Consider the following 72,089-nt stretch of genomic DNA (forward strand, 5'->3'; position numbering starts at 1 on the left):
CAGCCCCAGTTTAAACTGAATTTTAAAAAGGCAAAGTTAGAGATGTATGTGACTCTTGGGGAATGTTGGGCCCCATCGTTATTTTGGAAAACGTTTTCTTCCAAAAATAAAATGTTGAGTTCAACATTAGTCTCGTCACATTCAGTTTGTCATATTTATTTGTAGCTCTCTATAAATAGCAGGTTTAAAAACAGTTCCTATTGATCTGCTGTTAGTCTTTGTTCTTTACACTTTAAGAAAAGGAAACGTCAGTTATGATGTCCCAGTTCACTTGCTTAAAACAGCTTTGTTATGTAGATGGAGAAAAAACTTCTTATTTCTATTTTGTACAAATTAGAAGGTACTTGTAAAAAAAAACAAAAAAACATCTTATCCACCTTTTACTGCGCTCTATGTAAGGCCAACAAGCGTGTCCTAATTACATAATTACCGAGGCATGCTGAGCCCTTTTCTGCTCTTCAGGGCTGAAAAGAAGTCAAATTACCTTGACTTCCAAAAATATGTGATCTGTAGCCGCGCCGAGGATTGAATCAATATTACGGTCCAATCTAAGGTGACGCTCCAGTTACAAAGCAGAGAGTAATGGAAAAATCAAAGCTCTCAGTGTTTGGACTCTCCAACATTACTCATCTGGCCTCCTGAATGGAGTCTTATCTGGTCATGACAACAGCACAGAGAGTGAGAGAGAAAGAGAGAGTAATTGCCATGGCAACAGGTCACCTTCAGTGAGAGTAGTTTATCGCTACCTAAAAGTTGTTTCAGGCAAACACTGCAGGGAATCTAAAGACATGACCTGACTGAAAGGCTTCTCGGAAGTTTAAGACTGTGACCGCACGTTTACATCGGGAGAATGAAATCGCTTCCACTTGACACGAGTCTCTCTTCTGCAGTGTATTTGTGTCAGTCACCAGATGACATGTGACCCAGACACCAGAAGGATATTCCTCCAGGATGCCGCAGCAGATGACTGACCTCCATATGACAAGATCAGAGAGCGAGGTTTTGATCAGGAACCAAATTGTCGTCTTCATCTCCCGTGTTGCTCCCCCTGTCTATCTCCTCTATTCCCATCAATAAAAGAAAAGTTTAGCCGTCTGAAATATTCTTATCTAGTTAACAGATCAATACCACCCTCACATGCGTGCAGTATATGGAGCTACAGCCGATTAGCTAAACATAATGGATTAAATCAAGGCTTCTGAGCTTACCACAACGAAATGCAACTAACAGCACTTTCTAAGATCAATGAGTAACAAATATTGTACCTGAATTTTAATCTGTAGCAAAACAAAAAGACCCCACACCTCTCAGAGGCGTTTTCTTATACATATCCTGATAAACCATAACTATATAAGTAACTGTTTAAACTTTGGGTTTTCTAAGAATGAAATAAATGCAGTTAAAAAAAATAAATGCTTGAAAGAATTAAGCCAATGGAAAAGCGCAAACATTGCAGTTCCTTGTGTGGCCACTTGGCTCCAAAAGAGACCCAAACTCTTGGTAATAAAAAGGCAAACAGTGTATTTCTCAAAATGTTTGAACTTTTCTTGTAACATCAGTATTTTTTAAAAATCAAATCACTTTTATTGCTTCAAAGACGGTTTTGATGAAAAGATGAAAAAAAAAAAAAAAAAAAGAGACACACATGCAGGTTCATCCAAAAAGGCTCTTTAATTGATCTAAGTGATTTATTACAGGGTGAGGGAGTCGGGTAATATAGATACTAGAATAGCTTTCAATTACCTCATTTAATTTTGATCATTGAACAGAAAAGGAATGGGGAGGGAATATAAAAGAGTGGAAAAGAGAAAGTGTTGAAAATTGTATATAGGCCATCTGAATATAGGCCAATCTTTCTGAGCTAATAGCGTAATAACACATGTTTCAGTAAATCCGCAACAGCTTAACAGAAAAAGAAAAATGTGCATGAAGTGTGATTAGAAAACTTTAAGTGACTATAAATTCTTATCATATGCAGAATACATGAATATGACACTAACCAGCCTGAAGTAACACATTTTTCTATATCGATATAGTTTTAAGATGCAGAGTTGGATGAATGTGAGGCCCTGTGTGATGTTTGTGCTGTACTGTGGCCTCATACCGAGACCCAGGGAGGAACAAGAATCCATGGATTAAGACACCTTGTGCTGGACAGTGCTGCTCCAATACTTTCATCATTTTGCAGATTGTGTTCATATGGACTCCTTTCCCAAAGTCTCTGCTTCCTCTGACTCATCACTTAATTACCAAGACTTGAAGGGTTTAGCTCCAAAACATTGTAAATCTTTAAAGAAGATACCTGAAATTCATTAACAGATGTCTCAAAATTTCATCCTAAAAAAAAAAAAAAAAAAAACTGCTGCTCTTTCTGTATCTGGAGACAAAGTGTTTTAATATTGAATGTCTCGTTTTGGAAATAAACTCTTCTCTTGTACGTCACAGCTGTCTATACACATCTTGCTACAGTTGCTACTAGTTTTTTGGTGGCTGTATTTAAGGACACGATCCCAGATTCCTTCACTATTTCTCCCAAGCTGTAAACGTTTCACTACTCCACAACACCCACGACTGAATTTTCCGACCAATCCATAATTAAATATACACAAAAACACACAGCTTGAAAACTCTGGTTATAGTTTAACCATGCGCCGACACCGTGGACCGCTGTAAATCGTAGTGCACGTTAAAGCACAGCAAACAGACAGGCGTTGTCGTAGGAAAGTAGCAAGTGAGTAAAACCTGCAAACTCTAGCTTTCCACAGCTTAACCGAAGATAACAGTGAAGTCATTTTCATACCGTAGTGTACATCAAATAAGTCAGTAAGTTGGTAGACCCAAATGTCTCATCTTCACTGCACAAAGTCACAGAAATTCCACAATTACTTCAAGTCATAACTTATCCCCCTTACATAAATCTAACCACTAATCCCTCTCTGAAGTCTTTTCATGTTTACTCCACAGTATCAGTCCTACAAGGTCCCTTTGGTTCTCTGTCAGACCTCAGACTCAAGACTGGACACCCGTCGCCAGGGGCGGAGTACGCAGGGGCTCCCTGTGGGCTGTACCCCTGCTCCCTGACCTGACTGGACCTCTGATCCAGTCTGGGATCCCTGATAGACCCCGTAGCCCCCATAGACACTGTCCTGGTACAACAGAGCCCGCTGACTTCCGCATCCCCCTCCACCACAAGCCAGCAGCTGGCACATTGGGTTGTTAGTAGCCTGGTTGTGGTGCTGCAGGTCCAAGGGACCATGGTAGAAAGGTAGTCCAGGGTACGAGTTCAGGTAGTGGGCGTACTGTCTGCTGAGCAAGCTTGTGGCTCTACGTACCATCCCCCGTCCTAACCCTGTCCCCTGTCGCACCGCTTCCCCGTATGTGGGGAGGTAGGTGGAGTGGGAGTAGCGCAGCTTCTGGCCCTTACGCCCATTGGACCTCCTCTGGTCCTCCCTTATGTGGAGGTAGGCCTGGTTCCGTGGGAGGCACAGGTTGTTTCGAAGGTGGGCAGGGTTATAGGGCTTTGTAGCTGTGGTCGGTGTGATAATGCACGGGAACAGGTCTGGCAGGGTTGATGGTGACTGGCTGGACAAGGATGACTGGGATTCGTCGAGCTGGCGCATCTGCTCGTTGCCCCAAGTCGCTTTAAGGAAAGAGGGACGGCGGTGCCTGCGTCTCCCTCGCACCGCAAGGTCCTCTGGAGGCCAAGAGCCATAGTTCTCTACCCGAGGACACACCCCCTCTCCGGGGTAGATGTTTTCACTGCTTTGGGTAGAGATGTGGTTTTCTTGGAGGTGGTTTGCTGTGAGCTCACTCAAAAAGACCGGACTCCTGTCACTCTTGTCCTGGTCCCTGTGTGATCTCCTCTCTGAATCCCCCTCGTCATACTGGAAACTCTTGGACCTCCGTTTCCGTCTGGAGAAGCCGGGATGTACGTTGTGGTTCTGAGACGAGGAGACCGGGTGAGACGTGTAGATGTCAGGAAGTTGTAGGTCGTTGTAAGGGATGAAGGGCGAGTGAGTGTCCACATAGAGTCTCCCGGTGGTCTGGTAGTTGTGCGGGTGCTGATGAGGAAGCGGTTCACTCACAGCGAGGTGAGGGCTGCTGAGGCTGGACACAGGAAGTTGCCGATCGTACAGACAGGAGGACGAATGAGTCGGTAGCGTGTAGCGCAGCGGCGTCGGCCTGGTCATCCCTCGCTGCAGTTTCAGAGAGTTCACGGCACTCAGAGGAGGGGTTAGGGAACGCTGGGGAAGGGGGCAGTGATTCTCCGTGATGTACGCGAACCCTCCGGGTACAGTTTCCATCGCCATTTGTGGAATGCGGACAGGCAAACTCCCACCGTGACGACTCAACTGCTCTATGGTCTTGGTGGCGTGGTCCAGAGAAGTCTCGACATTGGCGGTGGAGACCAGGCCCTTGGCAGTGCGAAGCATCTTTAGCATGTTCGCTTGAGCGTAGTTTGAGGTCAGATCAGGTTTAGCCAGACCTGATTTGTGTCCAGTGTCTTGCACTCCATTGAAACAACTGTAAATACCCTGAGAAATGGAAGAGGAGGACAAAAGAAGAATGAACAGAGAATTAGTAATGGTAGAAGAGGAGTCGAGTATGAAGTACTTAATCATTTGTAATTAGATCAATAGTTACCCATAAACTGTTTAACCTGGAATCAACCTCAATGGGTCCTTAAGGGACAATTTCATAGATGAGATTACAACCCATTTGTGAATCTCAAGGAGATGATCTACCTCTGTACTAATAAAAAAGCCCACAGGCAGTTAAGTAAAAAAAACCTGATTTCATTAATATCTCATTTCATCACTGAGGCAAGACTTAGTCACCAATTCATTATGCATTCTCCCAGGACTCAAAGAAAAACTGTTTAAGCTGAGAGGATTGCCCCAATAAATGGACACACTCGCGCCTCAAGTCTGCCGCAGCAGAACCGTCTCTAACTGTTTGGACAAACACACAGCCAAATCCCATGACGGTTCTCTCCTTACAGTCGGCTGAGAGATCCCGAAAGAGCCAAATTTAATTTGGCCCTTGGGGCCGTCCCACACGGATTAATGATTAGATAGTCATTTAGCCCTTAATCTGATAAAAACCCACATCCAGGCGCGGTGCTGTAATTACCCAGCTGAAGTGCACAGAGGCTGCAGTCCAGAGACACTTCACTGGCTCTAGGTTCAATAGCCACATTCCTACACAACAGCATCAACAAGCTGGGTACTGATTTAGGCTAATTGTAAATGAACATTAAGCAATCAAAGTTAAACACCAGAATCAGTGCTCCTTTTTCCTGTTATCGCTCCTCTCAGGCTTAAAAAGAATGCACTGCCATTAAAGCTTCACATAAAAAAAGGCCCTTTAAGTTAATGACATGCAAGAACACACCAATTTGTATTAATTTCTCATCTCATAAAAGCAACGTGCTTCATGTAAAACAGCATAATGCACTGAAAATGAACCACTTAGACTCAAAATGAGCAGCCAATCCTGTAATCATTCAACCAAGAGGCAACTTAACTAATCCAATTACAGCCAGCCAATCAGTCATCTAACTCAAAAATCAATGTAACCAATGTACAAACCAGTGAAGCAAAAAGCCACTTCTGTAAACCAAGCAATCAAACGAATGATCTAATGAGCATTCCAAACATGGACACAAAACAATCAAATTACTTATTAGTGCATCTCACCCTACTGATGGCCAACATGAACTCCAGTTTGCGGGACTTATTGACAGAGTGTCGTAGTTTCCAATACAGCAAATGTTCCCAGGCAAAGACCAGCAGGCTGAGGCCCATCGCCACGAGCAGCATGTAGAAGACGCCCGCCATGTTGTCAATGTCCAGCTTACTGCTCATCACTTCGTTCTTCTCGTTCTGGCAGATGCCCGACAACCAAACCGTCTCCAAGCGCTGGGTGTCTCCTGGAAGAACGGAGGTGGAGGAAAAGGAAATTTATTCACTGATGTTGGGTGTAACAACGACATCGTGTCATACACTAGCAGCGTGCAGGCATCAAATATCACTTTGAGCAACAGATGCTCGCCGTCTACATCCATTAATTCTTCACTGATCTTTGAATTTCAGTTTCCCCTTGCAAATTGTTAAGCATCTGCTGCTTTTGTTTTGAAGGTAGAGAAACAGAAGTGTGGAAGCTTTGTATTCAAGGCCTTTGATGGAGGTGTGCCTAACAACTTTTTTCTTCATAAGAAAGTGAGTTCTTAAAAGTGATTTATAGAATGCCAAAGAATCAGACTTTCTATTTTTCAAAGGGAAGTCATATGTTTGACTGTTAACAGACTGACAGCAGGGTGACATTTTTCATCAGTACACTACTCACGCATGTACAATGAAAGATCAGCAAAGTCATGTGACGTTACCTTTGGTCCACAGGAGGCACCAAAAACAAACTTTAAAGTTCCTCATATGAGCTTTAAATAACGGTAAAAAATGTTACCTTCCCGATGTCAACCAGAGAGAAGGATGTTGACAGACTCAATATTCCCAGTTTCCTCATAACCCATTTCATGAAATGCACAGGTGAGGTCATCATTTAACCGAACATAGAAACCAAGCATTGCATGTCTTGGCATCAACCTTTTACAGGCTGACATTTTTGTGATGTTTGCTTTCTATTGAAGGTGACATGTTGGCAGCTTCGTGCATGATGTGGATATGACTTCATTTTCCAGTTAAATGTGATGTTACGTTTTTCTGTATGCCAAGAGAGCCTCGTTTGATTGAGAAGAATTTACAGTTCTTAAGGACCCTCCTCAGCTATCATTACCACACAAGCTACGCCTCCAGGCCTCTGAGCAGGTGGCCACCTCTTGAGCTGCGTCGCCTCCAGGGAGCACGGCGTGTTTTATCACTCAGTTACCGTATGTTGCCCACAAACACACTATTTATTACATCATCATGGAGAGCCCAGAGTGTGTGTGTGTGTGTGTGTGTGTGTGGGTGTGTGTGTGGGTGTGTGGTGGGGGTATGCTCTTAAGCTCTCAGAGGAGAGAGGATATTAACTCCACACCGGCGGCCGTCATGGCGAGTGTGTTAGTGTGTGTATAGGTAGGATGGATTTCTGAGTGGGTGATGGAGATAATCATATCCTTAACACTCCCTGCTGTCCTGCAGGATATTAACTCTTCCCTGTAATCCCACTTCCCTGCTGATGCAGCACACGCTGAACTGGACTGTTGCCAGTTTCCTGTTCCACATGCCATTCACACAAACATATAAAACAGAAGAAGGTTCAGCAGTGTGTGTTCAGGTATGGTTTTGTGTGTCTGATGAAATTGGGTATTTTTTTTGGGGGGGGAATGCCCACCGTCTCCGAGGAACTGCAGCAGCGCCAGGTCTATAAGCCGTTTCCAGCGGGAGTCTTTCTGCAGAGCGATGCCGTATCCTGTGGTGGCAAACACTTTCCCGCTGCCGATGGTCACCAGCTTGCAGCCTTCGTCCTTCCCCGCCATGTAATTCAAAACAGCAGCATCGTAGATAAAGGCGTCCAGCTTCCTACAGACAAATAAATGGATTTCAAATATAAATACTTTGCTAAAACAGCTTTTTTTAAGTTAATTTAATCAATCAAAGCGGACAGTTAGTTTTTTAATTTCTCATCAGAGTTAGATATCATGTTATAGTATCCTTTGTAAACAGAGTTGTATTTAATCCTACCAGAAGGAGTTTTGAAAAGGTTCCCAAGTAAAGCTGTGATTGGGTGATTTAAAAAACTATTACACTAAACAAAATTGTGACCAAATTCAAACCAATGAGTCAATGATTCTGTGCAAATCAATTTTGCGGACAAGATATATCTAAAGGAAGAAGTATCAAAATGTAATCTTCTCGTTAGTAGAATTCATCCTCTGGTGACCATGGACGTCATTACCATCTTTTCCTTCACTTGATCTAATATTTTGTATTTTATTTTTGGGCGTTTTATGCCTTTAAATACAGAGATAGGACAGTGCATAGAGCTGGAAATCGGGGAGCGAGAGAGAGAGTGGGGAATGACATGCGGGAAAGGAGCCACAGGTTGGATTCAAACCTAGGCCGCCCGCTCTGAGGACTGTAGTCTCTGTACATGGGGCGCACAAACTAACCTCTAAGCCACCAGCGCCCCCACTTGATGTAATATTTGTTGAGTTATCTCAGTCTGATCCAAACGTCACCTTTAAGAGCCAGGCTGCTGATTTAAATGAAGGTCAAAAACATTGATGGTTTATCTGCTCCAGACAAGTTTCAGGTCTCTGAACAGTTATTTTTAATCTGCACTGGCACAACTCAGATTTAAACTAAACCCAGTTTGAAGTTTAAAAATGTGCAAGATGAACTCAGGTATTTTGAGCTTGGTTCTTTTTTAAAGCACGGATGTTTGACAGCCCTTTTCTCTTTACAAATTGAGCTACAATAGACGTGTTTTCATCTAAAAATACTGCCGTCATGCCGGCCTAAATCACAAATAGAAGCTGCAACACAAAGAGCATCAAATCTCTACTGCATCACCCAAAATATGATCATTGTTACTATGCTGTTTTATGTCTTCGCTGACAGGAGGATCTGTTCAAATCAACCGGTTATATAATCGTGTAATAAAGTCTGAATGTCAAATAAAACTGTACCCGGTTTTGAGGCTCTCTAGCGCTTCTTCCACCCCCTTCTGGTTGTATTTCATCATGTGTGTGTGCATGTCCGGGTAATTGCTGCGGATGTTCCTCTCCGTGCTCCCGTTTGGGACCGTCCCGAAGCGGAAAGGGGGGTAATGCTCGTGCGGTTTCTGGAACTGTGGGGAGAGAGAGAGAGAGAGGAGGAGAGGAAGAGAAAGGCGGGGAGAAGATATGAGAGATGAGGAGAGGAAGACAAGAAAAGCAGAGGTTTGGTTTAGCAGACGTGGGGAGAGAGAAAAGGGAGAAAAGAACAAAAAGGTAAGGAGAGGGGATGGACTGAGAGGAGTGAAAAGAGATGAGGAGTAGACAGAAAGAAGAGGGGCAAGAAGAGAAAGGGATAGGAGAGATGGGAGGTGATGGGGAACGAATATTGGAATGAAATGAAAAGTGTAAAAGGACAGGAGAATGTGAAGATACAAGTGGAGGGGAAGTAAAGGGGAAGTAAGTGGAGAGAGGTGGGTAAGACAAACAGGGAGAAATGGAAGAAAGGTAATGGGGAGGAAATGAGAGTAGAGAAAGGATGTTGAAGGAAAAAGGAGGTAAAACAGGAAAAGGAAAGAAGAGAAAAAACAAAAGGGAAAAGGGTAAAAAAAAAAAGATGAAGGAAAACAAAGGGGAGCAGAGAAATTGTAGAGACAGGAACAAATAGAGTAAAGAGAGAGGAAATGTAAGAGAAAGAACACAAATAATGGAGGAGAAAGAAGAAGAAGAGCAGAAGTAATTGAAGTAAGGAGGAAAAATGGGACCATAATGGAGAAATGAGGTTGAAACGAGGACCAAGAGCTTCACAATTAAAAGAAATACATTTTTTTTTTACATTTTTATTTCTAGAATGACTTCCTCAACACTTCACGCTGTGCGAGTGGACCGCTCCGCTCCCCTCAGTTTTTCACCGAACGTGATATTTGATAATTTCACTTCCCACAGATAATCCTGATCCAGTTGAAATCTGTGCCGATCGAAGCTCACACTGCACGCGCTGACGTCGTAAAGCAGAACGAAGCAGGAAAAAAAAATGTCCGTTAGAGCTCAATTAAACTGGAAACAGGAAAAAGGTCCATTCATCTTGGTTACGGCACTGACCTTCTGAGCCGGGGCGAAAATGAATGGGCCAATCAAAATGTGAGCATGTGAGTGGGAGTGAGTGCGTGTGTGTAAATAACATCAGTCTTCAGCTGCAACCGGAATGGATTCGGCTTGAGATGCAACATGAAGTTTCTCTTTTTATTAATCAGCTGTTTGAAAACCAAACCCCACATCACTGAGGAAACTAGAAAAAATGAGGGTTGTCCTGTAACCTCTCCAACAGCTTCTTGTATTTATCACTTAGGAAGAAACGGGAACAGTTCATCAAACGTGCAGACTTGATCCAAAATAAATCCAGTGAGAGTTGAAAGTTAAAGTTGGCCCTCGTTCAGAATCAAATTCATTCTCGGAGTGTTTTCATGTTGGACAGTGCACAATAATCAAAACAGACATTGATGATGTAAATGTGTCTGTAGCTCCCCACCATTAACGGGGCATAGGGCCGACGACCCGATGGACGTTTTTAACTCTGGTTGGTTGAATTCTTAAATCTTATCAGCCAATCACAGCAGTCTATGACCCATTTTAAACAGTATATATGCAAACCAGCGATGTGCGACCTCAGCCAGCTTACGTCCTGAACCCACCTCATCCTCTGTCACGTGGCTCAGAATTCAGGGGCAGCTGAGGTTGTGCAGGATAATTTATATTGCTGGGACATAATGCATCTGCATAAAGTTAATATAATCAGTTGATTCAACCATAGATCACTGGTGTGGCTCCGTTGATCCCTGCCGGGGGGTTGTTTCTGAAGAATGAAATGGCTAAAGCTCCTTTGAGGCCCTGTTTGCAGGTTGAATGAGTGTGTGTGTGTGTGTGTGTGTGTGTGTGAAGGGAACGCGTGGGTGCTGTTTTCTTCTGTGCCTTGACGTTTTTTTGAATCATTTGACATTTGTCGATCTTGTTTTAACAGTGCGAGCGAGAGGAAAGATTGAGACGGCGCAGGAGTAATATTGATGGACGGACTGAAATATGGACGGACCGCGTCGAGACTCAGACAGCATCTGTATCGACGGAGCGAAGGGATCGATCAGTCACTCATGCCACCGAGCTCCCCCCCCCGCTGATAGGAAAAGGACAAAGATGTTCACCGCAAAGTCCTTTTACTTGACTTCACTTTAAAAGCTTTCCGCGAGTCTTTTGTCTGTCTCCTCTCGGAGGTTTAATAGTCGATGGAGAGAGAGTGAAGACGAGACGACGTGAGCTGGATTCAAACACAAAGACGTTTTTTTTTCCTCCATATCTCGCAGCAACACAAGAAACAGCCCGCTCTCTTTATGTCCGAGGCGGCTTTCAATAACGTTATAATCATGTTATTCTTCAAAGTACAAAGAGATGTTTTTGCAGTCTTTTACCTTCTTGTCGGAGAGCCCAGAAACGGTGTCGATGTATTGCTCCTGGATCATGAAGGCGGCCAGGTTGGCGGTGTAAGACGCCAGGAAGATGACAGCGAAGAAAGCCCAGATCAGGACCATGATCTTACTGGTGGTTCCTTTAGGGTTCTCGATGGGGACCGAGTTATTGAAGACGATGCCCCACAGCAGCCACACCGACTTGCCGATGGTGAACGTTGGACCACCGGGAGCTGAGGACGTCAAAAAGTAGCAAAAGTTACATTTATGCCTCTGATAGACTCAGAGAGCAGAGGAGGTGACACCGTCTAAAATTGCACAAACAATTTTTGTTTGAGATGTGTTTGATGTGAATAGCTTTTGGGTTTTTTTTAAAAAGTGAAATAAGTTCACCCTGTTAGTGTTTCATTAGCCGTTTCTTGCCTTCCAAACAACAGCTTCACATCTTCAGTTCCGTTCCAATCGCTCTCTGCCACCGTCTGCTCATGTGCAGCAGCGGAGGGTGCCGCCGACATCAATCACACTTCGATTAGCGCAGCGACGACTGCTAATTAAAACAGGAAAATGACCTTTCGGACCCGGCGACGAGGCACGCTCTGTCAGCACGAGCATTCTGGGATTGATTAGCCCTCTCCCCCAAAATCCTGTTGAGGAACTCGAAAGGTAGCAGAACGTGCAGACCCGGGGTGGATTTAGCGGCACGCGCACAGGCTCACTGTGAGGGGAGCTTTATATGAAATGCTAATTAAGGACCTTTCATGGATCTTTAATTTCAAACCTTGTGGCTATTTTATTCATCAAATAAAACAAGTATTTACTCATTTTTGTTGCATTGTTATACCAGCAGACATGGCAAAATATTTAGGGATGACAAAATGTGATACTAACAAAGAGTCTGTGTGATAAATATCAGAACTGTGTCTTCAAAATTAAAAATGTTCTGATCTGTTTTCTGCAAGCAGCAACCTCCATGCCAACGTGGAAGCGCAAAAATCTGCAGTTCCTCAAAATGATCAGAAGGGGCTTTATCTCCAACAGCCAATGAATCCCCATCAGGTCCCATTATAGATGCCAGTGTCTGCATCCGACATAAACATGTTTACAGCCTGGTTCAACAGCTTGGTCTCTATAGCTCACGTCTCTATAGGTTAAAAAAATATACATGGGGTGAATTTTTTGTAAAACTCATCCGTTAAGTTATAATAAGGCAAAGAGTTATGCACATTTTGGATAATTAGGGTGATGGCTGAGTCGACTGACTTGTGATCACATTGTAGCTGCTTGCCAGGAGGCTCAAGGTCCCTGGTACTAGACTGATCGAAAGTTAGGTAGAGATAGCATTTTGGATATAGCAAACATGTTGGGCTTCATAACGCTTCTTCAGAAACCAGAGGGTGTCTTTACTGAGTATCAAAAAAATCGTACTAATGTCGATAGAAAAAAATAACCAGACTTGTGTAAATCAGTGTACTTCTTGCGATGAAAGATACAACAGAAAACTCAAAGTACTTGGTCTTTTTCGATTCTCTGATTTTTTAAAATTTTCAAAATCCAAAACAAAAAACGCCAACCAGAATTTACATTTTTAGACACTTCAAATCCATTATTACCCCTTTACCTTTTCTGAAGATTATTGCCTTTTTAATATAGATGGAAATGGAAATAACAGGAGCAAAATGTACTGTTTCATAGTGAAACATTAAGAAGTGACACAAAATACAGCAACCGGTATTCCCAGGAATCTCATGATGCGAGTTAATGTAAAAGCATGAACTTCATTTGTTTTTGAGAAAGGCCCCGTTGTCCATCTAGCGCTTTTTTTTTTCTCCAATTGTTTTCAATGAGAAAAGAGGCAGGCGGCTGCCCGGGCAAAGAGCGCAGCGCCCAGTGTCTTTTTTTTCCCCGAGCGCTCCACCTCTTTATGCGCAGCTGCTCTGAGCGCTCTAGTTGAAAATCATGTAATTTCTTTAAAGAAAGGCGTTGTTGTTGCGCTCTTTTTAAAATGTTTCTCTGTGTCTGATGGGGAAATAAATAATCTAACGTAAAAAAAAAAGTAACATACAGTAAAAAGTAACAGAGCACTGTTGGTCATACAGCGACCGTTGTTAACAGTCTGTTGTCATAGAGACAGGACAGACGTACAGCGCTTTTCTTCCAGCTCACAAACGCTTCATACAAGATGGACTTTACTGGAGTATGTCCAATTCCTTACAGATTCCTCTTTGATTATTCTCTCCTAAACTATTCACTTTACTGAAGAAGGATCAGCTCCAGCAGTTGTAGTGAAACAAAGAGGTTAGAAACTCACTTTTGGCGCTGACCAGACTGCGGTTGTAGCCGACAGGACTGAAGTACTCAAACACAAACACCGTCACTGCCACCACAGTCAGGCACATCACAAACATCATGACCCACACTGCTGGGCTGTAGGGCTCTGGAGAAGAAGGAGAGACGAGAAGGAACAAACATGAGGGATTAAAGTTAGTCTCTTTTGTGCTCTCTGCTTTTAAACCTCAGCCTGTGATGAGAGTCGCCATATGTGGCAGGAGGATAGCAGCAGGACGGAGAAGAAGAAGAAGAGGCGACTGATGAGAAAATGCAAAGACAGAAAATTCACTGTTTGGGATTTTGTGCTGAATTTTCTTGTTTGGGGGGTTTGGAAAAGGAGATTTAGGTGTGTGTGTGTGTGTTTGCTGCGAGTAAAGGGATTTTGTTGTAGGCCACGGTTATCGACGGGATGAAAGCTTAATGGGAAGATTCCTGAAGCGTCTGCAGAGATGGAACTTGTTTAAGTAGGCCATCCTGGGGGGGGGGAGTAGATGGAAACATGGCTGAATTACTGTACATCCAACTCCAGGATGATGGATTTAGTACGACCGGATATCGAACCGAAATGGATGAAGAGAGAGCTGTTGTTTTTTTTTCTCACCAAGAAAGGCAGATGGGGAAACCGTCCCATTGCTGCGGGCGACCATGACGCTGATGCCCGTCTCTACAAACGGCACAGAGAAGTCGATGATTTCCGAACGCTCCTCATTGATAGTGAGAGAGCCGATGGCCATGTCGGCTCGTCTATACACAACCTGAGAGATGAAAGACACAGGATAGAGTTAAGTACAGTACAAGCACAGTGACGCATTGATTGTAAAGAAGTGTAAACACATCCTGTCCTGCATTTCGACCCAGATATTTTTTGGGGGATTCTGTAGAATCCTTCAAAATAGACCTGAATGGGTGTATTTTGGAACAACAAAATCTGCTTCCCAGTGTCCCAGAGGAAAGGCTGAGCGCAAATTATTTTTTCAACGTCGATGTCACAATGCAGCAAACGCTATCGTAAGGCATGACTCTAATAATGGCTGTCTGCAGAGATGAGGGAAAATATTTTTCTCATCATTAGGAGCATCCAGCGAGAGAGAATGCTGCATCTCAGGAGTGCTCATATCCAAGCATGCCTTTCTGAGAAGCAGGAATTTTGCAGAGAGGAATATGTTTTTTTTTAATAAATAGAGCACACACACACACACACACACACACACACTGGGTTACAGACAAGGCAAAGCGCCTGCAGGCACAGAAACACAAGCTCGAAGGCCTCTCCTGAGGAACACCTGTTGGGGTCGTTTTACTTTGAGATGCAGCATGTGTTTGATGTGGCTGCGTGTGTGGGAGGAAACTGTTTATTAGCTCCATATGTATATGCATGGCCCCACACCACTGACCTAGAAAAACGCCCGTCAAAGAAACTCGACCTGCCATGCAATGTTAGTGCCACGTAAGACAAAATGCACCAAACTGTTGAAGAGTTAAAGAGGGATGTACTGAAGAGCCCGCCTTCTGATCAGCTTTGGGATACTCAGACTATTATGCCTGTCAGTTGTTGGAAGGACTTTATATTTTACTTTTAAAAAACGAGAGTGTGATAAAATGGAACTGTCAATGGACTAAAAGCTTATTTCACATCAATTGGGAACTGAAGGAGAACACAGCCATGTTTGAGTGAATTGTAGCATTGATTTGAAGAGTCAAAGAACCGAGTGGGAAACGAAGTAAATCATTCTTTGACTGATCCGAAACGTATAAAACAAAAACTAGTTTTCACGCTATATCCTTTTGATGAGTCATGATCTGAAACTAATTAAAAGATTTGGAGGCTGCTCTCTGTGAAATTAAACTGAAGGATCTGGTGGCGGCAGTTTTGTTGTTATTGAAGTTTCATGTTGGACTCTTTCATTCAGGAGCATTTGCATAAACATTTTTTTTCCTCGTCTTTTTTTTTTTTTTTTTTTTAGGTTATTAGATATTTTTATATTTGGTCTGGCAGATGCGTCTGGCCCCAGTCACACTCAGACTGCTTTTACATTTCGCTGTTATTCAGGTTGGAAACTGTGTTTTATCAAATGTAGGTCTGTTTTGATACAAGAGCACAGTAGTGGTTAACAACCACGTTGGCTGTTTGGCTACCCGCTAACACTGTCACGTGTCAACAAAATGAACAGGGCAGGAGTTCACTTTACCTACATACAGTGGTTGTTCCGAAATCATGTCAAGCCAAACGTCTGTGTAATTTGTTTTCCTAGATCTCATCAAAATTCAACTCTAAAACTGGCTACCTAGCCTAGCAGCTAACTGCTATATCACGTTTTGTTAGTCTGATTTTTTTGTAGCATCCTGAGGCACATCGATCAGCTGTTTATAATCTCTTTGAAATCCAAAATAAACTAAGACAAACAGGAATAACTTGCATTTGGGAATTGGTCGTCACGGTTACATCAGATGAGAATGTTGAAGGTTTCATTTTAAGTCATGACAAAGAGAATCATTAGCCAACTTTGTACGTTCCTCTTAGCTACATAAAGTGTGTTAGTGTCTTTCAGCTCTTTGTTTTGGTTTAATAACTTTACTGTCTCGGTTCACTGAACGTTACCAACCCAGCACTGCACAGCATACGGACTAACTCTGTAACAGATTGGAGCATTTTCATGCTAACATTCATAGGTTTCTCTCAGGAGTTGGTGGAGAACCAAACCGAGCAAAAAGAGAAGAATTATTGTCGTTACATTCTTGAGCTGGCCAGATGTAAATATAGTGTGTCGCTTTTCTAACTCATTTTACGACTCAACTTTAAAGACAGGTTATATCCTAAATGTTTTCTGTAAAGCATCTTTTAATTATGTCTTTTTTAATACAGTAGATTACTCTTCTTCAAAAAATAGGTGATTTTTTAATTCCCCCCTTTTTAATTAATTCCTAACCTTGCTTGGATTGATTTACATACACTGAACGGAGAATTAAAAATAGTCACTGAATGCAGCGTGTAAAACTGAACTGAACACTAATCTCAGCAGCACGATTCACAAAAATAACCATTTATGTGATTAGGGGGCTGAAAAAAAGCCCAAAGCTAACACTCGTTTAAATAAGATCTGTGGATGAATATTTGTAAACATTATTCAAAAACATGGTCTCCAGTTGGCCGACACAGCATCACCAGCTGCTGCATTCAGGGACTTATCCTTCTTTGAACAACTCAACCGTCGGTCTCACCTCCCCAATCATGCCGTTCCAAGTCCCCCGGACAAGCTTGCCGTGTTTCCCGTTGGTGACCAGGTAGAGGTCGTAGGAGAACTTGATGGTGCGGGAGAGCTTCTTCAGGATGTCGATGCAAAAGCCCTTGCAGCAGAGTTTGGTGTAGGACTCCGAGTGGCCGATTATGCTGCGTGAAAGGAAGGAAAAAAGAAGCGACTATAATACAGTAAACCCTCTCTACTCAGCCCTCTGGGACTGTTGTTATTTTTGGATTTAAGTTGTTGTTGTTTCAGGGAGTGAGAGCTAAATATCAGTCACGCTCACAGTGGCCGTCGTCTACAGCGGAAGAGTGAAGGGCAGGCGATGGCCGATTCATTAACTAAAATCAATGTGTGTTAACAAGGCGTCTGTCAGGGAGACGGAGGAGATGACTAGAAAGAGCAACACACACACACACACACACACACTTACATAAAGAGGCTGTGTGACAGTAGATGGTTGAGCGACTGTGATGGCCTCTAATAAAAGGCCATTAAGGTGTGTAGCATGTGAGGGACGATCGCTTCCTGCGCGTGGCCTCGCTGACTAATGGGGTGTAGAAGACGGGAGGGGCGGGGAGCGGAGCGGTGAAGAAGACGCAGCAACATAGGACAGCGAAGTCAAACGCAAACAGATTGAAAATGAAGTCAAGAAACTTTTTTTTTTTTTTTTTTTTTTTTTTTTGCTATTTCAATTTATGCAGCTGGAGGCCTGAAATCTACAGGGGCTGCGTCTGCGTGTGAGTGTGCGCTTGTGGGTGTGTGATTGAGATAACTGCAGCATGTCAATGAGTCAGCATATAAGCCGACACGTGATGGAAAAAAAAAAAAAAAGAGCATGTGAGTGAATAAATGAGCAGGAGATTGAATGGAAAGAAGTCAAGTGAGTAATTAACATTCAAGTTAATCATTTATCCAACACTTCATTTTAGGGGAATTTTAAGCGTTTCTGAAAGCCTCGCTTCTTTCATAGGAGTCAATAGCTCCGATAAACGCAGCGTTAATTAATTGCTGCAGGAGCCGGCCACCTGTCGTCATTATACACTCTCCACTGACAACACACACACACACACACACACACTCAAGCACACTTAAATTGGGCCGTCTCCCTCCGCCGCACACACAAACACATGCACACATATAGTACAGTATCCTTAGAGGATAAGCAGCAGTTGTGTGTTGTGGTGTGGTGTGGTGTGTGTTCTTCACAAAATGCCCAGAAACTAGTGCAGCGTGGAGGGAAGCACCATGAGGGATTTAGACCAGAGAGAGCGAATTAGAGAGAGAGAGAGAGAGAGAGAGAGAGAGGAGGATTCTCAGGTGAACGGCAGACAGGAAACACACGGCGAACAACAAGACGAGGCCTGACAGGGCTGCAGCTTCAGATTGGAGGGAAAGGAGGGCAGGACAAAAAAAAAAAAAGAAGCCGAACAGATGGAGGAGGAAGAAAAAGGAGAAGAGGACGAGGAGGAAGAGGAGGGGGATAACATTTGTGATCACCACTGTGATCATGAGCACTGGGATGTTAGTATCAGCCAACATTTGCTGTCAGGAACTATTTTAAACCTGTGTGTTAAAAATCCCAACCCAAAGAAAGCTGTATGTGATCACTAAAAGATTGTGACAGTATCTCATTGGTGTACATGTTATTCCAAAGCTTGGGCATTAAAAGGCTGCCAGAAAACCAAAGTAAAAGCACAACATCTGGGTTCCTTTCCAAAATTGGGGAAATTATTTGTAATAGAAGTTCTGTGATTAACTGGCGAGCAGTCCAGGGTGTATCCCGCCCCTCGCCCAATGACGGCTGGGATCAGCTCCAGCCCCCCGCGATCCTGAACAGGAAAAAGCGGTCTAGATAATGGATGGATGGATGGATGGAATTGTTATAGAAAATACCATTGAGTTATTTAATATTTTGGTTTATTTAATTACTTATATGAACTCCAGTTCCCATAAGCCCTTCAATTTAGAAAACAGTTTGTTATAAACAAAGTCTGCAGGGGAATAGGAGAACTCCAGTTATCTTGGGAGATGTCGTTTGTCTTTGAGGATTTAAAATGATTGTTTTGTGACTTTATTGTAATCCAGAAATGTTGTTTTAATGTTCCATGTCCTTCAGTTGATTCCAATGTATCTTTAAATATGCAAAGCAAACCCAAAGACATGCTCAAGTTTGTCAATCAAAGAAATGCTGAATGAGAGATTGTAGTGACTTACAGGAGCTGGTGAACAGAGGCCGACAGAGACATAACGTCACAACCTCAGCAATCTATTACGGCCTCTGATCTTGTGGTTTCAGGCTTCAGAACCAAGTGGCAGGTATTTTACTCCTGTTCAGCAGAAGGAGCATTAGTGCGGCCTGTCACTGATCTCGGGCGATCAAGTCTGACTCATAGTTCAATCCAAAAGTGCTAAAAAAAAGGGCTGAGGTCAGGACTCTGTGGAGTCCACTGAAGAAAACTCTAAAACCTTAAAGGACATGCTTTGTGAATAAAAAAAACCCACAACCATTGCCAAAGATACAAGAAAGCTTTTGTTTAAATAACACTTATGAATACTTATGAGCTGTAACTTGATATTTTACCTTAATTAATCCAAATGGACCCAAACCTTTCAAAACAGCCCTGGAGCATGAAGTGCACACAAATAAAACCAGCACATTATCCCCTTTAATTACACTGATACTGGATGAATCTTCAGCACATAATCTAATGGGAATTTTGCAGGAACTTGTGGACCAGGGAAGGTCATTGGTTGGATTTGTACATTACTAACATGCCATCAACAAAGCTATTTTCCTTATCGTAACCCCAGTAACAGTGTTTCCAATTATATCCAGACTTGAATATTTTAAAAAAATATTACCAAGGGCTTTGTAAATTATCTTACAACATCAATATCCTACTTATAAATTCTGGACAATAAATATGTCTCCATCCATTTGCCAAATAGCGTGTTAAAGGTCACATATTGTGAAAAATACAGTTTAACATGACACTAATATGTGTCCCTAGTCCGTCTACAAACCCCCCCAAATATGAGAAAAGTCCATCATCTCCGTCTTTTGCCTGCTCTAATTTTCAGAAAATGTGTGCTCAAACAGGCCGTTTGAAGATGCATCCCTTCATGACATCACAAAGGGCAGTAGCCCCTCCTCCAGGTGGGTGACACTCCCACAGCTAGGTGTTTGTTCTGTCCTCTGAGTCTGACTTCTCACATGTAAACAATAGGACATAGTGCAAGAAAGCCCAAACCACCTACGTCCTTCCAGAGAGGGGGCGTGGTCAGACACAGCTCATTTGCATTTAAAGCTACAGACACAGAAACAGCCTGTTCAGAGCAGGGCTTGACATAGAGGGGTTTATAGGCATGGATTGATGGATTCTTGGCAAGAAAGTTCACAGACATGTTTTGGGGAGCCTTTAACAAAAACTAAAATATTTAACAACCAGAACGAAATACCTCGGATTGTTTTAACAATTGTATGGATTCATTATCATTTTTATTAAAAAAAAGAATAAAAACTTGGTGAGATTAAAAATCTCTTTTTCAAGAGTGACTTGGCCAAGCCAGATAGCAGAAGAATTAACAGTTCCTGACAAACAACGAGCAGCCGCACATACGCCATTTAAGATCCTCTTAAAAGCATCCAATGAGAGCAGCTCATTATGTTTCGGGTCTTTTTGCAATTTGTTCCACTTTATACGCCGTTGTACCCAGTTCAGTACATTTGGAACGGACAGCATGTGTTCAGCGTATGTTGTACTGCTTAATCGAACAGCCAAACATTTTAATATTGGGTTTCAGTGCGGATTTGTTCCGCATAGATAGGCTCACTTAGAATAAGTCATCATCCGTCCAAAGAACGGGTTTTTAATGAGCCACACAACAAGTTTTAATCATGCTAAACATCTGCTCAGCATGGAAGCTGCTCCGACCACACACCAAGATTAACTGATTTATACAGCGGCAGCCTTCTCTCCCTCTTTACGTCTCCCCCCCCCCCCCCCCCCCCGTGTTGGTCAGAGTCCAGGGAATGCGACATGCCAGCCGGAGAGAGAAATTGTTTAAGAGAAACAGAGAGAGGGTAGGACAGGATAACACTGTGCCATGCTATGACAGATGTCCCCGTGTCCCAGAGATAAATCTTCTTTACTGGCAATCAATGTGCCATCGCACCCAACAACGGCTGCTACATATCACCCTAATTAATGTGGCAGCCATGGTCATCTCTGCAATCTGCATAACAGATACATAACTACAGACAAACACACACACACACACATACACACACACACACACAGTGTTAATAGAGTGAATGCGAACATGGCATTAATTGCTGTGTTGTTCGTTTTCTGTTTTCCCGTTGATGATAGCTAATTAATTGAAGCACAATGATCTATAATTTATGTATGCTAATGAATTTACAAGTAACAGTGGAGCTTGTAGACTTTGAGCTTGGCCAAATACTGTATAAACAGTTTGATTAATGTAGTGGTTCCACATTGTTGGAGTTGATGTTTATTTGTTTTTTTTTTGCTGAGAAATTAATTATGTTTGCTAAAAGCTATACCCAACAGAAAGTTAGCCTAGCTTAGCATCAAAACTTTTTATACAATTTGAGCTTGACATTTTGACATTTTATTCATTCTCCTATTTATTATGTTTTTATTGTGCTTCATTCTATATGTTATTTTACTTGTTTTTATATTGTGTTTTTTATGCTTGTACAGCACTTTGGTCAATCAAGGTTGTTTTAAATGTGCTATAGAAATAAAGATTGATTGATTGATCAAAACTGGAAACAAGGGGAAACAGCTATTTAACTTGTGTGTCTTTTGTATTTGAAAAGATTCAAGGAAATATATTGAGACCAATGAGATTTGGAGGGTGCTTGCAGCCAGATTATTTTTTTGTTAAATAAGTAAAGGGATCTGTGATGTGTAACTGTAACGCAATTTTCTCTGCACTAAAGTCAGGAGGATCCTACTGTGGCTTTAAAGAGTGTGTTATTTTACTTTTGGAGAGGCTCGTTGCTGCAGGTCAACGACACAGCAAAATGAATATGTAGCCACATAATCATCAACATGGCTGAGAGAGGAAATCCTCCAGGGAGAATTTTGGTTAAAAAAAACAAAAAACTCCTGAGTGCAAAGAGGAGCAACTGCAGGTGAAGTCTGAGGTGAAGGAGTCTTTTTGCCAACAGCAACAACATCAAAACTCGAGCATACAGAGCAAATGTGAACCTGAAGGCCTTTAAATAAGTAACAAAGTCAGAGACAAGGTGCGGTGGGTGTGGCAGGTAAGCTGTCAGTCACTGACAGACGAAACATCAAAACATGATTTCTGACTTTCTGACAAAACCAGTTTAACATGTGCCGAACAAGCAACAAATGTTTTTTTTTTGTTAATGTGAGTCTTTTATGATCTTTTTATTCGTTGAACTACATGTGGATGTCCTCTACTTGCAATTAACAGATTATTTAATAGATCATTAGATATATGGACGGTTGTGTTTTTCTTGTATGAATATCAGCATTTCATCAGCAAACTTAGTTTTTTTTTGTGCCTTTTTATTGGAGAGACAGGACAGTGGATAGAGTTGGAAATCAGGAAGAGAGAGAGAGTAGGGAATGACATGCGGGAAAGGAGCCACAGGTCGGATCTGAACCTGGGCCGCCCGCTTGGAGGACTACAGCCTCCACACATGGGTCGCACGCACCAACCACTGCGCCACCAGCGCCCCAGCAAACTTAGTTTGACCTAAAAGTTGAGCTCGACAATTAGTTCTTGAAAGAGAAGCTTTGATTTAAGAGATGACACAGGCCTAAAGAGCATGTTGTTGTGTTGTGTCCTCTTAAATAGGGGAAAAGGGGCTCATGTTAGACAGATTTCATAAGCTGCAGTTGTTGTGCTGTTAATGTTGACAACACTTTTTCAGAGCTTTGTCTGCAGTTGAGAAACAAACCAAATAGTCTATAAAGTGCATAATAGAGGCTGCTGTCCTCCAGGCGGGCGGCCTGGGTCCAGGTCGGACCTGTGGCTCCTTCCCCTCGTGTCGTTCCCCACGCTCTCTCTCCTCAACTTCTGACTCTGTCCACTGTCCTGTCTCTTAAATAAAGGCATAAAAAGCCCAAAAATAAACCTTTAAAAAAGGCATTATACTTAGTCACTTCTATATAAATAAAGTGAGGTAACATTTTTGTATGGGTACAAAAACTTAGCTGTGGGAAAATGTGACATGATATTCAGTCCTGCAAACAGCAATCTGCCCCCTCCCTCTCCGTTTCTCTGCCCTAGTTTAGAACTGAGTAGTCTCTGCAAACCTCCACACTTCATTAAACACGCCGTAATTGTGTGTGCTGAGTGTCTAAGCACTTTAAAAACACACCTCCGGTGTCAAACACAGATCGCAGCACGGCGGAAAACAGCCATTAAACAGCTATTAACTCTGTCTACCTACAACTGGTGCTAGTCAGGGATGCACAACGTCTTCATTATGTTCAAATCACACACAGACAATAGAGGTAAAAGTCTTACATAAATGTGCCCACCTATGGAACTAGTATCCACCTCTTTGTTAGCTCAGCTTTATCAACTCCACACAAGAGAGGTGTTTTCACAAATACTGGGAAAAGTTCCATGACTGTCCTGATATCACCGTTTCGCTTATTAATAAGTAAACACAAATTAAGGTGACCTAATTTATGATGTCGCTTCCATTACAAAAGGTTTTTCTTTGCAGCAGGACTGATAACAATACCATGTTGAGTCGAAAAGGGCTCGTCCTTTGAAATTAAAAATGCTCAAGCTCCAGGAAAGGCTGAAACACTCAGGCAGGCATGTCTTTTGAAGAATTATTTTTGGGCTTTGTCTGCCTTTAGAGAGACAGGACAGTGGATGGAGCAGAGAGAGAGAGAGAGAGAGAGAGAGAGAGAGAGAGAGATGGTTAGGAATGACATGCATGAAGGTAGCCGCAGGTCAGATTCAAACCTGGTGCTTACCGCCTCGAGGACTGCAGCCTCTGTACATGGGGCTTACAAGCTAACCATTTACCCACCGGCGCCCGCTCAGACAGGCACGTCGTGCCCCATTTGACTGTTCAACCCCTTACAGAAACGTCTTAACTCAACTTTATTCTCTGGATGGCAAAAACAGTCATTTCTGAGTTGACTGGGATAGTACTGTAAGTGAGCATTCCAGGTAGCTATAATGAGAGGGGAAACGCTTTCAGGTTTTCAGATTCCAACACACTCAAAGCCAGCTAGGCTAATGTTACTAGCATAGCATTAGCATAGAGGCCGGCAAGCCACAGCTGAGTGGAAACATAAGTGGAACTTGAAAAGCAGAGACCCTATGGTTTAATAAAGAGTGTTTAAAGGTATAATACGCAACTTCCAGAGGAGATGTCAAGTAAATGTTACATATCAGCACCACTGACTCTCAGCTGAGTATTTAACTTGAATTACCCCCAGGGGATAAATATCCATCCATCTATATCTATATCTATATATTTACATATCTATCTATCCATATCCATCCACCCATCCACCCACCCACTCATCCACCCATCTTAATTTAACTCATCCAATCTAATCCTTATTTTTACTTTATCTTATTTCATGGCTGGTGCATTTAGTTTAACCAGTGATGAGTTGTGGTTACAGCTACAGAAGCATAGCAGAAATGTCTGATAGGCTGAGCCATGTTTTTTACTTTATATCGCTAATGTTATAGTTATATTTCCAAATTACAATAGAAATAAGTTTTGTTCATCAGTTGTCTACCTGGAGGGGATTGTTGTTGTTTGCTTGACATCACAGTGATGTTATTCAGACTCTTAAATGGTCTTTTGAAATCCTTTTAACAGCTAATATTTGGATAAGATAATAAACCTGACCAACAGTTCCTGCTGACTTTGGGTCGTTGACTGTTTGAAATGGTCGGTGTTACAGCCGGATCTCCTTCTGAACGTTGGTTCTTATGTTCCACCCTCGTCTATACATGCAGATGAATCGAGATGGACATGTGTTTGTGTTGCCGTCTGTACCTCTCTGTTTGATTGGACTGGCGCCTACAGGGAACCGTGTTGCGGACACACGTGCCGGTGCCCGGGTCCACGTTCTCCACTATGACGAAGGGACGCTCCTCCAGCGTGGCCACAGTCAGGTGACGGTCATCTGACACCTGTTCCAGGAAGTTGCCGTAACGAGGCCAGACCGGGTAGCGAACCTGAAGGATCCCTCGAGCATACGTACCCACCTGGAGAGGAAAGGTAAGAAATAATACAACGTTTGAGTCTGTCATTTTTGCAGTCAGTAAGTTAGTTTTTACGTGTCGTTTGGAGATTTTCCCTTTGTGACATCACAAAGGGCAGTAACCCCTCCCCCAGGTGGGCGACACTCCCAAAGCGTTGTGTTTGATCTGCTCTCTAAATGTGCCTACTCACTGTAACCAATCTGGCATGGTGCAAGAAAGTCTAAGCCACATCCCCCTTCCAGAGAGGGGGCGTGGTCAAACACAGCTCATTTGCATTTAAAGCTACAGACACAGAAACAGCCTGTTCAGAGCAGGGCTGAAATAGACGGGTTTATAGGCATGATCAAATACAGGATCAGAGTGGATTTAGAACAAGACACTTCACAGACATGTTTTTGGGAGCTCTAAGACTTATATCAACTTGTTGGAGGAGGATAATATGTGACCTTTAAGCGATTTTAGCTCCACCTTATAGCAGGGATGCTATCAGTTACCAACACATAAAAGCAACATTTTACTCCTCCTACTGTGAGGTTTTTAAAAGCACCACTTTCTCCTCTAACCTACTACATCATACCTGCTGTTTGACAACTTTTACTTCAGTGTCATATCTAAACATTTCCTCCACAATGGCATCAGTGTTAAACTCTCAGCTTTGATATCCTCCCGCATGTCAACCCTCTCTCGCTTCACCTGTCTCGTCCCGTACACACTTTACAGGAAGATGTTTTTTTTTTTTTTTTTTGTGAAGATTAGCATGTGCTGACCTGGATGAAGAGGATTAGAAGATCAAAGAGCAGCAGAGTTGATTTATGCATACTGAGGAGACGGAAAAGTCAGACAAAAAAAAAAGCCATGGACTAAACAAAGAGGGAAACTGACAGCATCGATTTAATTATACATCCAAGCATGTGTTGTTGATTATTCAATTATTCATTTTCTTTTTTTCAACTGATTAGACAAATTGAAATGTCACTGTTCATAAATAGAAACTGCTCATGTGATCAGTGCTACTTTGTTTTCCTTGTGTGCGTGTGCATTTGAAATAAATGCCGCTTCAAAATGTTGGTTAGTAATTTGATTATTAGTATTTTTTATTTTGTTTTAATGTCAGAATTAGCTACTTCGGACCAGAAGCGCTGAGTAATGTCACTCCACACAAGGCGTAATCCCCTCGATGTTGCCACCAAGCTCAGCGAAACTCTGTGTGAGAGCCAGCACTGTTCGTCACGTCAGCCGAACCTAATGAGCCACACTGAGCTCAGCCAGCGCCGACTTACTGCATGTAAAACTCGCTCCCTCACAGCATCATGAGACCTCTTTTTTCACATCAGCTACTGATTTGTTCTGCTGCTCACTTACACTAGCGCTCTAACTTTGTCATACTTGGATGATGCAGACGACAGCATGAAGGTACAGTATGAAGTGTGAGGCGATGATTTGTTTCTGTGACAGACTGAAGACACAGAGATGTGAATCATCGTGCATTTCAATCTGTCTTTTGTGGGATTCTCACGGTTTTTCTTTTTCTCTCACAGAGCATGTTGAGCAGACACTGTCATCTACCGGATATGGTCAAACTTAACACACTGTTGGTAGGTGTCAAATTGTTATGCATTCTTGAAAATTGGTTGGTAATACAGTGTACAACCTAACTTGTTATGGATCTAGAAACAGGCAAAGAGGTAAAGTTGTGGTGGGCCTTAAGCCTTGCATAATTCCCGCCGCATAATTCTGTAAACAGCTACCACATGGAGTTGATCGTGGCCTCTCTAGTCAATGCTTGTGTTTCCACTGCAGGCGTCGTAGTCTGTCTCTGGGATGGCCAGAAGTGCCGCTCCACTCTAAACACATGGCCAGTCTATTTTTTTTCAACAGAGCTGGCTGCTCGCATGCATCGAGCCGAACAGAGCAGATCGTCTCGGACGGGTAGTCCTGTCAATTTAAAGATTAAACACATCGTACAGACTCCTGATGGCGTAACCCATCACTTGATCAGCATTACAGTACGTCAAGACAAGACACCACATTAACAGCGAATCAACTCGGAAAGGCGAGGTAACCTGTCGTTTTCACATTGTTGTCTTTATTCCTGCCTGTTCCCTAAGGCCCCATTTGAAAGCACTCACTCTTGTTGCCTTGCTAAGCGTTGCAATGCAGCATTGCTGTGAAAGTGGAAAATGTAGAGGAGTTATCCGTCGATAGGAGAGAAAACAGAAACAGGAAGAAAGAGGAAGCAGAGTGCGCATGGGGACAATGGCAGATATAATGGTAATAAATGCAGGTTGTAGGACCCCCCCCCCCCCCAAATATGTTTTGCCTGGGACCCCAACAAACTCTAGAATCGCCACTGACCATGGGTGAACTGCCTCATACCTCCAAGGTATAATTAAACCCTCTACACCACGGCTACCACCACTGAGTTCTTCTGCGTTCAGACATTTAGCTGTCAAAATACTCAGACGAACCTGTGGTTGCTCCTTCTCGGTCAATGCTCTCCTCTGTTCTGGCGTCACATTGAAGAAATGAGCTCCAAGCTGAAGTCAGTACAGCCAAATCACTACCATGAGCTACAGAGAAACCTGTTCAGACTTCACCTCAACAGCTTTGCTCAAAAAACTGAAAAATATTGGGGCGCTGGTGGCGCGGTGGTTGGTGCGCGCGCCCCATGTGTGGAGGCTGTCGTCTCAAGCGGGCGGCCCGGGTTCACATCCCACCTGTGGCTTCCTTCCCACATGTCGTTCCACACTCTCTCTCCCTGATTTCCAGCTCTATCCACTGTCCTATCTCTAAAAAGCCCAAAAATAAATCTTCAAAAAAAAAAAAAAAAAACTGAAAATATTTTCAACAATGACACTCAGACTTCATTGGTGACATCATGCTCTTGCTCCTACATGTTTCAAATGCACCTCTCGTAATTCTCCTTGAACACAAATGAATATAGAGTACAATCTTAAACCTCCTGATGTCAAACCAGTTGAATTGGACCGAGTTGAGGCAGAAAACAGAAGTGTTTTAAAAGTCCCATTATTCAATCATTCCTCTTTCTAAAGGTAGTAATGATAGCAACTCAGGCGGCTCTGAGACAGAACAAACAACCCGGCTGTCGAGCAAATAGCCGAACCTGACTCAGCATTTGCCTTCATGTGTGGCAGCAGAGCCAGCGCAAACTCTTGGTGGATAACAGTGATTACATCAAATTGGCCGTAAGTGTCTCCTTTGGGAGAAACTCGTCTTGAGAGAGTTGATGCAGCAGCACGCATAAACAATTAAAGTCCACCGCTGGATTCACAAACAAATCCATGAACACTAAAGGATGCTACATGGAAACCTCCAGCATGATATACGACAAAAGACAAAATGCTTATAACTGTTAGCACTGCCAAACCCTTCTCATAATGTAAATAAAAATGCTGAGCAACGTCTGACGATCTGCCAAACTCACAGATCTATAAGCTTCACTCACTCAGGACTCTTTGCACTTTGGATGTTGATGTCATATGTTGTTGTTTTTGTGCTGTGCTGTCATTCATGTGAGCTGCGTGCACACTGATGCCTTTTAACAACTGAAGTTCCTAACAGATCAATAACGTTATTTGAATTGAATTGAATTTCTATAGATTACATTCCATCATTTTGCCAGCACCTGGAACAACAGGACCGAGCCCAGCACCCATTTTCTCTCATGAAGGCCCAATGGAAAGAGTGATTCCCCCTCCTATGTAGCTAAGAAAATGGTTTCTGTTTGTGATGTTTTGAGATAATTGCTGCTGCTGTCACCACTTTGCAATTAAATATGACTTTGTCAATCAACTTCTGACTGATGATGAGCAAAGGTCAAAACTTAACATAGAGCCATTTATTCTTCTGTTTCCATAAACTTAAAGATAAAATCCTGTCAATCTTTTTAAATAGATGTCATCTGCAAGGTCCTATCACAGTTCTGGTTGTGGAAATTCATTAATTTGTGACACTGATTGCAACATCAGCATTAAAAGTGATTTTTCTGTCCACACGAAGAATCTAAATCACATTCTTCTTTCAGCTCCGCTTTTGGTCTCCAACAAATCACCGGGCAAATATCTGGCACTCCCATGCTCCACCACGTTCACAGACAAGTCGTTCATTTTGTCTGTCTGCTGTCTGGTGCTGGGCAATCAGCATGCAGACACTTCATCAGAGTCTGTTTTTTTTTTTGTTTTGCTCTGAAAACTGCTGTGAGCTCCTGCTGGAAATGAGGTTAATCAGAGTAGTGAAAGCACCACGTAGACACCCAAATTAGCAGAAAGCCAAAACAACCAAATACTTGATCATTGGTTGTTTTGATGCTCTGGCAGAAGAGTTTTTTTAAAGAAACTCTCCGGCCAAATCTGAACTCAATTAAGAGGGACAGAGATGCAGAGACAGGTGATACATCTTTGTGGCTTGCTCATGACAAGCACATGGTACACCATCGTCTGATTCACTGATGTTTTCAACATTGTTGAATGCAGCTTTACACGGTAAATGGACTTGAGCTTGTAAAATTATTTTCTGGTCTTCTGACTTGAGAGGTCTCACCTAACCATTCACACACTGACGGCAGAGGTTGCTAAGGTGTTGCATAAATATGCACACGCCTCTGACAAAGCAGCGGGAGCAACTTGGGATTAAGTGTCTTGCCCAAGGACACATTGGACATGTGGCTGCAGGAGCTGGGAAATCGACAGACGACCAGCACTACCGCTGAGCCACAGCCGCCCCATTTAATCATCCGTTCTCTGTGTCTAATCCACAGGTGGAAGAGCTGAGGTACGTCGAAGTGAAAAAAGGAGAAAAGACCCAAGTGGCCAAGCAGAAAAAAAAAAACCCTTTACTTTCCAGACTGTCACCCAAAAGCCTCTTCAGACAGTGATAAGAAACAACATCATGTTAAACTGTCAGTGTCACAATGGAGGAGAGACACATGAAAAGAGCAGGTAGACCAGTTCCCGTCTTCACTATGATGAGACACATCCCGAAGAAAAGGAGGAGGACAATGATGACTGAGCAGGTCGTAATGGAGCACGCTGAGGAGTATCTTTCTACGTATAAGTGGTGTCTTAGGCCCTTTTTTTTTCTGACTGCAAGCGTCTTTTTTCAATAGTTTTTCTATAAGTAGAGAGCGTTTGAAGCAGCTGTCGGCCACCTGAAAAAAAACGCAGCACCCAGAATCCCTTTTCAGAGCTCTTTGCCTTTTTTTGTGCGCCCGCTCTGAGCGTTTTCGAGTTAAAAAAAAAATCTTTAAAACTTTTCAGAAAAGGCGCTGTTGACCTCACCAGCACTCTTTTCAAAATAGAAGATATTCCCCATATTTTAGCCTCCTACTGATCGTGTCTTGTACCCACATCCTCTTTGCTCCGTGACTGATCGTGAGAAAAAAAAACGATCTCAAATATAAAACATGCAGTGCAAAGCAACGGAGCCGTGTCGGTCATACAGCAGCCGTCGTCAACAGACTGTTGTCATAGAGACGGCACGGACGCCCAGCCCTTTTATTCTCAGGGCACAAACGCTTCATACAAGAGCTCCCAAGCGCAGAGTCAGCGCTTTTCTGCCCGGAGAGAACGCCAGGTGGACACGGGGCCTTATTGCTAAAATTGAGTGGAAGCAACAGCGACACATCCACACCCAGTCTGGTAGTCATGAATACATAATGTATGGATTAGGTGATTGTGAGGTTGGCTTGTGGCTGTATAAGATCAACACACACATCCCAACCTGAACCCCACTTCAGCACAATTACATGTCCGCATTCATACACACATTAATACATACACAGCATCCAGGAGGCGACATTGATGAAGTAGGTTGGTCTTTGCAGGGTAGAAATAAATGAGTTCAACTGTAGCTGTGAGATTACATTCAGGTCCCTCTGTTTAGGCGCAGTTTTTTCAACACAGCCTTAGGCGTTGAAAAGTGTGTGCGTGTGAATGTGTGTGTGTGCAGGGGGGCTGAAAATGCTGAAGAAAATTGCACGGCGCCCTGATGATGAAATGGGAGGAAGTGGAAGCTGCTGCGTCAACGGAAACACAGACAAACAATATTATTGATTTGAAATGATATCTACAGTGTTCAGAGTATGATAGGATTTGTTTAATGATCAATTGTAACATTTTTAATCCACTTTGTTTCTCGCCTTCCCCCCCGCCCCCCCCCCCGCCCCCCCCCCCGCCGCACTTGAATGCATCTCGACACCTCCAATGCAACAGGCGTAAGCTCCGTGCATCCAGAGCGGAGGTGCGAGACAAAACATGATTCGTGAGGTAAGAGAGACGACAAGGGCATGCCGGCGATTTAGAAACAACGGGAAGTTAGTCATTGTAGTTTGTCCTGCTGATTTTGGACATCCACCAACACAGACTGCACAGCTGGTGCTGCAGCGAACGATGTGACTCACAGCTAAGTGAATCAGTTAAGGTCCTTTAAAGCCTTAGTGCAGGGTTGTAGTAATATTTATCAAAATAACATACTCCACTTCTGAGTCGTAAGTCAAGTCACGTAGATAGTCTAAGGCAGCTAGTTGGAGGAGTAAACAGGTTTTCAGAATCTTCAAAGGTAAATTGTCACTAAAAGTCAGGTCAGCTTTGTTTTAAGTTAAAATTCCAGGTTTTACTCTTTGATTCATGGAGAAATGTAAGGCTAGATTAACTGGGTTGTGTTGGAATATTTTTTTTGCAAATGCAGCCGACAGCGTCAGTTATCTGGGAGTCCGTAATGACATTCATGCATTTGATCTTTGTCAGATTTATTATGCTGTGGCTGATCGTCTCAGCTCATGCCAGTCCTCTGTACAGTTGTTACTACTCTGTACTCTGTGTCATCAGCATACACGAGATCAAACATCTCTTTGTCCCGTGCCATCAGAGCCAGTATTGTTTTTTTTTTTGTTATTCGGTTTCAGGCGCTCATTACCTTGTCCCAGAGTCTCTCCCGGTCCAAAGCGACGAGGATCATGGCCGGGTTGGACAGGAAGCCCTGGTTGTTGAATGACAGATCTCTTCTTTCCCACGTCACGTTCAGCATGTGCCTGATTCCCCATAGAAACATAAAGTCAGACCAAAATATGCCACCAAGGACAAGATAATTAGCATATTCATTTACACAGATAAACACACACAATGATCACCTCCTAATTAAGCCTAAAGCTCCCCTGGGAGGGGAGAGGGGGGGGGGATAACGTGGGAGACAAGAAGAAGCTCATTAGGGAATGATTGAGGCGGCTGATTGGTGGAGGGCAACGTGTTCCTGCTGAGTGATTTTCTGGCTGTTACGATATACAGCCATGACAGATTTGGCTGTACATAATTAATCCAACTTCATTTGCTCTCAGATCACGTTTGCCTGAAACTTAAAACTGGATGCTTTGTGGTCATAAGATCGCATGAAAGTGCTCTTCTTTCCATGCATCAGTAACAATAACTCAATGACGAGTTGTGTTGAGGCCGACAAAAACAAAAGCCCTCACCTGAACAGGGTGATGTTGTCAGATTGTTTCGACGGTTTGTTGCAGTCTCCGTGTCCCTCTGGAATATATCCGTACTGCTTCTTGAAGCTCTCGGCTCCTTTCGCTACGATGGCGACGCCCTCCCTCACCCGCTGCCGCAAGCTCTTCCTCCACTGGTCCGTAATGACGCCGATAACTCCGATAGGGAAGCTGGCAGGTGGGGGGCTGTCGGGGTTGCCGACGGCCGGGCTAGGGAGGATCCAGATGTAGCCCGGCCCCAGCAGGCCCACCTCACCCGCCTGACGGAACAAGTACTGCGCCTCCTCGTAGGAGCAGTACGCCAAGAGTACCTGAGAGTCCACCTGCAGACAGGAAAGTTTTTGTCAGTGGTGACTCACAGGAAAGAGAGACAAAAAAACTCAAACTGAAACGTTACACTCAGGGCTAGTTGGGACGTTTTTGCTATGGCCAGATTTAAAATAAAACAATTTAAACACTAAATTGATACCTTTCTTCACACACACCAGTTTTTTCCTTCGACCTAAGTCATTAAAAAAAAGGAAAGAACGTTAAGTAACTGCTAGCTTAACTGTTTTCTGGACAAACTAACGTAGCTAACGTGAACTTCCTGTCGAGTTAAAACTGTAAAATATGTAAAATATGTATTTTGATGGACATGTGTTTCATTACATTGACAACTCCGTTTTAACTTTAAGCATTTAAAGCTGGAAGATTTAAAATTAAATTTTAGTAAAATACATGCCATTACAGAATGAGAAGATGACTGTGTGTGCTAGCATAATCTTTGTCAGAAGGCTAATTAAGATAAAACACGTTTATCCATGTAGCCAACGATAAAAACATCAGAGTCAAACATTTATTTTAAAAATTATTGTAGATTGTTGCTAGTGAAATATTTGGGGCCTGACAGTTATAAAGTTAGTGATGCTAGACTGCTGTAACTGCTTAGCTTCATTCAGAACATCTTTCATTTTTAAAGCTTTTATTGTGAAACACAACTTTATAAAGAGCTTGTTTGGATAGAATTGTTTGATTTTGAACGCCAACAAAAAGATGAATTAGAGAATAGCTGGTTCGACAAAAACCCGAGGATTCTTGTATGTCTTATTGCACCTGCTGAAGCATGCGCCTGGTCCTCACGTCATTTGCCCCGACCGACATTTCCAGAGACATGACATCCTGGAAATTCCACAGGAAATAAGAGGTATCCGTGTAGGACTCGACGATGTCCACAAAGGTGTCGTAGCCTGGCAGCAAGCTGGTGATCACCGCAAACTCGCCCCAGTCGTACTCCTCCATGAGCTGAAACAGGAAGAAGGAAGTCAAATCAAAAGGTACCCAAGGTAGTTTGGTTATAAAAGGTGGGCACAAAATATATATTGTTAAGGACTGGTGATGATAAGACTTCAACATCCGGCTTCCGCAGTCACTTAGCTTTTAGCTTAGCATTAAGAGCAGAAACAGGAGGAAACCAGTCGCTTAAGTCCGGCACATGGGTGGCCATGAGAGGACAAACTGTTGTGACAAATTTATTCTGCAGGCATGAAAGTTAAAATAAAATATTTTAATTGTTGCCAAAAGATTTTAGGATATTTGAGCTACGTCTTTGAACATTGCACTTGTTAATAGACTTCTATGGGCTTTTAAGGGGAGAGAGAGGGAGAGAGAGAGAGAGAGAGAGTGGGGGAGAGAGAGAGAGCGAGAGAGAGAGAGAGAGTGGGGGAGAGAGAGAGAAAGAGAGAGAGAGAGAGAGAGAGAAAGAGAGCGATAGAGAGAGAGAGAGAGTGGGGGAGAGAGAGAGAGAGTGGGAGAGAGAGAGAGAGAGTGGGGGAGAGAGAGAGAGCGAGAGAGAGAGAGAGCGAGAGAGAGAGAGAGTGGGGGAGAGATAGGGAGAGAGGGAGAGAGAGAGAGAGTGGGGGAGAGAGAGAGAGCGAGAGAGAGAGAGAGAGTGGGGGAGAGAGAGAGAGAAAGAGAGAGAGAGAGAGAGAGAGAAAGAGAGCGATAGAGAGAGAGAGAGTGGGGGAGAGAGAGAGAGAGAGAGTGGGAGAGAGAGAGAGAGAGAGATAGAGAGAGAGCGAGAGAGAGAGTGGGGGCGAGAGAGAGATAGAGAGCGAGAGAGAGAGTGGGGGAGAGAGAGAGAAAGAGAGAGAGAGAGTGGGGGAGAGAGAGAAAGAGAGAGTGGGGGAGAAAGAGAGAGAGATGGAGAGAGAGAGATAGAGAGAGAGAGAGAGAGAGTGGGGGAGAGAGAGAGAGAGAGATGGAGAGAGAGAGAGATAGAGAGAGAGAGAGAGAGAGTGAGAGAGTGGGGCGAGAGAGAGAAAGAGAGAGAGAGAGAGTGGGGGAGAGAGAGAGAGAGAGAGAGACAAGAGAGAGAGTGGGGGAGAGAGACAGTGGGGGATGACGGGCAGGAAAGGAGCCAAGGGTCTGAGTGGAACCTGGGGCGCCCACTTCAAGGACTGCCTCCTCCGTACTGTACACGGGCTGCACGAACTCCGCCTTTTTAAGAGGGATTCATGTTTTAAAGGAGGTGTTCGCACATCCAACTTTCGGATGAAGTAGGTGCGTAGGACATTGAACTATCCCGCACTCTGCTCTTATAAGGCATCACCAACCTACCAGAAGAAACAAATTCACACTGTTTCGGTCCCTCTGAACCTCCACCAAGTGCATTAAGAGGAATCAATGAAAAAAAAAAAATTCCTTCCAAGCTCAGACTCGGTGTTTCTGTGAAGGTATCCACTACATAATGAAGTACAACAGATTTAACTCTTATTGACTCCCAAAGCATCAGTAACTAAAAATCCTCTGATCTCGTAATTGGCAGACGGAACAAAAACAGATTTTCTTTGTGTGAATCTGGTCCTTCAGATCAGGTATCCTACTGATTATTGGGATGTCCCTACATGTTGCCAGTCTGCTTGAGGAGTCCCAGTTGGTCGGATTGACCCGAAACATTGTTTAATCGAGGTTTGGTACTGTGACACTGTAGACATGTTTCTTTACCTTGAACATACAAATAACCTGCTGCTCCAGAGACGCTCCCATCTGCAAGAAGGACGACCCCTCCGACTGTAGAAAGAAAGAAAGAGAGAGAGACATATTTAGGGATTCTAAGGGAAGTCTTTTCATGGGGAAAGGTGGATAAAAAAACTTCTGCAGAGCCGGTTTGACTCAACGATGATTCAGCAGAATGGATGTTTGCTGTTGCAGTAGCTGCCTTCTTGCCCATGAGTTTCAACATCGGAAAAACAACGAAATTCATTATACAGCTGTCAAAAACTGTGGTAAAGTATTTCTCTCTGAATGAGGTCAGGTAAAATATCAGGGACAAATCCGCTGACCAAAATTCACTGTTCAACTTTCCGACACGATAGAAGCTAACAGCCACGACGGGTTCTTCAGGTTGACTCGTCCGCTGCTCTTCATTTGAGCAGCGCCTCTAACGTTGTCACTGCTGCAGAGCATTGGAATTTGAATAAAACTTTGCCACTGCAAGGACAGTACACTTTCATAATAATTTGTCCGCTTGTTCAATAAGCATACTTTTTTTACTTTATAAAAAAAACCCAAAAAAAAAAAACCATCTCTGTTAAAAGTCATGAAGCAACGCAGCGGAACCGCCACCAATTAAGTTGATGAGAAGTGACAAAGGGCAAAAAAAGCAAAGGAATACATTTTCCGTGAGCTACGCTGGGAAATCTGCAGCTAAATTGGCTTTATGCAACGTTTAAAAAAATCCTCATGAATATCTGCTTTGTCCTTTAAAGCACTGAGGAATGGACAAAATGAACAACATTACTGCAGCTTTCCAATACACTCTTATTCCCTACAACAATACCTAGACATGCAGAGTGATGTGTGATGTGATAAATGAATATTTATATCCCAGTTATCACCTTTACTGTCTCTCACATGTCACAATGTAGCTCTGATTGTCCATATTCATCCTCGATCTGCTGGTGCAAGTGTCTTCAAACTGCAAAGACTCAGTCCTGCTGCTCTCTTTCTGTCAGGCAGGGGAGGACCAGTGTTGTACAGTGTGTGTGTGTGTGTGTGTGTGTGTGTGTGTGTGTGTGTGTGTGTGTGTGTGTGTGTGTGTGTGTGTGTCGGCATACATTTGCATATTGTGTGTTCTTGTGGGCTGACAGATAAGATGGAAGTTATCACAGCCTGCTGAACCCGCGTCCTTCATACAGCATTCGAAAAAAAAGTAGGCTACAATGATTGTGGGGGGATGGGGAGGGGGGGGGTCTAGTTATGAGTGAGAGGGCCAGATACAGACGCTGTGAGAAAATTATTTGAGAAAGAAAAATCGAAATAGTTGTGTTGGTTAGCCGTAGCCGTCAACCTTCTTCGACTGGGAAGTCAGCTAGCATTGTCAGCAATACAATACATTTTTATCAAGGAGTAAAAGTTAATCGAGTGATGTTTGAGTGATTGACAAAAGACATCGATGACATAAAGTAACTGGGTTAAATTTGGTTTGAATTGAAAATGAGTTGTAACTATGATGTTGTTGCAATTGTCTTAATATGGATGTCTTTAATCTTATTATTAGACTATAACAACATGTTGAAATCAAGTCATTTGGGTATGGGTCTAAAGGAGGCTTTCAAATACAATTTTGGGCCTTTAAATGACCAAAACCTTTAATTTCACAAAGGAACACCAGTACCTTATGTGCACATACTGCATAAGGACAGTACACATAGTAAACACAGGCTGCACTCAAGAGAAAAAGTCGAAAACTATTCAACATTTAACCAAATTTATTGTGCCGTCAGGATTTCCTGGTCATGCCTTTTAAGTTGAAATTGTGTAAAACTGGATGCATTAAAAGGGAAATGTACAGGGCCTGTATTTCTGAATGAGTGATGTAAGCAGGAGTAAGACCATGCAGGCCTTCGCCAGATGTAGAAATCTTTTAATTGCATTCAATAATGGACATGGAGCTGGTGCAAGAGGGTGATGATCAGGGCAATATGTCCGCAGCACACTTCACTAAGTGGATGGAGAAAATCTTTGAAATCTCAATCGTCACACATGTATGAAGATGGGAAAGTCATGCATGATAGATGAGAGTACGAGAGAGAGAGCGAGAGAGAGAGAGAGAGAGAGAGAGACGAGGAGCTAGTGTTAAACTGTCAAGAGCCTCTTGGGACCAGGTTTTGGATCCTCTAGTCTCTGAGGTGACTGACTGTCATCCCTCCTTCCTGTTGCTCAGAGTCCCCGCAAAGCCCCAGAGAGACGTTCAGCCCGAGGAGTACCACAGGAATATCACAGCCGCTTCTCTCCTTCACTCACTTTAACCGTTTTTTTATCTCCGCCTGAGCCCGTTTGAGAGAGAGAGAGAGAGAGAGAGAGAGAGAGAGAGAGAGATTCACCTCCGCAGGCTGAAACTCTCATAGACCACTGACTGGGCTGCTCACCAGAAGAGCTATAAAAATAGCAGTACAAAAGCATGTCAGGCTGACAGTGAATAAATAAAAGATGGCTCTGGATTGGCAGCTCTGGTTGGGGATATAGTTGCTCTTTGTCTGATACTCGTTTTTTGTCAAAGCTCAAGCTGAAATCTGGCTCACTTCAGTGTCACAAACCCAAAACACACAGACGTTGCCGTAGTTTAGCTGCGATGAAGGTTTTGCAAACATCTTCATCATGATGCCGGTTTCTAAAAAGTTCAATACATGTTTCATCATCCATTAGCATTAACTGAGCATTGACTTTCCTACTTTTTTTCTCCAATGAAATTAAACAGAGTTAACCCCTCCCCCTCCGTCCCCGTCCGCTCCTTCCTCGCCTTCCTCGCTCGCACCACCTTGGCGGTGCGGCTGTCACACGCACAGACGTAATTAGCAGTCCCGCTGCAGGAGCGTATGGTAATGTGACAGGGAGACGACGGACACGGTTGTTGCCCGGCTCCCACAGGGGGGAGAACAGCGCTTGCAAACCCCCACCCCCCCCCCCCCCCCACCCTCCGTGCTGAGAGACAAAAAGTGTGGGTCAAACAGGAAGCAGGTCGCACACACAGATGCTCGCTCACAAATAGAATTCGATACACATCTATCTGTGTGTGCAGAGTCGTTTCACGTTTCTGTGGTGAAGTCGACAAACGGGAGCTTCGGTCTCTTGTGGAGGGACGTAGAACTCATAAGCAGCATTTTAAAGAAGTTAACGTTTAAGTATTAACGCTTTCTGCTACTTGATGCTTCTGGTCTAACTGTTTTTTATTTACTAGCACATTTCTTATTTCAAAGGTGAATTTGTGTATTTAGGATCTGCGTACAAAGACACAACCCAGAAACGTAATAATTTAACGTAGTATATGTTTTGTGTAAAGAAAAAGGCTGTGCGTCATCTCTAGAAAAAGTTCATCTAAATACTTCAGAAAGCAGCTGTAGCCTACATTACTGTGGATCTTTGCTTAAGTGTTTATTTAATATCTGGAGACAATCATTTCTATCGCTATCTGGATACATTTTCCCAGATTCAGACAGAAAGCAGGTAAAGTGACCCTGAAAAACAATCCAGATTTTAGCATCGGTCAAAGCTAACAATCGCAGAACTGATTCGTTTTCAACCGTGGAGGGTTGGAAGGCAGCAGCAGGTATATAACCGGAGAACTCACTCCCAAAAAACATTAGAGACTCCCCCACACTCACCTCCTTCAAGAAATCCCTCAAAACTCACCTCTTCAACATTGCCTACAACCACTAACTCCCCCCCCCTCCCCCTACTTTACTTCTTCATTGTACTGTCCTCGTCGTTTTTTGTTCTGTTTTTATGGTTTTATATTTTGTCAAAGCGTCTTTGGGTTCCTAGAAAAGCGCTATAAAAAAACAATATATTATTATTATTATAGTTAATTTTGACATCTAACTCAAAAGCATTTGGTAAGGTTGACCGACTGCCCAAATTATTTGTCCGTAATGTGAAGCTGGGAGGAGGCCACAAGGGTGCTTTCATTCCCAGCAATCATGACCTGTTTGTGGAGTTTCTAGTCCACAAGGCCTGAAGAGCGTGACAGACGTGAAGAGTGGGGGGTCGGGGGAGGGGGGGGGGGGGGGGGTGCCAGAGAAGTGCAGAAGGAGAAAACAGAGAATTCAGGTCAGTCAGGCAGAGAAAAAAAAAAAAAAAAACACTGGCTTATTGCATCAAATCTGTCCAATTTTACAAAGTCTGAGTCGAGACTATAACTCCTGAAACATAATCCTCTAATGACAGCGTCAAACCGTAATAAACGATGTTGCGTGCTGGAATATTCCAGCTCATCATTTCCTTTAGCTTCAAAAAAAAAAAAAATCCATCATCATAATCTGCACATTTAAAAAGAGAAACTCAGGTGCTCCTGTTTACTGGTAAACACGGAAATCTGTCAGCTTTGTTTACTCCAGACTTTATCATCATCCACAACCACAAACACTCATCACTTCATGTCAGTAACCTTTGAAGAATAAGAGCCGTCTCGTGAGTGATCCAAACATTCAGTCTATACTGAATCAAAGTGACGGATCCCAAAAGTCTTCGATGGTAGATTTGATTTTTCCCGTTCTTCATTTGGAGCGGTTTTGACTGAATCCTCATTTATTAACAGCAGTTTTTTTTTTTTTTTTTTAACAAATGCAAGGCACGTTTATTTAACCGTTAAACCGCCATCTTTTCAAACACTCAGTCATATCTTGGAGCTTTTGGATGTATGTTATTTTTTTAAGTCAGTCCAGCGCAGGGGGTGGAGCAGCGATTTTAAAAGTGCGGGTGTTTTAATGCTAGTATATTACCACCCTCTAGCAAATCAACACATTCTGTCTCATTTAATGTCCAGTAACTAATGTTAGCCGACACATCATACAACAAGACAAAGTTACAAAAGATTATAATTAGACACGAACTTCATGAACATCCATTGTGAGTAACCCAGTTAGCTCTGAAAACGAGATTCAAAACTGCTCTTTGTGATGCTTTTATTTTCCTTTTCTTATTGCCTTGTGCCTCAGTCTCTTTATTTCCGGTCTTCAAATATAATGTGCTTTTATTTTGAAAAACTGCAAAGGGGACTTCCGCTTCATCGTTAAGTTACGGGAGTAAATAAATACAGCTAAAAGAACAACCAAGAGGAGAAAATGTTACACTTACGTTGTTTTGTGAGGTGGATTTATCTTAAAAACATCTGTTTGGGTGATTAACTCTCTTTCAGAAGGATGCTACATGTAGCATGTATCCATGTGTTAGCTCTGAGCTCTGACTCAGACAGTGATGAGTGACAGGAGGATTAAATGCACGTAACTTTACCGTTCTTCAACTGTAACCAAACAGCTACGATTGGCTTAATTGTCACTTAATAAATCTTACTTGACCAATAGGTTTTCATGGATGACTAGTAAAAAGTGTGGGGGATGAAATTACGTTTCAGTGAAAGTGTGGGGGTCGCAACACCCACAACACCCACGGGTGAGACGCGCCTGGTCCGGCGTGTTTTAAAAGGTTTTTTCTGTGGATCTGGGTTAGGGGTTAGGGTAAAGCCCCTGCTGCCAGTAGAAAAGAGCTTCACCACTTCTTTCAAGTCAGACTCACACAGAAAGTTCAAGTTATTGTTAGTCTCCAAGCAGCCTGTTCACACTGATTGAAGTTCTTCAGGTGTTACCTCCTGAGAACGGGCACTAAGAGCAGTGCGACGCCTTTAAGGGCCACCAACGCCGTTTACTGGCTCCCAGCGCCCTAACGAAACAACCTCGGCATCCGCTGGTGTTTCGTCGCTGCACTCACAGCGCTCTCAGCTGAAGATAGTTCAACTTTTAGAAAACTGCTGCACGTCATTGTCACACTTCTCCCTCACTGACCAATCAAAAAAAAAGGGAGACTAGTGCACACACACACTAGTCTAAGAAGGATTCTAATCATAATCGTTTCTTGTTATCATACCAGGAAAAGTTGTTCATCAGATAGTAAAATAAAGTGCCGAATAATTTAAAGTTCTGTTATCAGTAAAGCTCTTGTTGTTTCTGAGGAGCACACCCCCCCCCCCCCCCCCCCAACCTCCTCTCATCCTCCTCCCTCTTCATCCTGCTCTACTACTCCCATGACTCAACATCTGGATGCAGCACCCTCTAATGATCACCCGGCACACTGCAGTGACTCACAACCAGCCAGCCAAGAACACACACACACACACACACACACACACACACATACATTAAGACAAAACACACTGAACCTCTGATTTCAAACTCCTCCGAGAGACACGTTGCAATATTTTTTCCTGTTTCCCTCGCAGGCCCCATTCAACAGTCTTTACGCCTTTTTGTCTCCGCTCTCGCTCTCTCTCTCTCTCTCTCTCTCTCTCATTTCCTCCTCTTCGCCTTCGCTTGATGTGTGTTCTGTCTGACAAAAGACACACTTCCTCTCTTCCCTTCGGTCTTTTCATCTTTGCCTCGTTCCCTCCTTCCTCGTTGTTTGCCATAGAGAGATCACTGAGACAGGAACCAGAAATAGGCAGCCCGGGCGGGTGCTGCTTCTTTTTAAAAAACCGCCATCAAAGATTCTCATCATCATCATCATCATCAGGCTATTGATAATCAAGCACCATTGAGCTCTTTTATCACCTCGGAGAATCACACATAAGTCTTTTTCCATCCAATCCACCTGTCCCATTGTGCCAGACACCTCTGACAAGCTTTTTTTTGACAACAAAAAAGGGCATAAGAGAGAGGAAGAGGCCGAGGGAGAGAGTGAAGAGGAGGGCTGAGTGAGGCCTTTCGACAGGCAGACCTCAGAGGAGAGTGCTTTACTCTTTGTGTTATACAGAGAACTGTCACTCAGTGCTTTGGGTGTGTAAAACAAACGGCCGCTTAGTCCGATAGATAACCTTTGATCTGTGCATTTCACTGTCAGTCAGAGAGGTTAAATAACTTTAAACCACGGCTGATCAGGTCTGCAAAGTTTAAAAAAAAACAGAGAGGGATGATAAGTCATGAAGGTCTCGGGCGGAGCAGGCCTTAAAGTCGTCTCTAAGACATCCTCCCAAACTCTCAGCTTTGTCATAAAAATAAGAATCGTATAAGAACGGGAAAAATGTCTGAAACAGCATAAAATTCAATACTTTAAAAGTTTGTACATTCAAATGTGTTACAGCTAATCCCTTCATTCTATTATTATGGAGATTTCTCGTAATAAGCAGCTCACTTGCTGCTAATTACCGTAAAATATAGTTTGCACCGGTATATAAGAAAGAGTCTGATTTTGGGGGTCCCCCAGAGAGGACAAAGGTTTGAACTGTCTTCCTGCGGGACGATTTCTATTGTGTTCAGAGAGAGAGTCCACGACGTGCAGAGTCTGTGTCACTCTTTTATAACCATTTGATTTAGACTTGTGGATGTTGCACTCCTACTAGCTACAGTACGGTAGTTGAGCTGCCTGCGGTGATAATCGTGAGTCTCTCTGCCTACCTTCTATGGTCACTCATTGACTTTAAAATAGGAGTCTTTCAATCAGAATATCACTCCACAAGGTTTGAACAGAACACCACCGTTTGCTTTAAATGCACCATCATGACAAAATCGATATCAAAAGTGGATCTTAAACACATTGTCCTAAATTAAAGTTAATGAGGAAAATGAAGTTTTTTAAGTTTTATTTTTGGGCTTTTTGTGCCTTTAATGGAGAGACGTCCTGTGGATAGAGAAGGAAATCAGGGAGAGGGGGAGTGGGGAATGACATGCGGGAATGGAGCCGCAGGTTGGATTTGAACCAGGGCCGCCCGCTTTGAGGACGACAGCCTCCATACACGGGGCGCGCGCACTAACCACTGCGCCACCAGCGTCCTTTTTAAAAGTGTTAGCAAGTGTAGTGAGCTTAAAACAAACTACTTCTGTCATGCGCTGGGTGTGCCTATAAGGCCGACGTGAGCTAAAGCTGGCAGGCAGCTTCTAGCTAGCGAGGGCAAAAGTTGTGGTTACCTGTAGATGTACCCGCCTAATCTCTGAGTATTCAACTCAACGCCTCAGTCATTTTTTCTCACAGCTGAAACATTATTTAAAATGCCTTTGGTGAAGTCTTTGAGTTTAATCGTGAGTGTTTTTTTTGGTTGATGACAAAAACGTTTTGTTCGCATTTGTTTAGGTCAAATTTACTGCAGTGAATTCATTGTTTTTGCAATGTGCATTAAGTTTATCCAGGATATCTTAATGTCATTTTTCACTAGTACTATCTGTGATGGTTGTTGCATCAAAATGTATAAGCACATGCCATAAACTATCCAGCCCTTCATATAGCTCCCCCAGATCACAACCGGCTGGAAAAGCTACTGCTTAAATAATGATTATCAAAAAGCAAAATCTGCAGAAAATCTGAACTCCTCTTTATAAATTTGGGGTGAAAAAGCAACTGAAAGAAAAGAAGGTTACGAAAGGTACAGAGAGCACAATAGAAGGATGAGAAGAGTGAGGAGGTTTTGATTTTGGGATGAAAGATAGGAGCTGTGGGGGGGTGTCAGACTCCTGAAGGATCTAATTAACAGTTTAATGGGGTCCTGGAGCTCTGGGAGAGCAGAAAGGAGTGCAGGCCTCTCGCTTCAAGCCACAACCTTAATGGATTCAGCCGGAGCACAACAGAGCTCGCCCCCCCCAAAAAAAAAAAAAAACTGGATTCAAATGTGTCAAAGAATTACGGTGATGGAGGGAACGATGGAAGGGGGGGGGGGAATGAGACGAGATGAAAAGATGAGGGGAAGTCAAAAAAAGAAGCAGAATTGAAATGGAAATGAAAAGAAGTATAAAAAAAACAAGAATAACTATCTGACTTTAAAGGAAGGAATGGAAACAGTAAAACATCGCCTCGAGGCAGCTGTCAGCCGAGCCTCATCGAAGCATCTTTCCTCCTCTCTCTGTCTTTCACTAACTCACTCTTTCCCCTTTTTTTTTTTACGCTCTGCCATCAAAACACGGCGAATCAATCGTCCCTCCTTCAGCTACAACTCCTCCTGTTTTTAAAAAAAAACTCATCTATGACGAGACATCTGCAGATACCTTTTGATTAGCAGGAGCTGATAAAGACAACATGCTATGGTTTTAAAAAAAAAAACAAAAAAAAAAAACATCGCTTGAAGGTGAAACCTACAACTCGCAGATTCACTTTTCTTCTTCGCTTTGGATGCTGCCTGTAGTGGAAAAGTGTTGGGATGCACCCATTACGCTGTGCATGTGTGTGCTGGGCACAATGTAACCGTGTGACCGTGTTCATTTGCATGTGCGTTTCTATGTGTGAGAGTTGCGTCTATAAATACGAGGTGTTGATGATGGCAGATAAGCTATTAAAAGAAAGAGGTGGGGAAGACGAGCACGGAGCGTTGGGGGGGGGGGGGGTTGAAGGGGACGGGAGCCATTTTGCAGCTAAGTAGAGAAAAATTATAGATTAAGAATCCTTCTGCTGTCATCAATCTCTTTACAATCTAACTGCACAGCTCACTGCTCTTCATCTCTATTCATCAATGAGATAAATGCTAAATCATAGCAGGGAAAAAAAACAAAAAACCTGCTGCTCCTAAAGTGCTGCTGGGGGATGATTGATTGAGATGCAGATCGCCCTTAGCAGAGTTTTCCTCTGCATGACTCTGACTTTTTTTTTTTTCCCAGCCCGGGATTAGAGGAGCTGATGAGGGTCGATGGCTGATAATTCACCCATCTGTATGGCTCATTTCCAAATATTTGCATGCAGAGAGTTGCTTGCCGGGGTAGGTTTCACCGCTCTGACCTACTTAAGTTGTTTTAAGCTGAATGACGCCAGTGAGGAAGAGTTCTGACTAAGACAGGAGACTAAGAAGAGGAGCTGCTGCTGCTGCTGCTGCTGGTGACAGGGTTTACATTACAGGTTCATCTTCTTACTACAGTCTTTTTCTTTCGCTACTTCAACGACGACTCTTCACAGAAAATGTTTTATCGACACATCTGAGCCTTGGTGCCCTGACCGTGGCTAAGCAAGAGAGCAGACAACTTCAGGCCGGGTTCCAGCTCCGGTGTCATTGAGGGGGGCCTGTGCTCGTTATTTTGACAGTACCTTGAACGGTATGACAACTGCAGAGCCGCCGCTGATGCCTACGATGGGCAGAGCTGTCTGAGTGGAGAGGAAGTCCAGGATCTGTGCCACTTCAGCCACCTGAAGACGAAAACAGGACAGATTCAGCGTTTGCACGGGGGAAACTTTCACAAGTAAAGAATGAGCGTTTTGATCAGATCGAACAGTTTAACTTAAATACATTAAATTCTGTTAAACCACTGTAAGTTCTGACCAAGTTGTCTGAGCAGCTCTGATTGGACAAGATGTATGCCATGGGTTCTGATACAGAGTATAACAGCACCGGGACTTTTCACTCCTTGTATCGCTCCGCCTGAGCCAGGTTTTGAATATATATTTTAAATCACAATGGACGCTGTTTGTCGAAATGTATCAAGCTAGCGCCTCAGAATCACAGGAAAAGATTTTTGAAGACATCCTATACTGCTACACACCAGCCGTAATGAGTTGTCATCTGGAGCATCTTATGAGGTAGTAGGGCTCTAATTTATCTTCAGGTCAGCTGATGGCGGAGAGACCATGTTTAGGAGTTACGGGGAGGAACAAGGCATTAGAGGAAGTTACGGGACCTAGCATGAAAGAGCTAGGATGTAGCGTCGTTTGAATTCTGAGTAAGCATGGTTGTAATCTACGATACCCATTGTATCCCATGACGCATTGCAGGGCAGGTGCTCCATATCCAGAGGCTACAGTTCTTGCCCCACCCCCCTAGAAGAAAGTCTACCCCTCTCTCTCCTCCACACATTTTCTGTCTCTTATCAGCTGTTCCATCAATAAAGGCTTAAAAAAAAGGCCCAAAAAAAATCATCTTTAAATAATGTCTCTGTGACGGAAGGAGTTGATAACAGATGATCGTGTTCCTTTTGGCCCAGTTGTTGGAGCGATTGATCACATCTGCAGAAGTCAAAAGGTAGTAAAAAAAGACTGATAAGGGTCTTTGGATAGATAGTCCTGCCAATGGTGTCATTCAATCCTTTACACCTTTTCTTAAGGACTAAAGGGAAAACTCAGGACATGTTTTGAATCCTGATTAGTGACCGAACACTTACTCCTGTTTCCCCAATATTTCCCCGTCTACTGAAAAAAGTTGATTTGCATTTCAGTGAATTCTCCCCTCCTCCTGACTTTGTATAAGTTTTAACTCAGTGCTGAACTTTGCCAGGGAATAAATGATCAAAGGCTCTTTTGGTCTGCATGCCGGGTATGGCTAAATCAGAACGAGAACAAATGAAAGTGATGACGTTACAAATAATTTTACAGGAATGATTATTGATCCTATGATAATCATTTGGTACGTTCAGTAGGTCGTAAAGAGGCTCGAGTTGAGACCAGTAAAAAAAAAACTTCTCATTGTAGCGTTCAGTAAACGGAGGAGGATGTAAGAACTCCTTCCCCTGGCAGAAACTATGTTCATGCTTTCACTATTCATGATTTGATGTCTCTTCTTCTCCCTTAGCAATCAAATAAAAAATTACATTTTAATTGAATTTGAGCAAAGACAGAATGTGATTTGCTGCTTAATTGTTTTTTTGTTTGTTTTTTCATGGTCCTCGTTGATATAAGCTAACACGGACACAGATTTTTTTTTTTTTCAGGAAACAGGGTTGTGGGTGACTGAGCGCCGTGACACTCGACTGGATGTTTTATCAGAAAACCCTGCCGAATGCATTATTCTGTTTTGTCTTTTTACCTGAGCGCCGGTGCCCGAGCCCACATCATCCTCAAACACCACGCCGTGCAGCTTCTCTGTTGCCATGGTATCGCAGAGGTGTGTCAGCAGGTCGCGGGGATTGGTGTCATTGACCAGCACGGTCACCGGGCTGACCACTATGGGCAGGTCGACAAAGTTTTCCCCGCTTAGGCGGCCTCGGACCTCGTTCTGGTAGCTGGAGCCGCTGAACACCACGGCCACGTTGATGGACGGGTGGAGGAGGAGCGGCCGGGCCTGCAGAGGGAGCGGTGAGGAGATGAGGAGGAGGAGGAAGAGGAGGAGGAGGAAGAGAGGAGGCCAAGGGGAGGGAGGAGGATGTCCCCTGGGAACGGCCATGTTGGCAACTTACTGCCTGGAAAAGGTAGATAGAAAGAGGGAAAGAGAGGGAGGGGGAAAGAAAGAAAGACAGTAACAGGCAAATCTTATTTTCTTTTATGACGTTTCTGACATCATAATCTGTTTTTTTTATATTCATCCCTTATCACTCGCTTTTTCTTTCTGACCCTTTTTGTTTGAGAGTATTAGCCCCGCTTTTAGCCTCTTGTGTCAGGAGGAAAACTGTGTGTGCAAGCGAAGCGTGCATGCATGTAATCCTCCGTAATCCAACCCCCCCCCCCCCCAGTGTGATGACTGTAATCACCTCTCCATCTCTACACATCTCTGATTCAACACACACATACACACACACACACACACTGGGTGGAGAATGCCAAAACTGTCACACAGGTCCGTCAGTCTTACATCAGTGATTATATTTCATAACCTAAGACTCCCTCCTCCTCCAGGTGTGATCCCAAAATAAATTAGAAATTAATAAGCTCATTAATAACCTTGCTGAACAAACCTTAACAGGAATCCACAAGTGTTGCCTTTGTGTTAATCATAGGAATAGCCATTCACAAATGATTGATTCCAATAGTAACATTTCAGGATGTGCAATGTCAAGAATATGACCTGAAAGGCATCAAGGTGCTTCTTTTTTTACTGCTTTTTGTAAAACATAAATGTGCCTGTTCCCTGGTTTCCATGACTTATCTACAAGAAAATGTAACTGACCACTGTGCATGTAGAGTCTGTGTGTCACCTGCATGTCAAATCTAAACGGACTATAAGTTGCGCAAGATCAGTTTCACAAGGCGGACTTTGATTGTTTTTACACGATCAGCAACAATAACGCTTGCTGAGACCAGAAAGAACAGGCCACTTCACACTCAAGTGGGTTAAAAAAGTAAATCTGTTGGACTAGTTCCTCTCTTTCTCTAAAGGGGAACAACCACTGCTTGGTGGTCATCGCTGGGTCACAGGTTCAATAGCTCACTGTCTATTGCAGAATGAGTTAATGTACATCCATTAAACAGACTTTGAGGCCCCAGTAGAAAAAGAAAAAGAAGCCAGAATCCTCCCGTTACAGAATCATATTAATCACACATTTTGAATCAAAGGTATTGATGTCATAAAACTCACATCACTCAAATGTTCAATCTTATAAAGTTGGGTCTCACTTTTAATTATTTAATCTTCAGCTTGGTAGCTTGTTAAATTCCAAACTGGGATCAATAGTAAATCAAAAGTACATCTTAATCAAATATAATGCATCAGAAAGTTACTGATTCTATTATGTATTCTGAATCTGCAAACTTTCATTGCATGCTTTAAAGGAAAGCGTCTCAACAGTGACACATTATTGACCTGCTAAAAGTTAATCTGACGCTCCAGCACTCTTTGTCTGGTGTCTCCTTTGTCATATCTGTCATTTTCATCTAAGTAGGTTTACACAGCCTCCTCCTGTGATCTGCGTTGAGGTCAAGTTGCATTCACAATCACAGTCAAAAGACAAAAACGAACAGATGTGTCCAATGTGAAAAGTTGGATTTTTTGTGAACGTCTTATTTCTTTGATGTCATTATGCATCTAGGGCAGCAAGGCTAACCGTTGAAGAGGGAGGGGTTCACATGAAAAAAAAGACAAGTTTCAGCCTCTGAGCAAAACATAAACAAGCAGATGGAAGCACCGTCCCATCAGTGTAAACACAGAGATTCAAACAATGAACTCAGAGGGAGTTTGACTTCACTCTTTTTTTTTTTAGAAAGCCATTACTCAACGATATATATGTTAAGTTAGGATATATCTGATACCTGCTATATCCATGTTTAAATGTTGCATATTATACCTTTAAACTGTATGTTCTCTTTACAACGGAGCATTAGGGCCAAGTTAAAAAAAACAAAAAAAAAACAAGATCAAGCTGGCTTCAACATTTCCATCGGGCCAAGCCTCTTTCATCAAATGGTTGCCGTTTGAAGATATCCACTTATTCAATCAATACCTTTGATCCTTTTGATAAAGCTGTGTGAGCTTTTCTACAGCAAATAAAGATCTCCGCATCCACACATGCAGGTTTTATATAAAGTCTCGATCTCATCTATGGCCATCAGAGACGCCCAGATAATTAACAGCCCCTCCAAGCTTTGATTCAAAGCTCCTTTAAAAAAAAAAAAAAAACACTGGGTTAAATGAGTCCCACCTCTCCTCACTGTTCATGCTGCGGGCATATCAATCATTCATCTTAATAAGGTTTTACGCTCCTGGGCTTTACATGCCCAAAGCAATAAATACACTCTACACCTTTAAAATACATTATAACCCTGTTATTAGACGCTGTTGATCAAACTTCAGTCAATACTGGTTCAAGCTAGAATGATGGACATGTGGTATTGAGGATTACTTTACAGATCTATGTGTGTTTTATGGTTTTATATATACATTCACAAAACATAAATCATTTTACAAGTTTCCCCTTTTTAAAAACAAGTTGTGTATAGAGCAGTGTCATCTGCATATAGTGACAATTTAGACATCTGGCGCTTTAACTTTACATATCAGATCCATAAAAAAGACTTTAGTAGATATCACATAAATAGTAATACCACAGCTTAAAATCTGATCTGATCCCCCTGGAGAATATATGCAGATTTTACTCACTGCAGCCGGTTATCTTCGCATTGCTTGTTTTGACACACTGGTATTATCTCTCTCAAATGTATATGATTATATCTGGATCTAAGCACAGAGTAGCTGTTAATCCAGCACCCACCTGTGTTACATGGAGATTAAAAACACACAAACCCCCTCACAGATCAACTTTAAAAAAAAATTGGCAGATGTGAGAAAAGCATCATCTATAGTTGTTTTTTTTTTAATTATGTGGAACTGAAGACAAAATGTTAATCGCATATCAAACTGTGTGTGCAGCCAACAAAGCAAAGCAGTTTATCTACTCTTTATGTATGTGTTGCTAAAGACAGAAACAGAGACAACTTGATATCCTTTAGGGCAGTAGTTCCCAACCCTTATTTCTTGGAGCGACCCCTACCTGTATCTAAGAACAGCTGAGCCCCCCAAAAGGACCAACACAGGAAAGTGATGCGTTACAAAATATGTCTACACACATGCTCTTTCCAAAAGACCTTTGTATACATTTCCCAATAATGTTCCACAACATCATTTTATCTAGTATGAGCAAATCTTATTTTGAAAATCTCAGAGCAGACAGAGCTTCACACCCTCTCTTAGATCTTAAGCGCCTCCCACTGGGGAACCAATGCTTTAAGGCACGAGATGTTGTTTAAAGTCTGGTGGTTTCAATATGTTTTGTTTTTTTTATTTGATTTTTGACCAACCTGCAGATAAACACAGAGTACTTACACAGAGTGTCTGGAGGACGGGAAATCAAAAAAATCAGAAGATTCAACAATGATAGCTTAAGTAAACTTTTTTTTGTTTGGGTTTCTTCTTGATAGAGCGTTTCGTCCTCGTTAACGGCATTTGGAAAGTTAATGAAAGTAATGCATAGGACAAAAAATGGGTTTTAAAACACAAAGTGGCTCATATACAGTATATGTCATAGGTTGTAATGATAGAGGAAGATAACTGCAAAAGACAGAAACAGTAAGAGAGGGAGTGGATGAATGCTGACTTGTTCAAGCATATGACTGGAGAGCAGGTCAAGTGTTCATTTAACAGTGTTATCTCGGGTGGGGGGGGGGGATAATGGGGCTTCAGATTAGCAGTGTATGTGTGTGTGTTTGTGTGTTGTTGGGGTGGAAATTGAGAGTGTGGGTGTGTCTCCTCCAGATATACAGCAATATAACCATGTGTGATTATAGTGTTGTGTGTGTGTGATTACGAAAGCGATGGGATGAGAACACAAGGGTTTGACAACAATGTGAAGCATCTGAATTTCAATCACACACAAACACAAAGCCGCTCAAAACTACAATCAGCTGTGACTGTGCTCTTCCTTATCTATTAATAAACGAAAACAGACGATCGTTGCTGACAGAAAGAGATTAATAGGATAACATCTGCCTTCATCATCCTTAAATCCTGTTCGGTTTACGCTCTCCAAATTAAAAAAAACGTGTGCAGATCAAGTGAGAGTGGCAGTGCATGCACCCAACTTATCTGTTATTGTGGAGATTGTTTGGTAGAGTGTAGCTCTGCCATGTGGGACAAACTCACAGGGAGCAACATAAGACTAACTGCATCAAATTCACGATATCCTTTCAAATGAATCCAGCTGTGTTATATTTATGAAAACTAACAGCACCTGGAGACATGATGAGATAAAGAAGAAATAACAGGTAAACTATGAGAGAGCAGTGGTAACAAGAAGGAAAATGTGCATGGGGAGAATGGGAAAACTTTTTCATTAGAATGAAGTTTGAAAATGCAGACGGGCCAAAGATTGCAGTTCCTCAAATGGCCACTAGAGATGGCTCCAAAAGTGAGTCAATCCCTATTAGGCCCCATGTTAATCACACAATTTAACAGCTGTTTGAACAACTGTTTTAGCTAATTTTCTCTACTCATTACACTATTCAGGTTATCAATTTGTATCAAACTCACCAGTTAAAACTATGTTAAGCATTAAAAGGTGTGCAATGTTTAGAGTTCTAGCTTCTTCAAGTAACAGGTGGCTGCCACTAGCTTAGTGCTACATGTCACCTCAACTAATCCTATCCATCCATCCAATACCTATACACATCTTATCCAGTTCGGGGTCGCAGGGGTCTGGACAATTCCAGCTGTCATTGGGGACGAGGCGGGGTACAACCAGGACAGGATGCCAGTCAATCACAGGGCTGACATATAGAGACAAACAACTATTTATACTAACATTCAGTGGCAATTTTTAGAACACATAAAGGAACAGGAAGAACATGCAAATATGACATATACTACATTTCCCCTGTCCGACCGGGGATTCAAAACAGGAAATCTCTTGCTGTGAGATGACTGCGTAAAAACCACTGCAACCTTCAAAAAAATCCCACGAAAATGAACCTTTTCACCCTAGACGAGCTAAATCCCACAAGATATCTACAACTCTGTTCAGTCCCCATTGTCAACAGGCAAGGCGGGGAACAGCTGTAGGCCCCAGGCCAGAAGGGAGCTCCGGAGGCTGACAAACTTATTTTAAAAAAGTTTCGATTTTTTATAGTTGGTAACAGATTATTTATAACATAATGGGGATGAATGCTGGTGGTAGAGCCCCCTGTGAAATTTTGCCTCTTGCAGACTCTTGAATGGCCACTGCATACTTCAGTAACTACACTATGGTAAGCTAGAGACTTAACACCGGGGCAGAGATTGTTTAGATCACAGCTTTTGCCAAACACTGGCTACTGTCCAGCTCTGCCTTCTGTCAAATGTGGTTACTTCTGGCTGAGTACCGTCAAAGAATGTTGCACCTCTAATCTTTGATTCAAAGAAAAACTGAGCCTGATGAAGTGAACAGATAAGTTTGCAACTACTGAGTGAAAACATGAGCACAGTTCACTCTGGAAACAGTGAGCGACCACTCACGTTCCAAGAGTTACAGAGAGTTGTGAGCACTGTATTTTCTGTACGTCATGGTCAGATTTGGCTTGGCTAATGCTGCTAGCAATCCAGACAATGCAGCTACCGGTACTGCTAAGGCCATTTCTTATTAACAGCTAAATGAGTTTAATGAACAACTCAGCGCAGATTCCAAGTGATGCCTACCAGGTTGGAAAAACAAGTCAGAACGTCAGTCACAACTGCAACAAATAAAATTTAATGGCACATTGAGTTTAAGCATCCGAAAAGTCTTGGGAAATATCTGAAGGCCCTTCTGAAAAAGTCCAGCTCTGTGCAATAAATTAACATGAAGTAGTTCATATAGTCTGTGTGAACTGAACTTTGACCTAGCTCCAAGAATACTGACGTAAAATACTGTGATTGGTCGTACGCTTGTTAGAGTATTCAACAGTAGCCTAAAAAAATGAACCGAAACAGACAAATGGACAAATAAGGTTGAAATGGGCAAACTTCTTCCAACTCTGGCAATATATTGTAACCCACGACACAAAACAAACACACGACTCAGACCACGGCGTCACACATTTTGTCCTCCTCGGATGTCTCACTGCTTTACCATGTAGTTCCCTAAATCCAACCAAACCTAAACAAGAGCACTGTGACATCATAAAAACAGATGTTAGATAATTGTGATTTGCAAAAGGTTTTGGGGGTGAAGTCTTTTCATTCTGCCAAAAAAAGGGCTTAATATCTGAAAAAGTAAATTCTCCATGCCAAGACATTTGTCCTGTTAAGGCTGCTTTGTGATTGTTTTGGAGCAGGTTGGTCCATAATGCCAACAATGCCTTATTGTTGTAGAACAGAAACCCAGAATAAACAATCGTTTTTTCCCACATTAGCTGAAAACTTGTTGGACCACATGTTCAGCGGATGCTCAAACATGTCCCCTGGTGAAGTTCCTCATGTCTCCCGGGAAATATAGAAAACGTACAGTGGGGAACTTTCAGTCATTTAGCGACTTAGCTTGGATGTGACGGAGTCGCTACACTGAGTCCCCAGGGGGTGGAGAGGAAATGAGCGGAGAGGATCTAGTTGATGGGATGAGCATCACCACCAGAGAATTATCAACATGTCTGCCTCGAACCTTGTTTTTTTTTTTTTTTTTTTTCCCCGCTGCACCTTTGAAACTGATTTGATTGCATTAATTAAGGAGCCTGAATTAGTGGGCCAGTATTAATGTAGGAGACGGCCTTCCTCTCATCAACATACTGCAGGCACAGCGCCCTGACAGCTGTATAAAACATCAGGATCCTCTAGAGCCTCATTTATGCAGACTTGAGATCACGCCAAGACATTACAGTATGAAAATTTATTCTGCAGCAATTACTTTATATCAGGATACTGGTATTTTAACTATTTCTAACTGATACCGGAAACGCTTGATTTTAGGCCTTTGAAGTGCACAAATAACTTGGCCAAGCAAAGCTTTGATGGCTGGGAGATAAAGTCTGTTATGTAAGAAGTATTCAGACCTTATTAGTCATAAAACACTGTGACACCAATACTCTGTTTACAATCCCACACTTCAAGTACCAGAAGTGAAGATACTCCTTTCACAGAGTGGCCTTTTTCACAATGATGTACATCTTTTTAATAAGGTTATAATTATTCATGAAATACTTACACTTAGTATCCATCGTGTGAACTTTGCTGCTCACTAAGGTGGAGACATTTGGATTATGTTATATTTGGGTAATTATGACAATTTACCATGGGAAACGATAAAATATTGTCCTAAACTATTACAACTCTAACCCTAATCCTTGAATCACTAGGTCACCTCAGACTCCCCACTTCCCATTTAGCTGGACAGGGACAGCTACAGTATTAACTTCCATTGAATATATTTTTTTGCATTCAGCTTGTGATGGGATTCTGTATCTCTTTAGAAGTTTATCAATGCTACCTTTAATTTGACACACTCACAATATCAACCAAAAGAGTGGAGAGGACCATACAGGCAAACAAAATCTGTTATTAAGACGTTTCATTACTCGACAGAGATCACACCAGTCACGTTCATGGACGTAAACATGAGCAGTTCATGTTCCTGTATATTACCTGGTGCGTTCTCATATGAGCTCACCCTGACTTCACGTGGAAAGTTTACTAAGGCGCCGGCAAGAAAAAACATCTGCAAGTTTGAGTTCGGCTGTTTGCGTTCACACATGCACAAAGCTGCATGTGTGAACGCGAACATAATACTGATGAAGGGATATAGAACATTACTTTATTAAAGCCTCAAGCCACCGTTGGGGGGACTGAGTAAAATGTTTCTGATCAGAATTACACTTCATGATGAGGTAAGAAACAAGAAATGAACACGCCCAGATATCCTTGCAATCAAGTCTTAAAAGAATTACTTCCTAAATGTGCCAAAAATGAAACGTGTGTCAGTGTTAGAGAAATATAAAGTGAAAAGTAAACGCTTGATCCGTCTCCCACTTCAAGCTCATGCATCATTTTCTCATGTGCAGTGTTCCTCAGTCAAGTTAGCAACAATGAATATTGGTTTGGCTAAGACATTTACATGAAAGCGGTCAAGGAAGGTATAATAAACAAACTAATACCCCAAGTGAGGTTTTGTTGTCTTTATAGTCCATCACCTGACTTCAACACCACTTCATAAAGAAAAGCAAACAGACTGCATCCAGAAATGAAGCGAGTAGAAAGGTTCCTCCTCCAGTGTCGGTGACACATTGGTTCCACTGTTGAAGCTCCTGTTGATTACTGGAGGACAGCGTGCAGAAATGACACAAAGCAAGTGAGAATGTGCTGGATTAATGACTACACCCTCTCATTGGTGATTTTGTCTTTTCAACAGTGTTCCATTTTTAAAACTTTTGGAGCTGAGAAAACCTAGAATAGCACTGCCATAAGAAACCAGCGCAAGCATTCATGACGGGGACATTTTCATATGCTTGATGACAAAAATCGAACGACTAGGAAAAAACTCTCGACTCAACCAAACACTCAACGAAGCACTTCCATCACACTTTCCTGTAGTCATCAACAATACTCAACAGTTAAGTTTATGACTGCAGAGCCTGAACCAGGAGAATCCATCCCGTCATCATCAACCACTGCTCTCTCCTTTCCACCACCTCTCTGCCTTTTGGACGAATTGTGAAAGACACGTTGATTTGTGAGCATTGCACATGCAGCCTTTCAGAAGCTCATGCATGGCGCTAATAAACATACAAATTACACTCTCAATATGAATAAATGAGCGTGTCATGCTTATTGTGAAACATAGCACACAGCGTCTGCCTCGTAAATGTATCATAATTAGGGCTTAAACCCCCCAACTGTTGCCTTGCTGTCTCTCTGTGGGCTCCGGCACTCACACGTTTAAGATTTGACAGCTTTACAGGAAATCGTTGCTGGTCGGACGTACCAGCCGAGATGAGTGACGTTGACGGGACGGGGTCATTTCTACACCAGCTTGGCCCCCTGCCAATCAAACGTAAAGCAATCAAAACGTCAGTGACACCCAATCTGCTGCCACACCTGCTTAAAATAGATATGTCCTTTGGGTGGACCCCGTACCCCATGGTGGGAACTACTACTCTAAATTATTGCAACCGGATTTATCATATATGGGTTTTTTTTTTTTTTAAGTAAGAAGCAAAAAAGGGACAATCCATATAAAGGTAGCAACTTAAACGTGTTACATTATTTCTAAACCTGGTCAACACTTTGGTCAACTGGAGAAGGTTTCATAGTGGACAATTTGTCAGTAAATATCGAATAACTTTTGGTACTTTTATTATTGTGTTGACCCGTCAGCTTTGTCACTGGACCCCTTCAGGCCCCTCAAACCCCAGATTGAGAACCACTGCTCATGGATGATGCTTACAAAATGTGTAACTCTCAGCCCAATATATATGAAAGGCATCAATGTTTTACAGATGAAAGACAAACAGATAAATACCTCAGTCCCTCAAATATTCCAAAAGTGAACACTCTGATGCGCACAATATTAAAAAGAAAATAAAAAATAAATGAAGGAAATTTGAATATATTGTGTTCTTAAATGTCTTATTTTTGCTTAATGTCGTATTTATTTTTTGTTCCATGAATGTTCTCACATCTCTGTTTCGACTAAGGCAATGTGAATTGCTCTATTTATGAATGGTGCTTTATAAATAAACTTGCCTCGCCTTCAGACCGCTTACTTTTAACTCTAGACCCACTTTGGGGCCACAGAGCCCATGTTGGGAACCTTTTGCCCATCTGTGAGCTGTGAAGCTGAACCAAACCGTAGTAGACGATGCTACAACCTGATCTACAGTATGTTCACAGCAGCAGTCTGAAGTCTCAATAAGAATTTTAAAATAGTCCAACCATCTGTATCTAAAAGAGTAAATATACCAGCTGCATCTTACAAGAGCATGCACGCTGATGAATACTTAATGTGTTGTCACATTTTTAATTGCTTTGTAATTTTTGTAATTTTTTAAGGGTATTGGGGAAATAAAAAGTGACATTGAAAGAAAAGAAATGTAAAAAAAAAAAAAAAAAAAGCAAGAACCAGAAAAAAAGTCAGCTAAATAAATATATCTGGTGCTGGATAAATGTGTTCAGCTTGAGACCTCTAAGTTTTATCTTGGGACCCCTTGAAGGGCCACAAACCTTATGTTGAGAACCCCTGGTCAATGTAACTAAATTGTACCAATCAAAGAATGTGTGGTACATGACGCTAGTACCTGATCCGTGTGAGGTGAAGCAGAGAGCTTTTGCCACTAATGGAGAAAAATGAGAGCGGCTCCACTCAGCATATGGGCCAAATCGATGAGCATTACCAGATAACTGATACGACAGTAAAACACTGCAAGTGCAACATCCATAATCTATGAGCGAATGTGTCAAGTTGTGATAGCGTGCATGCAGGTACACACACACACACACACACAGATGCACACACTCTAAACAGGTAGCCAAACCTCAGAGTGACAACGCTCACATATGTGTGTCCTGTTACAGCGGTTCCAGTTTTAGAAACAACTGGCTGCTCTGTTTGTGTCAGCAGCAGCAGCAGCAGCAGCAGATGGGATCTTTCTCTCGAGGAAACTCTTCACTTATAAAAACTGAAGGAATGACTGCTCTCATACTGTGTGTCTTCACTCACATTCCCCCTGAGCTTCTTAGTCTAGTATCTATTCCGTCTCCATTTCTCCAAATCTGTCGCACTCACTTTTACATAATTCCTGACAGATTAAGTGACAAAAAAAAAAAAAGGAGTGTGAGGAAGTGTGTGTGTGCGACTGTGCGTGTGCTGTAGACTTACCTGTGCTTTCTGCCGTCATCCAACTTGAACTCCTGCTGCTCCATCCTTCCTCCAAATGTCTCTCTTTGGTTTTTTTCCCCTTCTTTTTTTTTTTTTTACCTGGTTTTCACCTGCCTCTCTTTCTCCTCGAAGCACCTGTAGGAGTACGCATTTAGACCGAGTCTCTGTGTGAGAGCGAGTGTACGCGAGTTATCAGTGACTCTGTGTGTGTGTGTGTGTGTGTGTGTGTGTGTGTGTGTGTGTGTGTGTGTGTTTGGCAGCTTTTGGGTGTCTGCACACTCCCCTGGAGGACTTCACAACGTGACAGCGAGCGTATGTGAGCTCTCCCCGCAACAACAAAAAATAAATAAATAAATAAATCCAACTCCTCACTTTCTCCTTTTTTCCGCGTTCGTCAAGGTGAAAAAATGTTACAAGTGGTCCAGAAGGTGAAGACAGGACATCAAAAAGGGAGCGAAGAGGAGAGGAAAGTGAGGGGAGGGGGGGGGGGGAAAGAAGATGAGCATCCAGCCGGTGTATGCGTGTGTGTGTGTGTTTGTGTATGTGTGTGTTTAGCTCTCTGTCTGTTTCCCTCCAGCTCCCTGCTGCTCGGATGAGGAGAGGAGTGAAAGAACGAGGGGAGGAGGGGAGGAGGGGGGTGGGGGGGTGGGAGAGAGAAGATGCCTCTTCAGCGGAGGAGCGCAAACACCGGTAACACTTCAGCAGCAGCGGTGGCAGGGTCGGTGACGGCGGCGGCTGTGACGCTTCCCCGCCGTCTCCTCCTTTCTCCCCCTCTCCACCTCCTCAGCCTCCTTTTCCCTGCTCCTTCTTGCGGGTGAGAGACAAAACAGATCCATGGAAAGTTGGGAGAAAAAAAATCTCACAGGCGTTTCTGCATGTTTGGAGAGAAAGTTTCCCCTCCCTCTCTCCCTCTTTTGGTCCAGTTGAAAGTGGTGAAGGTACTCCGCAAGATGAAGGGATCCCCCCGGTGATGAGGATGAGGATACGTTCTCAGCTCCTGTGTGAAGAAAAAGGATGAAATGAGAGGAAGATTCGGGTTTTCTTGCACCCCTTGCCCCCTTTTCCCATATGCATGCAATTGATCCAGATGTTTGTAGAGGACGGGAGCGTCGGGGGAAACACAGCGGGACAGATGGAAGGTCTGCGGGGTCGGGCAGCCTGTGCACTAGCAGGTCCTCATCCTGTTGCACTGATTTTCTCTCCTACCAGAGTTTCTCTCTCTCTCTCTCTCCCTCTCTCTCTCTGCCTCACCGCTCTGTCACACCAGTAATCCTGCTTTCCATTTCCTCTTTAACTCCATCTTTTCTTTATCTCTTTCTATCTCCTCTCACTCCATCACAGGAGGGGCTGCATGTGCGTCCTGATAATAATGGTGTGAGGATTTAGCCTGCCTCCCCTCCTCTCCCTCCTCTCCCTCTCCTACCTCTCGCTCACTTCAGTGCGACCCCTCCTCCTCCTCCTCCTCCTCCTCCTCCTCCTCCTCCTCATCCCAGCCCACTTTTGCTCCTGTTTTCACGGTATTATTCACCTTCATCCTGTCTCATATCCTGCCTACTTTTCCTTAAATCACCTCGCTGTAATGCTCCAATGTTTAACTCCCTATCTCTGCCTGTTCCCCTCTCTCTTCAAAAATGAATCCCATTAATATTATTGCTTTTTCCAGTCTGGGTCCCCCAGGCTCTGTCCACTGTTTATCAGTGTGAATACATTTCTGCAAAGTCAATAACTCGACAAACATCACGTTTACCTTGGAATATTGACAGGAAACACACAAGGCGGCAGCATAACCAACAAGACGAAGCAAATATTGCAATGAACTTGATAATGCTGAAACAAATGTGTTTATTAAAGGGGAATTTCACCAGTTTTACACATTAACCTCATTTACACATAATTAAAGCTTCATGATCAATGAAATCACTTCACAGGCTAAATAATGTTTTCTGTAGCTTTGGAACAAGATGAAAATAACTTGTGATATCTTAGAAGTTATCTCAACTGTGCAGTTCATATTTTGAACATACGGCCGAAGGTCATGATATATGTGTTCACATGGGCACAAGTGGTTAAAGTCAGATATATGTGGGGGTTTTTTATTGACTCATATGCACGGCTCTCACACACACACACACACACACACACACACACAATCAGCATCACAAATAAACACAGGCTTACTAGCAAGCTAAATTACGACAAATATTCCTGGACAGATACAGCTGGAGGTGTGCAGATATTTTCCTGCCAACGTATCTCTCGTGATAGGTGGGGAGTGGGGGAGGGGGGGGGGGGGGGGGGGGGACTGATCAAACAGGCATACCTGCTGTTGCCATGGTGATTTCAGACACAGTCCGTCAGTTAATTAGCAGCCTTGTGATCGGAGCCACCAAAATCATCCTACTTACCCGTCATTAGTCGTAACAAAAGTAGCACTGTCCCTTCTCAGCTTCTTATTTTTAAAACACAAAGTTGTTTTGTAGAGAATAGTGAAGACTCCTGTCAAATAAACTTTTACATTAATATGTGTTTTTGGTGAATTCCGATCAACCAATTTGCCTACAAGCAGCAAAATTGGTCATCATCACCTAAGCTGGAACTAGAACGTCATTTATAAAGATGAAAAATGTAGTTATTTAAATATTGAGTTCTACAAGGCTACTAGAGTCTGCTGTCTGCTACCCTACTTTTACATATTATATTTTACCCACAAAACTACTGGTCAGAGAGTGACGCCTACCTGTTTATCATCCACCATGTCATCGTTGCTGTTCGCTATAGCAAGCAAAATTCACACCTTGTGTTCGGTCGTGTGGCAGCTTCGCCTGTAACTTTTAAGTCCAGGTCCTCCTTGTGTCTGTAAGCACGGAGATAAGAAACACTTCTTAGCTCAAGTGAAACACTGCCTCGCTTGTTTACATTTTTCTTCTTACTTTTTCTGCGAGTCAAGAATGTTTCTTTTTTTCTGCCTGAACACATCATCACAAGTTAACGTCTGTAAGCATCATGGGAAATGTAGGATTCCATAGAAACTACATTATGCAAATATTTCATGACAAACCTGATGCATATCATTGCAGAAATATATATAATATGGTGTATATATATATATAGACTGCATATATATAATGTAAAATTTGGGTTGAAAACATCTCTCTTGATTTTTTAATGAAGCAAATATCTAAGAAAAAAAGCAGATTCACTCATGTAGTACATCCATTTGCTTCACCTTTATTCAATCAGCTAGTTCTTGAAGAGTTTTTTGTTTTTTTTCATTTAAGGAGAACTGGCCAACATTGTTTACCGTTGTTTATTCCTGTGCATGTGTGATTGGTACTCCAGCTTCCTCCCACAGTCCAAAGACATGTTGAACAGGATGATCGGCCCACAGGTTTGAATGCGAGTGTGGCCGCTTGTTTTTCTCTATATATGAGCCCTGTGATTGACTGGTGACCTGTCCAGGGTGTATCCTGCCTCTCACCCAATCACAGCTTGACTCCCCCCCCGCCCCATGAACCCCAACGAGATAAACGGTAAAGATTATGGATGGATTTTCCGATTGTATCATTTTGATATAAATGGGTATATTGGATTTAAACGCTGCAAGCATGTGTAGGAGTATCTTTGAAATATTTACAAGCATGTTCATAGATTTTTATTTGTGTTCCGGCAAACATGTCCATCTCTCTGTGTTTTGTTGTATATTTGCTGCACAGATTTGTTTTTCTAAATAAACGGAATCAATGATGAAAATAATCATTGGCTGCAAACTCAAGCCTACAAACAGCACACTTATCTTGGATTAACAACAAGGTACACACACCAGCTGGTAAAACCAAAGAGACAAAGCAAATTATGACAATGAACCTGGAAGTGCTGCACACATACAAATGTGTCTGTCAGTACTGCGCTCTGTCCGTCTCAAGTGGTCTCTGTAAAAGCCTGAGAGAGTACAAGAAAAATATAATTCCTCTCATTGTTCATTCTGCAGGAAGACGACGTGTTTCTTCAGGTAATGTTGACTACATAAAAATGAGTGTTTGTGTGCTGAGTGGAGGAGAAATGTTGAGTATGTGTGAGAGAGAAAAATATGTGATTACCTCACACGTTTTTCATCTCTTCATGGCTTACTTGTGACAGCTATTTCGCAGAGAAGAAACAAACTATTTTGCTTTCACCCCCATTGTGGGACAGGCGTTTGATCGCTTCAAAGAGGTGTCTTTTGCAGGTTACCGTCACTCCTAATAAAAGCTGTTTTCTTCTCTTTTTCTCGGTCAGGTGACAGGCCTTTTAACACAGGCTATAAATACAGACGGGTGTTAAAATAGAGTGTTAGAGATGTGAGACGTGTGACTGAGGCGTCTATATCTGTACGGAGTGCGTGTAGTAGATACACTGATACCGCTGAAGAACGGAGACAGACAATGGAGGACAGATGTTTCAAAGGATAGTATCGCTCTCTCAGCAGCTGGACGGCCTGCAGAGAACATGTGTTGTCCGGCCAGCAGCTCGATCACATCCACCGATTAACTCTGATTGATTCAGTGAGAAACTAGATGATGTTCACTGGGAAGAGCTCGCTGGCTGACAGGCAAATAATTAAATCTACATTTTTTGAGGGTTGCCAAGCAGGATTTATGTTAAATAAAAGACTTGTAAGGTGTGGATTTGCTGCAAACCAATGCAGTGTATCAATACAGCGCCGGTTCTCCGGGATTGTCAACAAATCCATCGTAATGCATGTGCAGATCCTGGCAGCAACACCTGCAGCTCTTACAAGCTGCAATAACATCTGAGGATGTCACAACAATTGAAGGAAAACACATTAACAACTTAGATTATCATAAATTCAGTAAGGTCACTTTTTCATCATGTCGTTGTCAGTTGACTACATTTGTGCCACCAGTAGCGCACGCCCACTGCAGGACTTCCTGTGTTCGTTTACTGCTTGCACCTACACAGCAGGCCACCTGAGAATATTGCATTTGTTGTTGTTACTTGTGGTGGAAAAGTCGATAATCAAGCAAACTATCACAAGCTAACCACCGGTGTTTGGCACCCTGCCTGTCAACAGAAAACAGAACAACCCTGTGTCGCTCTTAAATCCCAGGCTGCTCCTTTAGTGCCTGAAAGCAAACCCGAAGTTCATCCTTGTTCTTGAAAGCGCATTAGGAGCTCGCCACACTTGGATCATATTTTCTCTTCTTTGCCGCTGTGTCAACGTCTGCAATATTCACCGGTTTGAAAGGTGTCCAATCGTTGTATCAACTCCCAAAACTCCCCTGGTTGCTTGTCATTGGCTGGGGGAAACACATCTACTCTGTGCCCAGAATCTTCCCCGGTCAACCAAAACATCCAAATGCATACAGAGAACACAGACACAGCTAACGCCACACATGGATGCATGGAGGCCCAAAAGTGATGATTGAGCAGCATTACTTTTGTAAACGTCTTTATTTTATTTATGAGTTAAAAACTGATGACTCTATCTTCAGCAAATGTAAAAAACAGAACTTTCAGATGAGAAAAAGCACTTGAAGGTTTAGATTATGTGTCATTTTGCTAAATTTAGTTTTCCCGTTTTCTGGGGTTGTCACATAAGACAAAGTTGTGCTATACTGGATGACTAACAAAAAATAACGATTTGTTGTTCAATTTGGAGGAAATGTTAATCCTGTTTTTCGTCGAATAAACTATTGGATAACTGGATAACTAAATGACAGTAAAAAAAAAACAAAACTTATTCATCTGCAAAATACTGAGCAAAGATTTCAGCACCATGGACAGCACTCCACACTTCAGTCAAGACTCCAGGGCTAATTGACGGTACACCAAAAGAAAGAACTAAGAAGACAGAGAAACAGGAAACAAGGAAACTAAAATACTGAAAAAGTCAAAAACAGGACAAAAATAAGAGAACTAATAGATGAGGAATACATTATCCTTTAAAAGATACGCTTTTCCATTGACATTTTAAAGAAGGTGCACTCACTTTATCTCCATACCATCAAGTACAGCCCCTCTCAGGCGTTAAAACCCAGAAGCTCAGAAACTGACAGACAACAAGCATTATGGAAAATATGGTCCATCTATGAGTAAGTTAAAAGCCCTGCAGACAGTATATGGCCTCAATAGTAAAGAGTGCTGGGAGTTAGAATAGTCTGTGATTAAAGATAAAAGAAGTTATGACATTGAAAGTGCAGCCAAATAGTTTCACATGCGTTCAAATGCAAGAAGATCATCAACTACTGAGACTATATTGTTGAGGTGGAAAGTCAGGATGTGGTTGAAAGTGACAAACAACACAATCTGCATTTATCGTCATGACGATGGGTGAAGTTTGAAGACGTCCAAGCATAATGTTTGAGGAAAAAACAAGCTAAAAAGTGTGGCTGAGGTTTACAGCTCGACTGCACACAGAGTTGTGTCATCTGCATAGCAATTAAAAACAATTTTATGCTTACAAGTTACGTGCCCTAAAGGGAGAATACAAATTAAAAAACAATGCGTCAAGATTTAAGCCCTGGGGAACAGAGACAAGTTTAGAGAGACAGAGATGAGCCAGCATTTCCAAAAGTGAGTTATTAAAAGAACATATTCTCTAGAAGTAAGAATCTGTGTTGTCAACAGTTTTTTTTGTTTGTTTTTTTTGTTTCTTTTCCCGGACAGTTCATCAGGCTTGTTCAGCTGTGATGTAAGCAGAGCAGAATCAACACAAACCACGGCCAAGATCTGGATTAAGAAATCGACTTTCCATCGCTATCCAGGATCAGCTAATGCATCTCAACCTGACCCGCATCGTATCATACAGTATTCGATTGAATGGGATTGCGAATACAAATAGGGTAAATATTAGTGCAGCCTTGTATCCATGTCGAAGATTATCTGTTAACACATTTTGATTTTCTTTCCAAGCATATGGAAATTGAACATCCATCGAGTAAAACTTAAGTTCCTGTTGGCATAAGAACACAGCTTAGACTAATCCGTATTTGATTCAGGATAAAACATGACATGACAACACACAACAACAGCTTTACAGTGCACTATCAGAGGGTTCTTTTTCAATTTGAATCAGCTGATCTTCCTGGTTTTTCAAATTCAGGTAGACAGTGGCTGGTTTTGGCTGTCTGGGATGTTATCAGGCATGGAGCTGTGTGTGTGTGTGTGTGTGTGTGTGTGTGTGTGTGTGTGTGTGTGTGTGTGTGTGTTAGTGTGTATAATGGTGTGGACAGATGTTTAAACAGGCAATCATCACTCAATGGGTAAACATCCCTGTTGATTGGACTGTGCGTGTGTGCGTGTGTGCGTGTGTGTGCGTGCGTGTGTGTGTGTGTGCGTGCGTGTGTGTGTGTGTCGATGAATACCAAGCGAGGAGGACAGATTGAAAATGAAAAGACAAAAGCAGTAGACTGAAGGAAAAGTAAATAAACTCTGTCGGCTCATATTAGAGAGCAGCCATCAGGGCTGAATGCAGATTTGTGATTAGCCCACATCTGTGATATTTTTATCTCCCGATGCAACTCTTTGATCACGGCCGTGTGTCAGACACTGAAGAATAATCCTGAGGGATATTTTATCCCAACTGTGGGTTAAAAAAAAAAAAAACAACTCCTCTGCACCTAAAGAGGCTGATCTCTTCAGCTGCTGGCACACACACACCTTCTCCCAGCACTCGGTCAGTCTGTCATCTTCATCTCCATTTCCCTCCTCTTCCTCCTCCTCCTCCTCCTTCTTGTCCTTCTTAAGATACACTTTGAGAGCAAAAATAGCTCAAGAGCAGGAAGACATGAAACGTGTCAGATCCATAAATAAATTGGCTCTTTGTGCACATTGTTTGAGACTCGCTGACATTTTAAAGCTGGCAAGGTATTAATACCATTCCTCACGAGACAAAGATTGTATGCGTGGGTGTGCATAAATCTGTGTGTGTGTGTTTGCATGAAAGTTCTGGTGTGTGTGTGTGTGTGTGTGTGTATACACGCACGATACATGTGCATGGTGTGTGGGTTTTCGCAGCTGTAGAAGGTGATTCCTTTGTTACAGTGGAGAAATGTATACTCTTGCGCAAAACTGACATCGATGTTTAAGTTTTATTCTGCCTGAAATTCTGCTGACTTTCTGAAATTCAAAATAAAACATATTGGCACAACTGTTCTGACTTGTGCTTGATAATTTACCACACCACGTTGTTCCATACCTTACATAGACTGAATAAAAAGATGGACAACATGACAGCTACCCCAAAGTGAAGCCAAGCATCTCGACCCATGGTGACTGGTTAAAGTATTGGTTATATATAAGCTCCGCCTCCTCTATGTTAACAGAGGGGACATCAGTCAAGCTCGAAAATCAAAATACACGACATACGGATTTTTCTCAAACATGTTTTCTGTCAATATAGTTAGTTGTTGCCATGGTTACCTATCTCCAAATGTCAATTTTTCTGAGAAGTGTTGCTTCCATTAATTTTTTGATGGGGTGCAACCTTAATATTGACAAATCTATTAACAGTTCCTTGCGATGCTGGGTGTACTGGATTATCAGGGTTAAGCAAAAACCAACCATAACTCTCAGAGGGAGTCTTGGATGCAAGATGATTCAAAGTGGGACAGTTTTTTTTTCTTCTAGTTATTCACTGTGACTAAAGCTACTCACAAGTAAGATCCTGGGACTCTGGGTTGAGCCTGACTTTGAGTCGGTCCCACTTTTACTACATCTTAAGTCTTATGAGGATCTGGCTTTACAGTTTCAGGTCTTTAGTCTGGTTGTAAATATGTTGCATACTTAAGTGGTTTTTAGTTGCTCAGAGAATGCTTAGAATCAGTTAGCATCACATGGAAAGTCATGATAGCCATGTACTGCAATTCTACGACACCAAATAACAATTTTTCGCCGCCATTACGCCTTTGTGCTTACACACTACATCCCCAACAATGTAATGTTGGCGTCCCAGTGCGTGGGTTCACATCACCTCATAGCAATGTTGAAGTGTTAGAGGCACAGCGCATAAACACACAACAGGACCTTCAACAGACTCAAACTCAGAGCACTGTTCTCCACTGCTGGCCCCTGATGTTATACATCATCATCGTCTGCCCCCCCCCATTACACCTCAGTTACTACACCCCCCCCACCCCCAACATTCAGCCCTGCATGCGTTACACATTGCAGATGAGGGTAAGTCTGTTAGCGCCAAATGACCGCAGGAGAAAATGTTTTATCAGCCGACTGTGTGAAAGATTTATGCTATTAAATAATTCAAAGGTATTAAATTGGTAAGAATATTATTATCTTCTGTCTGAAAGAATGTTAAATAGTTGGTTCAAAAGGTTAAAATTGGACTTACGATTTTTAAAGTCAAAAGCAAAGACAACGTCTATCACAGATACTTCTCTGAGGATTTTTGTTGCTATAACAACACTTATTTGCATGAGAGGGGCTTTAACAACGTTCAACAACGTCAGCATGGCTAATGTTAAAACCTAGAAGGCTGCTTGGTCAGTCTAGAGCGATGTGTATTTGGTTGATGTAAACTCATACATTTGGTGGTAAGTGGGTGATATTTGTCCATCTCTATAAAAAAAAAACGTTAGAATCCATTACATTACCACCTAATTAAATCTCATTCAGTAATCTTGGTAAATACTGATTTTTTTCTCACAAAAATAATCACATTTAGGCATCTTGACACTTTATTGACTTCCCGTCAGAACTATCCCTTTGGGGAATCCAGTCAGCCACGACACTTGTCACTTCTTCAAGTGGACTTCCTGAGAGAAACTCTTTGAGTGCTGAGTGTGAGTCTACCACTACAGTCACAAATCATCCACCGTGTTAACATAATCTGCATGTAAATACATAATCTAGAGTCCAGAAACAAGATTTTGGGCACATGAACCAGTCCGGTTTCTGCTTGCAGTTTGAGTAGTACCTTCCACTTCGTCTTTCAGTAGAAACTGAGGAGAGGAAGTCGTGCAATGCGTCATCCATGATATAATTCTGGACCCTATCAGCTTTCATCTGACAATGAGATAAACCTAAATAATCTCAATGTATGAAAATCTGCAGCTAACAATCCATGTGTAGATTCTGTTTCTGAACTCAAACCGGAATTCTCGCTCCACAAGTTTCTAGACAGTCAGTCTGTGAGTGCACACTGAAGGAAGTCTTCAATAAATACTTCACTCAACTAAATAACAGCTGGCAACACAAAGTCCATAAAACTTTTCTAGTGAACAGAAAGACAAAAGATAAAGCATTGTTGCGTTCGTCAGGAAACGACGCCTGTGCTTTGCCACATTGACAATTGCAAATTCTCTGGAAGTGCTGCACAAAACAACCCATCAACCCACCTTGAACACTGACTACACAGTGCGTACTATTCAATGTCATTCACCTCCACTGCTAACTTTCCGTCTTCTTTTTTTAATGGTCTTGGTGGCCAACAACTGCAACAGTCCAAACTGTTTCCATTTGGGAAAAAAGTTCAGGACGATGGAAATTAGAAAACACTTGGCAAATGTCTGAAACAACTGCGACAACTTTGCAATTTAAAAGAACGTGCTGCAAAGAGCCAAAGCACACAGATTAGCAGAAAATGCAATATACAAATACAGAAACAATGCAATAGAAACAAAGTGAGTGTTTCAGTGTTACGTCACACATAATATGAAACAAAGAGGGAGTGAAACTACAGATGAAACTCAGCTTCAGGTAATGAGCACATATGTCGAGGTAAAGAGAAGAGGAAGAAGAGTTCAAAGAGCTCAGAATTGATGGAGTAAAGAAAAGAGGCCAGAAAGGGTGACCTAAATGTAGTTTAAGCTTCAAGGTTATTCCTCGTCTTCCTCTTCATCACCTCTTGCTTCCTCACCTCGCCGGGTTTTATTTTACGACGTGGGGGGTCACTGGTAATTATCTGCTTGTGTCAAACCTAGGAGGCTCAGCAGGACACCGGGTCACCTGTGATTCTGATTGAGGTCCTGGGTATTCACACTCAAACACACACACACACACACACACACACACACACACACACACACACTCAAACACACACACATGCTTGCATACATGGCGACGCAGCAGCAGGCGAATGCGCGCCGTTTCATTACGCTTCTGATTTGGTCATTCATCACGAGGAGATGAGGTCACACACAGCAGCCGACACATGTTTATGTCTGCAGAGACTGTGTGTGTGTGTGTGTGTGTGTGTGCCTGGAGGTGTGCATTGTTGTGTTTGTTTGTATGTGTGTGGCTGTGTTTTCCCGTTTATGTATGAAACAAGAACGGGCTCGGGGATTCAACTGAACAGTTCTTCACAGATTAAACATTTAAATTCAGGTGCAGGTGATTGTATGTCGGAAGCACCTGATTTCAGGGTGTATTATAGACTGTATAAAAAAAGACGCGTCGACTTAGTTACCTCACCCATTCTTTTCTGAATAGGTGCTGAAGCGAAACGATGGTTGCCGCCATGTTTGAAATGCTATCTCTAACCAACTTTGGGTCAAGCTAGAAAAAGAGACAAAGAGGTGGAATTGAAGCCGGACTTAAGCCACCTGGCCATCGGCTACAACATGCTCACCTGTCAGTCAAACTAGTCCCCCCCCCCCCCCTCCCACCCCCACACTACAGTTTCACCAATAAATAAACGAGTTAAAGAGACCACAACTGTTTCATGAACCAGGCTGTAAACGTGTTTATTTCTCCTGTAAAAAAAAAGGTGTATTGCAAATAATTTTTGCAATTGTGTCATTTTCAGGTGTTCAAATTAAGGTGTATTATGATGTAACTTTTTACAAGGATTATTTTTTGTCCTTTATTGGACAGCTGAGCTGAAGAGAGACAGTAAACATTGGGAGGAGAGAGTGGGGGCTGACATGCTGCAAAGGGCCAAGGTCAGATTTGAAACCTACAGCCACTGCGACTAGGACTTTTAAAGCTTCTGTTCATGGGGCGTGCGATGTAACAGCTAGACTATCTGTCGCCCCATTACATCACTTTTTTAAGTAGGAAGGAAAGGATTCAGCTGTATGTGAATAGGGCAATCATTTTGTTTTCATGTTTAAACCAGGTTAATCTCTGTTATTAAAGTAGTTTATAAAGGGTTTCTAGGTCTGATAGAGTTGTACCCTTCCTTTAATGAACAATGGTTTGATTTTGAAACTGTTTTGATGCTTCGAAAGTTTCCAAGCAGCAATCTGGGTAAAAAAAAAAAAAAAAAAGTGATATTTTTTAGTTCTGACTGCAATTTCCTGCTTAAAATGCTGATTTATGTCTTTCTCCAAACTTGCAGTCCAATAACTACAGCCACAGATAAACTGAGAAATCAAAGAGTTGAAGGCAGAAAAACAGATAAAGAACTAAACGTCCTCAAACTGAAGCCATGTGACGGAAAAAACCCTCGGATTTCTCCAAAAGCATTAAAGCCGTGATGAGGATTTGACTTTTGAGAAACACATCCAGGTGTATCACAGAAATACAGAGGGCTTCATTAGAAGACGCTTCCACAAATGTATTTTAATATATGCACACCTCAGATGAATGTTAAGCGTGGTGCATAAATTGCGTCCTCCTCGCTAAGCTAATGTATGAATGGACTTTGTGTGGACGTCCCTGTGTGGGTGTTGTGAGACAGCGATCGCCTGCTTCAGTTCAGAGACACAAACACACACTGATCAAAGCTCTGCTCTGGCCTCAGTTCACTAACCTCGGTGATGGTGTGTGTGTGTGTGTGTGTGTGTGTGTGTGTGTGTGTGTGTGTGTGGTGGCAGAAATGATGCTGACTGCAGGTACACAAGCTCTATTTTTATGTACACAAACTCTGCAGTGATCGCAATGGATTTCACACCTCAGTTTTCAGTTCCTGATCATACTTCTGATAAACGTAGAAATATGAAAATAAGGAATCGGGAGGCGGGGGGGGGGGGGGGGGAATGCACCCCAACCTGTTTTTGTCTGAGGCATTAAACCTTATCAGGCTATATATTAACCTGTTCAAATTGAAATGTTGATTAAAATAAATAAAACTGTTACAAATGGAACATGTAGTTTGTTTCCTTAAAAATAAATCTGATAAATATGAACTAAAACATCTGGAGCTTTGATTCCCACCAGCTTCATCGTCGGTGGCTTGATCTCTTTGCTTTTGTTATGTTGCCACCTAGTGGTCAATCTCAGACATTACCACAAAGTGAGTCTGGTGAGAGATGTTTTTGCACATTTTGGAAAAGTGTTTCAGTTGAAAAAGGGATTTTTTTAAAGGGTTAGTCCACACACATTGCCTTGGCTGATTATTAATCATCAAAGCAATTTGTCATTTTATTTGTTTTCAGATAGATAAAGGAACAAAATGTTAAATTATTTGTCTCAATTTCTATACATATTAAAGATTCTGAGCATGTGTTAGCACACAAAAGTGACAAAATGATCTATTCATTTGATGTCAGTATTATTCCTCAAGGACGACCAAACTGTATTTAACTCAACTCACATGTCAACCAACTATGATGTGTTCTTATATTCTGGTTGCAAAAGTAGGAAACCAATTACATCAAAACACAATTAGTGTGTGTCATAGCTTCGGGACATTAACTGTGAGGAAACGGTAACTAAAGCTCAAGCGAAATTGATTTTAGTAACAGTTTTTTGTAAGGCTGATATAATAATTGTCAGAGGCTGAATAAGTCAGTC

General features: G+C 42.4%; 1 protein-coding gene across 1 annotated transcript; it reads right to left on the minus strand.

The window, feature by feature from the left end:
• Positions 1-1,652: 1,652 nt before the first annotated feature.
• LOC132955602 (glutamate receptor ionotropic, NMDA 2C-like) lies at positions 1,653-59,341 on the minus strand. The gene is made up of 16 exons (XM_061028513.1): positions 58,398-59,341; positions 47,183-47,555; positions 45,475-45,573; positions 35,431-35,496; positions 33,541-33,729; positions 32,428-32,768; positions 31,875-31,989; positions 24,733-24,944; positions 16,663-16,831; positions 14,045-14,198; positions 13,424-13,549; positions 11,119-11,348; positions 8,633-8,793; positions 7,336-7,523; positions 5,700-5,932; positions 1,653-4,535 (listed from the first exon to the last, which is right to left on the minus strand). The coding sequence occupies exons 2-16, from the start codon at positions 47,537-47,539 to the stop codon at positions 2,997-2,999; spliced, it is 4,179 nt and encodes a 1,392-aa protein (XP_060884496.1). The 5' UTR covers positions 47,540-47,555; positions 58,398-59,341; the 3' UTR covers positions 1,653-2,996.
• Positions 59,342-72,089: the final 12,748 nt, after the last annotated feature.

Source organism: Labrus mixtus, chromosome 21, assembly GCF_963584025.1.
Source record: "Labrus mixtus chromosome 21, fLabMix1.1, whole genome shotgun sequence".
Taxonomy (NCBI): Eukaryota; Metazoa; Chordata; class Actinopteri; order Labriformes; family Labridae; genus Labrus; species Labrus mixtus.

Coding starts and splice junctions, on each gene's coding strand:
- LOC132955602 (XM_061028513.1), bottom strand. CDS start 47,539: ATGGCCGTTCCCAGGGGACATCCTCCTCCCTCCCCTTGGCCTCCTCTC. Junction 33,730..35,430: donor AGGTTATTTGTATGTTCAAG/GTAAAGAAACAT, acceptor TTCCTGTTTCAG/CTCATGGAGGAGTACGACTG. Junction 24,945..31,874: donor GGGAGAGACTCTGGGACAAG/GTAATGAGCGCC, acceptor TTTCCTCTCCAG/GTGGGTACGTATGCTCGAGG.